General features: G+C 29.4%; 2 protein-coding genes and 2 long non-coding RNA genes across 10 annotated transcripts; 2 read left to right on the forward strand and 2 right to left on the reverse strand.

Annotated features, from left to right (window-relative positions):
• The first annotated feature begins 2277 nt into the window (after positions 1–2277).
• Positions 2278–3782, forward strand: LOC128392206 (uncharacterized). The gene is made up of 4 exons (XM_053352187.1): positions 2278–2461; positions 2525–2798; positions 2878–3061; positions 3171–3782. The coding sequence occupies exons 2-4, from the start codon at positions 2660–2662 to the stop codon at positions 3319–3321; spliced, it is 474 nt and encodes a 157-aa protein (XP_053208162.1). The 5' UTR covers positions 2278–2461; positions 2525–2659; the 3' UTR covers positions 3322–3782.
• Positions 3783–12325: 8543 nt separating this feature from the next.
• Positions 12326–14078, reverse strand: LOC128392439 (uncharacterized). Its single transcript, XR_008325999.1, has 3 exons — positions 13907–14078; positions 13663–13822; positions 12326–12519 (listed from the first exon to the last, which is right to left on the reverse strand). It is a non-coding gene; the product is annotated as an uncharacterized LOC128392439 (long non-coding RNA).
• A 116-nt stretch (positions 14079–14194) lies between these two features.
• Positions 14195–21334, forward strand: LOC128392431 (uncharacterized). 3 transcript variants are annotated; one of them, XR_008325997.1, is made up of 4 exons: positions 14195–14780; positions 14889–14967; positions 15676–15878; positions 17002–17834. It is a non-coding gene; the product is annotated as an uncharacterized LOC128392431 (long non-coding RNA). The 3 variants fall into 3 exon arrangements; XR_008325996.1 differs by lacking the exon at positions 14889–14967 and adding an exon at positions 18110–21334 and having other exon boundaries at positions 14197–14780; positions 17002–17762; XR_008325995.1 differs by lacking the exon at positions 14889–14967 and having other exon boundaries at positions 14197–14780.
• A 5961-nt stretch (positions 21335–27295) lies between these two features.
• Positions 27296–55973, reverse strand: LOC128392387 (dachshund homolog 1-like). 5 transcript variants are annotated; one of them, XM_053352406.1, is made up of 10 exons: positions 55399–55973; positions 55019–55254; positions 54777–54922; positions 49915–50090; positions 48836–48931; positions 46483–46609; positions 38839–39794; positions 37991–38401; positions 29307–29402; positions 27296–29182 (listed from the first exon to the last, which is right to left on the reverse strand). In XM_053352406.1, the coding sequence occupies exons 1-10, from the start codon at positions 55547–55549 to the stop codon at positions 28647–28649; spliced, it is 2931 nt and encodes a 976-aa protein (XP_053208381.1). In that variant the 5' UTR covers positions 55550–55973; the 3' UTR covers positions 27296–28646. The 5 variants fall into 5 exon arrangements, with proteins under 5 accessions (XP_053208381.1, XP_053208382.1, XP_053208379.1 ...); XM_053352407.1 differs by having other exon boundaries at positions 38839–39006; positions 39178–39794; positions 55019–55972; XM_053352408.1 differs by having other exon boundaries at positions 27297–29182; positions 38839–39006; positions 39397–39794; positions 55019–55970.
• Positions 55974–62417: the final 6444 nt, after the last annotated feature.

Genomic DNA, 62417 nt, shown 5'->3' on the forward strand with positions numbered 1-62417 from the left:
AAAGAAAATCTAATAATGAAAGTTTTCCAATTTTCAAGTTTCATCTTCGTCATGGTGATTGTAACTGTTTCCATGTTGATTGGAAAAAGTGCAGGTTCTTCTGATCATCGAATTCGTCGAGAATACCAATATGTTCCAGGTACTGGCTTAGGTACTTCCGCACCCAGTACACCTTCAACTACTTTGAGTCCTAAAGAGCAAGCGGAACTTGATGAGCTCTCGAAGCCACAACCTGATCTACGACCACCTTATGATCCTAACAAGAAGATTACCTACCAAAACAAATGAACATTTGTCATTACACTTATACCGAAATGTAACTTCTCAAAATCGATTATAATGAATAAAAGAGTAAATTGATAAATTATTTGATTGTATTAAATTCTCTTTAATCACTTACAAATTTATAAATGATAGAAACTTAGCTAAGTTTACTATGAAGGATTTAACAATTAAAGATAAAAGGTGAAAAAAAGGCGGACTAAATACGGTAACAATAACAAACGGGAAAACCTAACAATCAACAAAACAAAACAAATGATTCATTTGCAATGAAAGAAAATTTGTTCTTATTGATGAGATAAAGTCAAAATAATTTATTTTTCACCATCAGATGACAATGGATGAGAAAAATTCGAAAAACAATCAGACAATTTTAAGCTGATTCTCAATTTCAAGTCGATGTTTTAACTCGATGGTCGTCATTTGCCTCCATCTGTTGAACAATTTACGAAACAGTTCAAAATTTAAAATTCTTTTTTTCAAGGTATACGAGCTTTTGACTCGTGATTAAAAAGAGCTAAAACTTTTAGAAACTTTTAATTTAGCCCAGAAGAAGAGCCAAAAGATGAACGTAAATATCAAAACCAAAATATCTGAGATATTATATCTCCGCCTTCGCCAATCAGAAACAGAAAACAACATTACAATTTAGAGTATCTAGAGACCTCAACTTAACTCTATGACATTTCACCAAGTTTCCAGTAAGGTTTTCTTGAATTACTTTTTTTCGTTTTTGAGTATTTAGACCTCAGACTCGAGTTTGGCCGATAATCAATTGAAACACCATAACTCCATCTGTCGGCCGTTTCACGGGCGAAATTCGAAACTTCAAAAGCGCGTAAAATAAACTCAATCAGTCAAAATTCAAAAATTCTTTTTCATTAGTGATCGCAAGTTTATAATTTTTTAGAATAAAATCAGAAGAAAAAGTTCATTTTTGTTGGAAAGGAATAAATCGATTACGGTTGAATAATACTTGAACATTATCTTGATCATCAATTGGAGCGTTGAAATGTTAATTTCCAATATCCTCTTGAAACAGAATTTTCAATGTTTTTGTCAGTTGTACGTGATTTAAGGGAAATAAATACAATCAAATAATTTATCAATTGTCTTTTTTATTTTTATAATCGATTTTGCGAAATTACAATTAATGACAAATGTTCATTTGTTTTGATAGGTAACAATGTTTAATAACGATCTATTCATTTACGAAGTAGATCTGCTGAACTACCGTAAACTACGGATGCCGACTTAAGTTGTTGGAGTTGGAGGTAGAGTTGTAACTTCATCTTTGACAATACAACCAACCTCCTTAGTACCAGTACCAGTTTCCAAACACTTTCTAGCCCTTCAATATACGCGTTCGGAACTGGACCTTCTCCATCAGATGTTAGAGTAGGCATCGTTGGTGAAGCAGTTGGAGTTAAGTCCTTTAAAATGTAACTGGGTTTTCACGACGACTTCGACTGTTATTAATAGATTATCTTTCACGGTATAACAATCAAATACAAAGATAACAATTTACTAGAGATGACAATGAATTGAACTGATAATTCAACGTTTGAAAGTTCACTTTTTATACTCAAAATTTCTGGTAACTGATCAAATATCCACCATGCATTGAATAATTTTATCAAACTAAACAAGTTAATTTTTAATTAACAATTCATTTGTATTTGTTTAAATGTTATAGCAATTGGTTAAAAAGGAGCCATGTAATCAACATGAGTTAATTGTTCGTCTGTTAGTTTATTGGTAAATGTCAACTTACAGCATTTGTGACTCACACAGCATTTTTCAGTGGCTTTCACCGAGTTTTCATTTGGTTTAATCAATCCGATAGATCGCACATTTTTCATGATGAGTTTTCATTGACTTTCGTAAGTTCGATATGGATTTGGATTTGGATTTTCCATAGAAGTGGGTGAGTGTTTTCACCGAGGATGTTCAGGTTTACTTTATGAAATAGATGCTCAAGATACTTAATGGTCTGAAAATGCGATAATTTCCAATTCAAAGGTTTATATTGGTCAACCAGATCTTAATCGTATCATTGTTTTCCATACGCAACAATTAAACGTTGTCCATGTTATTGGAACTGACCCAAGACCTAATCATCTTTGGCTGGTTCGAGGAGAAGTTGAAGATCGCATTTGGATTCTTAATTCTGGAACAGGTAAAAATGATTATTATTTGACGTTTATATCGATATTTGATTTTCTATTTGGTTTTTATTCAGACGATTTAATCGGAGGTAAAATTATTAATTCTGAACCTGAAAACTTTGGCTGGGATTCAATCTCTCGAGATCAACAACGACACAATAGGAAAACTGTCTAAATAATCCGAATAACCCAATCAGGCCGAAATCATAATGTTATCCATCTTCAACCGATTGATGGTCATTTTGATTTATAATCTTTTCAACCAATTCTTGGTCAACATATTCCACAATTCATCAAGTACTAGTCCAGTATCAACAACAATTATTGTCCAAAAAGTAACATCAAGTGGTAAGTTTCGCAATTAATCGATGATTAATTATTTCGACTAATCAATTAACTTTATTATTTCATTATTTTCTCCAATCAGGTCTAGAGTTTCTCTACGATGTTCGAACTACTCTTTCAATCGTAAATTGCGATTTCGTTTGGAAGAATGGAAACTATGACGCTCTTCTAGCATCAGGAACAATTAATCGTGAAGATTTACTCTATTTATCTCTAATTGATGGAAGAGTTGAATTAATCAGTGGTATCGGTCGTCCTTCTAAAGGGTAATTAAACTAATCGAAATAAACTATTCAATTTTTTTGATACTTTCTATGACATTATTGGTCTAACAATATTTTCTAAAAACTTTACTCTTAATTGTTAACAATTTAGATCACATAGATCAATGGCCGTTTCCAGAATATCATCAATCGGAGCAATAACATCATCGGAAAGTGTATTTGTCGTCGATCTAAATAGTAACATGGTCCAATGTGAGACTCAAGAACATCGTCAAGAACCATCGGTTATATTGTGGACTTAAAAGTCACAATTAACAAACGTCCAAAAATTTTAATTTCTCAATTAGTAAACAATTTATTAACCAATTGCGGTATAACCCTGACGAGGAAAAGTGATTAACAATAACAGTGGTATAAGGTTAGGATTGAAATCTCCTGAAATGAATGATAATCAAGTTTTACAAAACAATTAATCATCTGAGTAACTTTGATACTTTCTAATCGTTCATTGAACATATATAATAAGTGTTTAATTTAATTTAATCACAATGATAATAATATTAATTTAGTAATAACTGATTCCAATATTTAAAATTGTGATTCAGCAATCAAATTGTGGTCAATGTTTTTAGTTTAATTGCTTTACATCTTAAGGATGATCAATCAATTGATTGGGGAACATTAAAATTGTATATTTTTAATTCAATCTGAACAGGTAACAAATGTGAGTAAGACAATTTAAAATTAATCATGTTAATCACCAACAAATAGTTAATGTTGATGATCAAACATTTATCCAAATGCAAATAAAGGTAATTTCCGTTAGTAAGTGTTTCCGTATCCTAAATTAATTAAACGTACCTCTATTCTAATAAGATAATATTTGAAATAACACCAATATTTACTCATTTGCAGGTAACAAATTAATTGAACAGTAATTGCATCCTTTTAGGGCATTTATCCAGCGACTAATTTGTGTTTGATACTGTAAGTTCTGAAGTTTTCTTTTCATTAATATATTGAACAATTAGTACTAAGATCGATGGTATTATTTTCACCTCTTGTTCAAACTAAAAGCCTAACTAAATGGAAAAGGTAAGCAAATAAACCAATCAACTAACAATTCAATTGATTAATTTTCTTTACGAATGAAGCTCAGAGCTTCAAGCTCTGTCGTCTAAACTCTAACCATTCTATTCTTAGGTCTATCAGTCTCTCATGGAAATTTTTTTATTCTAATTACCCTTTAGAAGGGATGCCACCGATGCCACTGATTAATTCAAATCTTTCATCAATTAGAGATAAATAGAGTAAATCTTCACGATTAATTGTTCCTGATGCTAGAAGAGCGTCATAGTTTCCATTCTTCCAAACGAAATCGCAATTTACGATTGAAAGAGTAGTTCGAACATCGTAGAGAAACTCTAGACCTGATTGGAGAAAATAATGAAATAATAAAGTTAATTGATTAGTCGAAATAATTAATCATCGATTAATTGCGAAACTTACCACTTGATGTTACTTTTTGGACAATAATTGTTGTTGATACTGGACTAGTACTTGATGAATTGTGGAATATGTTGACCAAGAATTGATGATTTGGTGATATAAATGGTTCCAAATCTGGCCACATTGCCTGTGGTTAGGTTAAGTCTGAGTCTAGGACAAGCTTAACTACCTTCTCAAGTCGGCGTCCGTAGTTTATGGTAGTTCAGCAGATCTACTTCGTAAATGAATAGATCGTTATTAAGCCTTGTCCAATTCATGATTGAAAATGAAGAAGCAAACTGATAAATCATTCCTATGTAAATTGATAATCTAACTTTTGAAAGTTCGCCTTTCATACCCAAAATTTCTGGTAAATGATAAAATAACCAACATGAATTGAGTGAATTTTATGAAACTGAGCAAGCCAATTGTCAAACAAAAACATCAAATGATTATTTATATTTGTTCAAATGTTACAACAATTAACTTAATAGGGAACCATAAAATCAACTTTAGTTAACTGTTTCGCTGTTAATTTCTTGGTAAATGTCAACTTTATAGTGTTTTGAGTTTAAATTTGGTGACAAGGAAAAGGCACTTACAAAAACCCTGTAACCGAAATTGATACAGCCTATTAACATCATCTGATTGGATACCTTTGAGTTCATAATTAATTACCAAATTAATTTTGATCTAATCTCTCAAGAGTCTATCGGAGGCTAAAAAATTCGTCGGATCGACTCTTAACAGAATCTTTTCTTGTTCTCTAAAAGTTTAGAAATGATCACGAAACAGTTTAGCTTTAAATCGGAAAATGTCCAATTTATGATCAACTTCCGTATCTCGAGCATCCACTAGGTAATCAATGATCATTGAAAGCTCTCCAGCTGATAAATAATTCTTCCTGCTGGACCTTTTGTCATTGTCTTGGTTCAATAGCTCTAAAACTTTGTGATGAAACTGAAAAAAGTTCTATTTCATACTCAACATTTCAAGTAATTGATCAAATATTTATTCAAGTTCAAATAGAGTTTATTTCCGTCAAATAGTAGTTCCGTATCCTTAAACATGTGTGGAAATTATTATGACGTGTTGATAGAAAACAATATTTGGTCATTCGCAGGTAGCTCATACCATGAGTCTCCTGAGTAAACAGAAATATGTACCATCGATGCTAATTATCACAGTTTTATGTAATAAAAATTGAAATTATTGAAATTTATTTACAGAATTGGATAAATTATAATCATGTTAACTGTAAATTATCAGCAAATAAAATTCAGTTTGATTGTTATATGAATGAAAGGATAAATTTCAATCAAAGTGCAATTCGTAGTATTTGATTACTGTTGATGTAGATAGTGAATATTGACAAATAGATCAACGTGATTTTAGATCAATTAAATGCTACAAAATAAATGCTCATATTTTAAAGAGATTCAATCATCAGGTAATAATTTAGCTCCATTGATACCACGAACGGATACTTTTTGCCCTAACCAATCGACCGTTACCTGGTTTACAGGTGAAATACTGTTTACCCTGATTTTGATTACAAATAATTGAAACCATAATGAGTGAGTATTAGAGCTTGATGATAATTAATTGTTACTATTGAATTGAAACTAAATTGATACAAATAAAAAGACCACAAGTACTTGAATTGTGTTTCAATTGATTGAAACTCATCATGATTACTATTGTTGATATAAGGTAAAATTAAAATAATAAATTTATTTATTTTGATATGGAATAAATAGTTGATCATTTAATTTAAAAGTCCAGCAAAAATTAAATCAAATTGATTCTTTCAACTATTCATAGTTAAATTTGAAAATTACTCTATGGAAAACTTTAAAGTTACTGTAAATTTAAATTCTGTAACCATACAAACACAGAGATCAATGGTTAGATTAGATTGGTGATTGATTAGAAAATCAAATTGATCAAATACTAGCCGGATACAATTTAATCATCCAAATTTGAAAGACAATCGTTGAGCTGCAATCGTTTACAATTTGATGAATCAACTGAAGATGAGGTGAAAGATTAAGTTAATTTTAGGGTAAAGTTCATTCATGTAAACGTAATGTGGACTTGGATTTTTTTCTTGGGAAGTTTTTTTTTCCTCCAAACAATAAGTTGCACTAATGTTGATAGTAATTTTTGTTTACAATCAAAGGAAAAAGGTAAAAAAGAGCAAAGATTTCATTGTAACACTTAATAAAATTTATCTTTTTTCTAAATTATGTTAATCACAATATAACGAGAAATTGAGTCATTGAAGTGCTCATCGTAATCACCCGAAAACAAAAAAAAAATAAACTAAATTACGGCAACAATAACAAACGGGAAAACTAAAAATTAGCAAATTATATTATATGAAAACTATTATTTGATTGTGACCAAATTAATTAGAACATCAATCAAGATATGGTTTGGTAAACTAACTACAGTAAAAACAATACATCAACCATAATAATCAATGGGAAATTTTTTTCTTCGCTATCAAATTAATATAATCATAATTATCCAACATTCCGGGAGTAAAGGTTAACCAAAAGGCTTCTAGTAATTTAATACCAAAGGAGTATGATGACCAGTAGTGGACAAACACAATAGGAGTGAGAAAATTTTTCCAAAAACTAATCTTAAATTATTATATTCTCATAATAATAAAGAGATGATGATGATTAAGGAGAGAGAGAGAGCAATCAACCAGCCGAAAGGTAAACAAGTAATTCAGTTAAATTGCAAATGTTTCTATGAGTAAATCAATCGGGAAAGTTAATCAAGTTAAACTTAATTCTGTTATCAATTAAAAGGATATCCGATTAGACGGAAAAACAAAAAGTTGATTGTTAACCATTGGCTTTGAAATGATTAAGTAAATCCTGTGGATATTAAGATAATAACAGGAGAAAAAAAATTTCCAACTAATCATTTACAATTAGAATCATAATATATATTGTTAATCAGTTAACAATACATGTTAATCATAAAGATCCAATGAAGAAAAAAATAATAATTGATTACAATCAAATTTAATTTTGATTCTCACTGTTTAAGATGGTGAAAGGTTCACATGCTGTGCCATAGGTTATTATACAATACCTAATAACTGAATCTCAGTATAAGTGCCCTACAAAGATTCACTTACTGTTCAATTAGTTTGTTACCTGCAAATGATTAAATATTGGTGTTATTTCAAATATTATCTCATTAGAATAGAGGTATGTTTAATTAATTTAGGATACGGAAACACTTAATAATGGAAATTAACTTTATTTGCACTTGGTTAAATGTTTGATTATTTACCCGAAAAGTGCAGTATAAAAAGTGAATTTTCCACTGTTAAATTATCAGTTTAAATTTATCATTACTTGTGAATTGTTATCTTCTAATTTAATTGTTATCGAGTAAAAGAAAATCTAATAATGAAAGTTTTCCAATTTTCATCTTCGTCATGGTGATTGTAACTGTTTCCATGTTGATTGGAAAAAGTGCAGGTTCTCCTGATCGTCGAATTCGTCGAGAAAACCGAAATGCTGAAGTGGGTACTTCCACAACCATTATACCTCAAACAATACCATATATTAGGACTGCAGAAGAGAAAGCGGCAGATAAGGATCTCGGAAAGCCAGAAGCTGATTATCGACAACCTTATGATCCTAACAGGAAGATTAGCTACCAAAATAAATGAACATTTGTCATTACACTGATACCGAATTGTAACTTCGCAAAATCGATTATAAAAAATAAAAAAGTAAATTGATAAATTATTTGATTGTATTCAATTTCCTTTAATCACTTACAAATTTATAGAAACTTAGCTAAGTTTACAATGAAGGATTTAACAATCAAAGGTAAAAGGTGAAAAAAGGGCAAACTAAATTACGGTAACAATAACAAACGGGAAAACCTAACAATCAATAAAACAAAACAAATGAATGAAAGTTTGGTTCTTATGAATGAGATAAAGTCAAAATAGTTTATTTTTTTACCATCAGATGACGACAATAGATCAGAAAAATTCGAAAACAATCAGACAATTTCAAGTCGATGTTTTAACTCAATCGTCATTTGCCTCCATCTGTTGAACAATTTACGAAACCATTTAAAATTTAAAATTCTTTTTCTCCAGGTATACGAGCTTTTGACTCGTGATTTAAAAGAGCTAAGGATTTACTAAATTTACTAATACTAAGGATGGACATAAATATCAAAACCAAAATATCTCCACCTTCGCCAATCAGAAACAGAAAATAACATTACAATTTAGATTAACCAGAGACCTCAACTTTTCTCATTTTTCAGGACATTTCATCAAGTTTCCAATGAGGTTTTCTGCAAAAACTTTTTTTCGTTTTTGAGTATTTAGATTTCAGACTCGAGTTTGGGCGATAATCAATTGAAACACCATAAGTATCAAATCGTAATTGTTAACCGATTAAAACTTTCAATGGTTGTTGAATCAATTTCGTTTAACCATAATGATAATTTCCTTAATTAACAGAATAATAATTACAAATACTGACAAAAGTGCAAGAAACAATTTATATCAATACAAGTTGAAAAATTAAATGAAGATGAAAATAAAAGTCCAAGTTAAATGCTCACAAATTAGTTAATTAATAAACTACAATATATAATCTTTATTGATTTCCCAATTAAATTTACTTGGATGGTCAAAGAATCTCTCACAATGGTCAAACAATTAAGAAATTGCCTCACCAACATGAGCAAATTATATTATATGAAAACTATTATTTGATTGTGACCAAATTAATTAGAACATCAATCAAGATATGGTTTGGTAAACTAACTACAGTAAAAACAATACATCAACCATAATAATCAATGGGAAATTTTTTTCTTCGCTATCAAATTAATATAATCATAATTATCCAACATTCCGGGAGTAAAGGTTAACCAAAAGGCTTCTAGTAATTTAATACCAAAGGAGTATGATGACCAGTAGTGGACAAACACAATAGGAGTGAAAATTTTTCCAAAACTAATCTTAAATTATTATATTCTCATAATAATAAAGAGATGATGATGATTAAGGAGAGAGAGAGCAATCAACCAGCCGAAAGGTAAACAAGTAATTCAGTTAAATTGCAAATGTTTCTATGAGTAAATCAATCGAAAAAGTTAATCAAGTTAAACTTAATTCTGTTATCAATTAAAAGGATATCCGATTAGACGGAAAAACAAAAAGTTGATTGTTAACCATTGGCTTTGAAATGATTAAGTAAATCCTGTGGATATTAAGATAATAACAGGAGAAAAAAAGTTTTCCAACTAATCATTTACAATTAGAATCATAATATATATTGTTAATCAGTTAACAATACATGTTAATCATAAAGATCCAATGAAGAAAAAAATAATAATTGATTACAATCAAATTTAATTTTGATTCTCACTGTTTAAGATGGTGAAAGGTTCACATGCTGTGCCATAGGTTATTATACAATACCTAATAACTGAATCTCAGTTTTTTGCTTCATGTTGATTAAATCACTCACACCAAAGGCAATTACTAAACCAAATAATCATCCATTTATGCTCATCGGATCTTGTCATCATCATTATTATCATCATTATCATCATCAGTCAACCTTCATTTACAAAACAATTGCTCAACAATACCAACATTTAGCTGTCGTTGGTAAATTTTCACAATGTCAACATCCAATCCATTGTCTTGTAACTTACAATTGAAGTTTTTTTGTCTCAACTTTTATATATAAATTCAACTCTTTTGCCTCCTCATCATCATCATCATCATCATCTTCATCATCCCTCTATTCATCATCGTGACCCTTTTTTACAGTTTAGATAAACAAAATGTTATATATATGTAAGGTCAACAACAGTGAAAAGATTCAAGATTTACCATGAAATCATCAAAATGTCAAGTCAAGCAAAAGGAGATTCATTCAAAAAAAGGGATGATGATAATTATGATGATGATGGCGATGATAATGTTGATGAGTGTGTGTGTATTAAATACACAATTAGTTTAAATGACGGATAACAGATAAGTTTTGAATCTTGAAAAGCTTGAACTTGAAATTGAAATTGATCGTTATCACCTTTGCTGCGCTGAAAAATTACCTCAAACTCATTTCGTTATATTGACTTGATTTTGTAGAAAAAATCATTATCTTCCTTGTCTTCTTGCTTGTTGACAGTTTGTGTGATGATGCGGTGGTAGATGATGTTCCATATGATGATAGTGGTGATTATGATAACATATTATTACACAGAAAAAAAGGGAAACAAGGATTCAAAGGCTTAGGAAGGTGATAAAAGGCAAATACACATATGATAATGTTTACAGATTAACAGATTTTTGGGAAACTCATCTTTTTTTAGCATCATAACAATTTAACAACAAACTTGGTACTTGAAACTAATTGACATTTACAATGGATATGGATTAGGTATGGGGAGGGTGAAGGGAATCATCATCTTCGTCATCATGACAGATTTCAGTGTGTTTACTGTGATTATTTGTTTTCTAACATTAAATTCATTCTGAATTCATTTTCAATCCAAAATCAGATAACTTGTAAACTATAAAATGCTATAAAAAAAAGTAACAGAATTTAAATTGTTTGTTTGTAGAATCAGGAAGATGATGAAGATAAACACCAAAGAGAGAGAGAGAGAGAGAGAGCAAGAACAGTCAATGAGAGTGGGAGAGAGACAAGATGATGAGAAAAAAGATGGATGATGAATTGGAGACAATATGAGTTGTTGGTCTCTGTGTTTTTGCTTTTGAATACAATTCAGTGTATTATGATTATTAAAAAAAAGTGATACTAGAAAAAGAGGAGGAGGAGAGAGAGAGAGAGAGAGAGAGATGTTGATGAGGATGATGAGGAAGAAAAGATGGATGAGAAGAACAAAAATAAAAGCTTAATAAAAGGTTGGTGAAAAAAAGTATAACAGTTAAGTGACTTAACTTATTTTCTGTTTTATCTCAAATTTTCAGTTTCACAGACTTAATATGATTTCTCTGTTTTCATTTTTTCCACCATGGTGTATATATTTATATACTTATTAAAAGTTTTAGCTTTAAGATGATGTTGATTTTACCACTTAAAACTAAACAAACACACAAGAAACATTGAAATTGATATGAGATTTTGATTCACTATTTGATTATTATTGTTTCTCGTGAGTGAAATCGAGAGATCCAGAGGTAAATAGGAAATGGGAGGTTGGTGGTAATAGTTTATCGTCATAGTTTTGTGTCGTGATGATGATGAGACAAGAGAAGATGAAAATAATCCCAATTAAACTAATTTGTGATAAACAATTTAGATGCACGATTGAAAATACAAATTCACCTTGATACAGATTAAGTGGATATTAGTGTGTCTGTAAGATTGACCACAATCATTTACCAATTTAACACCAGTGACAATTTACCACGAGAATCATGTTGACCATTTAAAACAGACTTTATGCTTGACCCAACAAACAACAATTTAATGATCCAGTTGATTGTGAACACCTTTATTTTCACTTTTCCTCCAGTTTATATATAAATTAATGATCATTTTACCATCAACAGCGTCTTATCATATGGTTCCTGTAATCCAATGGGTTTTGTTACCAATCTTTCAGGATAATTTTTCATTCCTCATCCATTTCACTTCAATTGATCATGATGATGACGTTGGTAGTTACTTTTGATAGTATTGCCCACGATGATGATGATGATGATGATTGGTGGTGATAACTTGTCCACCAAAATTGATGATAAACTGTGTAATAATCTTTGTTATTTTCTTTTACATTTAATATTATCCACCATCCAATAGATTTGATTGTTGATTTGGTGACTTTAATATTCATTCAATTTTCTCGATATTGATGATTCACATTCAGGTCATTTTCATGGCTCATGTTTGATAATCTTGACTCTTGTTATCAAAACCATAAATACTCAATCATTCCCGTGAATAAGGCTTAAGGGCATCAATAGTTTACTATGGGAAGAAAAATAATAATATTAGATTAACCTTGAAAAAAAAGAAAATATTATATTCTAATAAAATTGATTGTTTTCCTGATAACATAACGGTAATCATAAAGTATAAATGTTAACAATAAACGTTGACTATTTACCGTAAATTGTAACAGTCAATCCAATCAATTGTATCTTCATCTCTCACTCTCTTTCTATCCTTCATCATCTCAATAATAGATTATTATTACTCAAATAGTGAACAATTTAACGTTTACAATAAAATATTAAACATTGAATAATATTGTGTTACTTTTATGTGTAATCATCTCTATCATCATTGTTTTCTAAAGTGGAGTAAATGATGAGGATGATGATGATTATATTGATAGAAGTAAAAACAATAGTGTTAAAGGAAATGGTAGTTAATCATTTGTTTCACCAGAATTAATGATAAATGAATGAAAAATGTAATATAATAGGCGTACGATTAAACTGGTTGAACACTTTGATTACTGAGAATAATAATTTATCATTAAAATGTAAGTAGAAACAAATTGAAGATCGGAAATGTGTATAAACTATTAATAAGATGGGAGATGAAGATGGAGCAAGATTTCATCAAAGAGGATTTAGACTGAGAATTGTATTCATTTAGTATTGGGAGAGTTATCATCATGATCATCATTTTCAATTTTTTCTCTCTCATTTCTCACATAACGGAGGTAGAAAAGCTCAGAGACTGTTATTGTCAAATGAATTAAAAAAGTATCTCTTTTCATTAGAAAAAAGAAAAGAGAATTGAATGGAAAATGATGATGATGATGATGGGGAAGAAGATTCATTGGCTTGGAATGATTTTCCATAATGATAATGATGAAATAGTGAGTGAGAGTAGATGATGAAGGTGAGAATGATAAAAGGATTGAGAATCAAGATCAATGATTATGAAGCTTAATACTAAAGCTTAAACATTTTTTTCTCTCCATCATCATGGCGAATCCTTTTGTTTCCTTCTCTTCCTTATTCATACTCATTTTTTTTTCTTCTCTCTCTCTCTCTCTCAGCTCATCTCATCTACATCCTCACACTATCACCTTTTTTTATGAATACATTCATATTCATACAATTTTACTAGTAAAATAATTCCAAACAATAACAATACCATAAACCATCGAGCATATTGTTTTCTTCTTGGTAATTGTATTTAGAATCATCAATCCGTTACTCTGAATAACATGGAAACAGGAACATCGATGAATAAAACCAAATGGGTGAGCGAGACAAACACATAGACAAATTCAGAAGAAAAAAAAATCCATTTTCTATATAAAACAAAAAGAGAATAGAATAAAAAATGATTTAGAAAAAAAGAGAAAAATAAAAACAAAAGAAAAACAAACGCTCACCAATGATAATTGTTCCAATTAGAACAAAGCTAAGATCCAGATAGAATTAAATTCACCAAACGAAGAGATTAACAATCAAATTAATCAACTAAAAAAGAAACCAATTAATTAATTAATCAATTAAAAGAAGAAAATTAAAAATTTGAAATTCAAATTTTGAATTTCAAACCGAAAACGATACTTGAGATCAGGACTAAGATTCGTTATCTTTTTATCGATATCGATATTTTCATTTTCTATTTTGATTTTTTCCTTTTTCTTGTTTCTCTCAACAATTAAGTGATTGTTTAGCCCACATCTTTGTTTTCTCTATTTTTGTCAATGGAAACAATTAGTACTCATTACATGGAATAAGTAGAACAATTAATTAGTATTGTGATTAGTTTATTATGAACCGTGAAATTGGTACCAGTTATTTTGGTGCTAATGTGTTTCTACTTGATTTAGTTCATGTGACAAGCTACTACAAGTTACATTATCCTCCACAACTATTACATTGTAATTTTTTTACCTTCAGGATATGAACAAATAGTGAGTGAGAGAGAGAGAGAGAGAGAAGAAAAAGCTTCATCTTCTATTTCTTTCTTAGCCTCATCATCTTCTGTTTTCTTATCTGCCTCCTCCTCCTCCTCCTTCTACCTTTTACCTTTGCAATGGAAGGAGGAGTTGGAAGAATATACTTTCTCTCTCTTTGAGGCAGATGAGAATAGAACTATGATAGAGATGAAGATGGAGATGATACTGATGATAGAGATAAAGATGAACACAATGTTTTGTTTTAAAAAACAGAAACAAATAGAGAGTAGAAAAGGAAATCAACCTTCTCCATCTTAATTTTAATCCACACACATAAACTTGTTGTAAAAAAGAAAAGGTAAGTTGTTTTCTCTTTTGTTTTCTTCTATCCTTTTCTCTTCTTCTGCATCTTTAATCTCCTATTCCATCTCTCTCTCTCTCTCTCGTTTTATTTAACCAACAACAGCTCATTACAAGAATTAAATAAGGAGCGGTTCAACCAACAACTATTACAATTAAGAAACTTGTAATTGTTTAGTTAAACAGTAAGTTGTATCAACTAATCATCAGTTAAACATACACACTCACTCCTAACAGTTAGTTAACTCTCTTCACTATTGAAGTCAATTAACTGTCAATCATACCCCAGATTGCAAGAGAGAGAGAGAGAGAGAGAGAGAGAGAGAGAGAGAGAGAGAGAGAGGGAGTGGAAAAGATGAAGAAGAAAAAAAACAACAAGCAAAGAGTTAATTCCTAATTCAATTAAAATTTGCCAGTGAAAAGAACAAAAAAAACACATAGAAAAACAAGCAAACCTCATCAGTGTTTTCTAAATTTATTTCCTTCTCTCTCTCTCTTTGTAATGATTAGATTAATTTCGTTAAAATTATTCTCTCCTTAAAATTAACTCCATTATCTTAATAAACACAATCCACTTTCATTACTACAATTAAATGACAATATTAACTATCACCTTTTGTTTTCCACCATTAATAACACATATTAACTCCACTAGAAGCGAAACAATTTAAAATGTTTATTAACCTTCATCTTAAATCATAATTTTTCTTTCTATTCTTTTTCCATCCATGTATGTAAATTAAACATCTCTAGAATTCACTTTCTCTAAGATCAATTAATTTCATATTATAACTTAAACGCCTCTTAAAATAGAGAGAGAGAAAGAATTATTTTCAAGTTCTTTTTTTCTGTTCTTTTCTCTTAATAATAAAAAATAACTTCTTTTTTTTCAGCAAAAAAAACTCAAAATTTTCATTAAACTCCAACCTGGGAATCACTGTAATCATCATCATCATCATCTTGGTCTTCTCTATGTTGGAAATTATCATTATTACAACTTCTAGTTATCATCATCTCCTTGAGGGCAATGTGATGGGACGAGCCAGTTTCTTATTAGTTAATCTCACATCATCAAGTAAAGGAAAAGGTAACAAAGGTAAATAACAAGAAACATTAACAAATTACAATTAATTATTACTCTTCATTAAGGAATCTCCTCCTTCTTTAAGGAAAGGTTACCTTTTGCAAAAAGAGGAGGGAAATTTGATATTTCTTTACTTTTCTCTCTCTCTCTCTCAATTCTTCATTAAAATAGTAATAATAATTATAATCATTTTTGATAATGATAACTTTGTATTGATTAAATTGATTACAGTTCACAGAAAGTAAAACAATTGGAAAACATGTACCAAGAGTTATCATCATCATTAATGATTAGAAGAAAAAAAAATATACTCAGAGTTATTATTATTATTATCGCCGATAAATCAAATTAGCAAACATTAATTAACAGTTAATATCAATTTCTCAATTGTAACCAGAAAACAACAATTAACATTATAATTGAACGATAACCAATCCTTGTGTTGTTTTTAAGTGTTCCAACTCAAAACAACAAGAGAAAAACAAACTTCAATCTAATTGTTAACAATAGTTAATCATTTTCAATTTTTAATTTAAATTGTCTCACCCTACACACTAGACAATGATATTAATTAAAAAGAAAGATGATTGAATGAAGATGATGATGAAAAGAGAGAGAGAGAATAACAAGTGTGAAAAGATGATGATGATGAGAAGAAAAATAGAAAGAGAGATGAAGATGCAAATGAATAGTGTAAAAGATGAATGAAGGATGAAGATGATGACGAGGAAAACAATGCTAATAATAATAAGAGAACGGAAATTAAATAGAGATTCTTGGTTAATCAATTAATTAATCAACATAGATTCTGATTCTTCTCTAATTAAATTTTCTCCAACCAAACCTTATCAAACTCTTCGTTTTTTTCATTCGTCTTTTTTTTTCTCATTTCAAACATAACAAAAAAAACATCCTCATCTTTTATCTTCATCATCCCTGATTCCCTCTCCGTCATCATCATTCAATTCCCAAAACAATGAATGTATATAAAAAATTCATCTTATCATGTCTCCAGTTACACTTACACACAATTGTCTTCAATTGAATTGATTTGCAACATGCAACAACATTGGATTTGCAATATTAACCCTTTGATTCTCATCATACGTTTCTCTCTCTTTCTCCCTCTCTCCAGTGAGCGGTGGTGGTAATGTTTAGATGTCTGTGCATGTGGATCCAAAGGGATAATACTAATGAATAGAGTATGAGGACAAGACTGATTTCTTCTTGCACATCCCTGTAAAATTGGCGGCGTTTGTTTCTGACAATCTCATTTACACTCTTGGACCAGTTTAACCTCCACCCCTTGATAGTATTTGATGCTAATCATTTCAGAAAATTCAATACAATCACAACAATCAAAAGGGAAAAGATCAGCAAACCAATTCAACAATGAAATATCCAAGTTACATAAAAAAAACAACTCACACATCGAGCGGGAGACATTAAATGCTGATTATCAACATTCATATAAATGGACGTTTTATCATTGGGATTTTTTTCTCTCCACCTCTCATTCTGCACACTTATTAATTCCTGAATGTTTTTCGGCAATTGATAACCTTGATTATTGCAATGGATATCGTTTAATACTGCAAATATATTTATGCATTTGATTGTTAACAATCAAACAAAAGGAGTTGTATTAGTTTCCATTGCATTTTGACGCTTGAAAGAGTTGATAACATTTACAAAACAAAGCATTAAATGGTTTCACTGGGTTAGTATTTTTTTTATTACAGCAAAAGGGTTACATAAATTGAGGAGGATGAAAAAAGGATGCGGATGAGGAGGAGAGCCAAGGATTTAGGATGATGATGGGGATAAAGGTGATTGAATTGATTCAAATAATTTGCAATTATGTTATTACAATCATGATGCTTTCTTGATTCTTAGGTATGTAGAGTGTAAAATATTTTTGATAATAATTTATAAGTAAAAACTAAATTTCAATGATTTTAAATTGAATTGGGAAAAATATTGTTAATGTTATTACTTATCATGAAGCTTTTCAATCAATCAATTGAAATAACCAATGAAGTGAAAGAAAAAGTTAAATTGATTGTAAATTGATTTGCATATTAACTCATTGTTTTCACAACCATACTCTAGACGTGCTTATCAATACAATCTAATGATAATTGTGAATGAAAAAGTTAATAATGCAATTAACCGTTACTTTTGATCAATGACTTTTAGACTAATAAGTTTTCACGTTTTTCTTGTTATAAATCAAAACAAAGGTTAAATCAAAGTGGATCCAAATATATTATATGTATGGAAAAGACAAAGCTGATAAAAAAAACTTAAACAGTTATGAGCCAAGTGATGGTAAAACCGAGAGAGATGGAGGATAAGGATGATAATGATGAGTATGAAGATGATGATGATTATGGAGGAAAAGTGTATATGCAAAATGAAAAAAAAAGGTAAGTGACATAAAGTGTGTTTGCATACCATTAGATTTATATACAGTTACTTATGATAGTTTATGAGTATTTTTTGTACTTTACGAGTTTGTGTTGTTTTTATCAACTAAACAGAATATTTTCCCTCTTCTTTTTTATCATCATCTGGGAGGGAGAGATGATAGATAAATATCATTTGAAGGTGGGTTAGGATGATGATGATGATGTTGCAATGATATCAATTGATGTTGCTCATTTTATGAGCCATTTGAGGCTCAATTTGAAAAGGTAAACTTTTTTTACTAAAAAAGTGTTTGCAATTGATGCTTAGGATGAATATGATGGTGTTGATGATGAAGAGAAAGAGGAAGATGATGATGATGATGATAAAGATGTAAAAATCTATTGAATCTGAAATTTAAATTTTCTCTGTATCTTTACTTACGATTTATTTATAAATGATCATTTGACTTTTTCTTTCTTCTTCTGCATGATATTCAATGTTTCATGGGTTTCATTTAGATTATCTCATCATCATATTTTTCATATGATTATTATTACTATTTGAAGTTATGTAAATGATGATGATGATGATGAAGATAATCATGAATGAAACATTTGTAACATGTAAATGTTTCATTCATTTTCCTATTCAATTTCATGCAACACTGAATAGTTACCATGGGAAAAATATATATAAATGTTGAAACAACTATCAAGACTCTCACCTTTTGTTGTATCATGTAACCTCCTCCATTAAGATTAATAATAATATAATGATAGTTCATGGTAATCATGATGTTATCATGAGGGGAAGAGGATGAAGAAAAAAAAGTAAAACAATAAATAATCAGAATTTTTGAATTCTCGAGAAAGTAAAAGGTTCTAATGGAATCAAAAATAACGATAACAATTGAATCTATTGTGGGTGTTGGTTCAATGAACAATGACTTTATCAGAAAAGCTTCATGAAGATGATGAAGAAAAAGATATTATGTAATAAAATATGTTGATGAAGATGCTGATAAAAAAGGATGAAAGGGTGAGCAGGAAGAGTTGGAAAAAAAAGTGAGAGATGCAAATCATTATGATGATAAGGGAGAGAGAGAGAGAGTGATGAAGATAATCTGAAAAGTTGGAAAGATAACATTGGAAATGAGAATGATGAAGATGAAATTGATGATGAATATGATAATAATGATGACTAAAGATGAAAAAGATGAGGGAGTAATTTTTAAAGATGATGATGCTAAATTTGTCATTGGAAAGTCCTTGATGATGATGATTTTTTTTTCTTCTTGCAACTCCATAAGATTGATGTCTTTATTAATTGCTTTAAACCAGAAAAGTTAACCAAGTCTAAGGAGAAAGTAGGAAGAGGAATCAATATTAAGTAATAGTGGGTGGGAAGAGTGAGAGTGAGAGAGAAAGAAACAGTGAGGGAGGGGGAGACTTGAAGTGGCAATGGAAAAATAATCTTCCTCATCCTTTCCTCTTCCTCTTCTCCCACCATCATCATCATCACCACCACCATCACCTCATCATCATTCAGAGGAAGATAAGATTGAGTGGAAAAAGAATGAGTCCTCTCTCACTCACTCACTCTCCTTTTCTCATCTTCCTCTTTTTAAATGTAATAACAACAATAACATTTAACTAACTCATTTAATTGCAATATATTATTATTTTATCATTACCTTAACTACTACTCAATAATATCAAGATAATTACATTTTAATTACATTATTATTAATAGTTAGTAGTGCACATTAATCAAGATGATTAACAAAAATAAAAAGGGGGAGAAACAAAGATTGATCCAAATAATAGATTAATCAATTTGATTTTAACTTAATCAACAATCAAGAAGTTGAAAAGTTTTCCAATTCAACGACAAAGGAAAAGGAAAAGGGAAATTTAATTGTTAACCATTGGAAACTGATGGAAACACAACAATTTATATTAAAGTAAAATGATATTCACATAAATTAGTATCTATTTTGTCACTTTTATTATATTATATTTGAAGATAATATTATTACTCCCATAAGAATCAATTATTATCATGATTATCCCATTTACAGCTGATTGTTAATGTTTACAGAAAACAACAAAGTAATATAATAAAAATGATGATTATTTTTTGCTGGTTTGTTGATAAATAATATAAGAGACAACAATCAACAATCAACTAATAATAATAACATTTACTTTAGTTTTTTTCCTTATTATTATCATTCAAGGTTTGATTATTGTTATTATGATGGTGATGGTGATGATTATGATTATTTTATTATCACACATGAGGATTGAAAAGTTGATTAGCCATTAAAAATGTTATTAAATCAATAGTTTTGGCCCAGTGAATTAAGTTATCATTGATTGTTAATGATTATCTGTTTATGATCAATTGTATCATAATTTGGGTGTCACATAACTGATTTAATATCTTTAATTGTGCTCATTAGGTTTTGCTTTTTAAATTATTGCTCTATTATTATTATTTACGTTGATTGTGATAATCATTATAACGGTAATTTGATATTATTCATCATCAGTTTAGTAGTTGAATTTTTTTTGATAATGATTAGTGTTGGGACTTTTTTTTCAATTAGATTTAATTGTGTGGGTTTAATTTATTTGATTTAGTTTTTAATTTGAGTATTCATTGGGTTTGTGTTGATTATACGAGATGATAATCTAACTGATTGTTGAGATTTAAGTTGGTCATTAGTTAATTGTGAGGATTAGCATTTTTTGTTGTTGTTGTTGTCTGGTTGTGGATGGACATTGAATAAAGGATGATGAGGGTAATGCTGATGGAGGATAAAATTGTTGACAGTTTTGTTGATTGAATGTTGATTGATGTGATATAACAACAAGATGTGATTGTGAATGATGATGAGAGAGTGAGAGGGAGGATAAAAAAGATGATGAAGGGATAGTGTTGATTGAATGGACAATTTGTCCAGTCGAGGAATGAAATCTATTCATGTGTTGACCAATGGATGAGTGGGGAGAGCTGAAAATCAATCGACGAGTGAGAAGCATAAAAAAAGACCAAAGATGATGATGAAGGAAAAAAGAAAGTGAAGATGATAAACTTCTTCCGATGGTTTAAGATGATGAAGACAGAAAATGTTTCCTTTCTCAGAACGATAACATGAGAGAGAGAGAGAGAGAGAGAGAGAGAGAGAGAGAGAGAGAGAGAGAGAGAGAGAGAGATAAAGTGAGATGATGATGTAAAGGAAAACCAAAGATGCTCCCTAATAGTGTAAACAGTATTTTCTGTTATCTTGTCTCCTCATCCTCATCATTTTCCTCCTTCACCATCATCACACTTCATCCGATAGTTGTTGTTGGTCAACAGAATGAGAAAAAAATAAATATTATCTCAAGTCCATTTAACTTTATCATCTTCATCCTTTTCTCTCTCTCTCTCTCTTTGTCATCTCCACCTTACTTACTTAACTCTCATCCACTCACTAGGAAATTGTATTGATGATTGATGACGAAATTGGTAATTGTTTCCATGGAAACGAAAGATGAAAATTCTACAAACGATTTCGTTCTTATCGTGATTTTTTTTCTCTTTTTTTTTCGCTTATCATAATTCTCAAAGTGATCATCAAATTGACTAGAAAGTTCTCACTGATTTAGAATAGTAAAATTCTCTCTCAAGGTGAATACGAAACAATTAGAATCTCATCTGATTGCCACTCCCTTTTATCCACTTTCTTTGGAACAAAATTTTTCTCTTTTCATTGATCAGTATAATGTAAGAAATTAATGAAAAGTTAATTAACAAATTGTTTCCAAAAGTGAAAATTTAATTTATTTCCTCTCGATAATATTAAATAGTCTGAGAAGTGAATTGATTAGTTGATTGAACTTATTAAAAGTATTTTAATCAACAAATTTAAAAAGTGAAATAAAAAGTTTAATGAGTTTTAACGATGAACGAAAAAAAGTCTAGAAAATGATTAACTTTTTGAATGAATGAACTAAATTGTTGCTTGTTAATTGTTTTCCATTGAAAAAGGCTACAATTGATTTCGGATGAAATCAAATATCTTGAGGGACCAATGAAGATGATGAAGATCAGGATGAAGATAACCAAAAGTAAGAGAAAGACGAGAAAAGGGAAGGAGGAGTTTTTTGCATAAGAAAGAAAGAAAGAAAGAGAGAGAGAGAGAGATTTAAAGGGAATTACTTAAGAAAATGGGAGGAGCGAGAAAGTGGGTGGTAAATCAGAGAGCGTTGTAAGAAGGAGGTTACATCTTGTATTCGGAAGGTATGATTGGAAGAGAAGAGAGAAAGAAAAGAAAGAAGAAAATTATTCTTTTCTACCTGAAAATATTTGGAACCAAAAGTTTTCACCAGAATTTTCACTTTCTCTCTTGTCCACTTGATCATTTACAATTCAACGATCCGATCAAACAATTAGAAGTAATCAAATTAAATGTAATTCAGTTCAACGTGTATCACAATTTATAAAGTATCAATGGTTAAGATTAAGGTGACTTATGATGATGAATAATTTTCCATGAAAAAGATTCTGATATTTGTGTTTGTTTCCATTCAGTTTTCTCATTCATAGTAAATTCATTGATGGAAAATTTAAAGAAGAAAAGAACTTTCTTTTTTCTTTTATTCTTTCTCTTTTTTCTTATTATTGTTTGTGTGAATGAGATGATGAAGCAGATGAAAAGAAGATTAAGAAGAGCAAAAAAAATCGAACCCATTTTCATATTGTACTTACTTCATCATCTTCATCCTCATCTTCATCATCTCTTCCTCAGGCTCTTAAAATGTGACAATATATTAGGTTTTTTTTCACAAATAATCAATCAATGTCACTTTGAATAAATATAATGTGATGCTGATCTTAGTATATTTTTTATTAGTGATATTATCATCCTCATCATCATCTTGATGATAATCATCATCTTTGGCTGTTGCTTATTATTAGATTTGATTGTAACTCCATTATTATGAAAACATTTTCAATAAACAAAGAGTCAAACCCAAATGAATGGTAACCAGAGGCTTCAATTACAAACTAACCAACACATTCAGTGAGAGAGTGAGTTAGTGAGAGAGAGAGAGAGAGAGAGTAAACCTTTTTATCATCATCATCCTTATTTTTTATCATTATTGCATAAACTGTATGATTCAATCAAATGTAATCCATCATAACTGATGATATACAAATGATTTCAAATCCATAGCCGCTGTTATTGTAAACACTTCCAGTCATCATCAGCACTTTTAACCCCAACCTTAATCTTCATCCTCATCCTCCCTTGTATCTTTATCCATGATGATGATATTCATCTGTCCATTTATATCTGTCTACTCTCTCTCTCTCTCTCTCTCTCTCTCTCTCTCTCTCTCTCTGCTCATCCTTTGCTCTTCATCTTTGAGGCAAAAAGAAAGAGAGAAGATAAAGTTATGCAAATTATCATCATCTTTCACTTTCCATTTTTTTATCTTCCCTATCCTCATCATCATCATCATCATCATTATCATCATCTGATAAAACTGCTCATTCTTGTGTCCATTAACAATGAATAAAAAATTTTCTTATGTAAACATAACATCAACTTAACCTTGTAAACGATTTTATGACTTTTTATCCATCATATTTCCGCATCCACCTTATCATCCTTTTCTTAGGCTCATCATCATAATGGTTCAATTTATCATCTTTATCTTTATCAATTTTTATTTGTTGACAATCAAAAAATTAAAGTTGAAAAAAGTTTACATTAACTTTTTACCATTTGATTAATATACTCATTTACAGACAAACAGCAGCAACAATTAACATCTAATATCAACTCTCCAGATATAATGATGATTATTATTAAATTTATCATTAATGAACTTTAAATCTCCTTTGTGTAACAATAACAATTAAACTTGAATTTAAATAACCATTTTAATTACAGCAATTGAATGTGGTTTCCACCATAATAATGAAATTGAAAAGCATCATTATCATCATCAGGATAGTCACGGATTATGATGATGAAAATATGATGATCAGGAAAGAAAAGCAAAACTTTTTCATCTTACTATTAACAATCAATTCAATTGTTCAATATATCAGTTTATTACTGATGATGATAAGTCACATCCCATTGTTATCATCATAACTGATTTAGCACAAAGGTAAACTTAATGGTTATAACTTGATGATGATTTTGATTCAGGTAAAGTAAAAAGTTTTATTCATGATGAAGATGAAGACAAGGATGAGGATGAGGATGAATACAAAGACTGACAGATTGCGTGAATAAACAACAAGATAAGCAACGAACTGATGATTATAATTGATATTCATTAATATGATAATTGTTGTTGTTACAATTTGGATCTGAATCACGTTTTCATTTGATAGAAAATGATTTAATTTGATTACCAAGTCAATTGTGATTCTATCATCATGATTATCAAGATGATCAACAATTGCTCTAGTTTTGTTTTCATCAATCGTTGACAATCAATGGTTCCTGATTCTATCATCAACTTTGTCGTTATTCTTGAGCATTTGATTAGTGTTCAAGTTCAATTTGAAAGTCTCGAGTTTTGTATATTCATATTATCTGAATGATGATGATGATGATGAGGAGGATATTGATGATTCTAAGGATGAAGATGACGAGGATGAGAATGAGAATGAGAATGATAAATGATTGATAGGCTTGTTTTTTTCTGCTTACTTTTGAAAAATGTTAGGAAATAGAAAAGAAGATGAAAAAATTGTAAATTCTTGACAATCCAATGTTCAATTCAATTTAATCATAAGGTAGAAATTGATTTTCAATGGATCAAGAATCTGAATCAATTTCATCTTTAATCATCTCGATTACTTCAGCTGATCAGGATGATGAACGATGGGAATAAACATTTCCGATGACAATCAATAGAAGGCAAAAAATATTTATCAACAATCAACAGAAAATTTTAATTACTTTAACATCCATGATATTTGATCATCAAGAATCAATTTCAATTCATCATTCATGATGATGATGGTGATAAAAGTGAGATTAAGATGAAGATGAAGATGAAACTTTTACAATCATTTCAATTGGTTTTCAATGTTTCCCATGAGAGAGTGATCAAGATATTGATGATTATCATGATAATCTTGACAATAATCATCAATAATTAAAACTAATGATACAATTTAGGCAAAGAAAATAAGATTTTTTTTCGTCCTTCTCACTAAATCAAATTAATATCAATTTTAATTCACGATAAAAAAAAAATGATGACAATTTAAATTATCTCTCAATTTTTACTCCACAACAATTAAAATATATTCCGTTGATTAAGATGACAATTAAAGTGATGACAAGAAAACAAAAAGTGTCAAAAAAATGATTACTACACAAACTTAATTAAATTAAACTTGTGTGTGTGTGAGTTGGTTAATTATCATATTCATTAATTTCATTCATTAATTGTTGATTCTCAATGGGGTTATAAGTTTTTCATGAAAAGGCTTAATTGTATTTTAATAACAATTGGGTAACAATCAAGACAATGGGAAACCTATTGTCTCAATACAAATGAAACTTTAACCGTTGTCACATAATAACAATCAACTAATCATGATTAATTTAATGAATTTAATATTTTGACACTTTTTTCATTCATCCTTGGGAGTAATAATAATTATCAATATGATGATGATAATATGATTCAGTTGTATTAATAATTAGATTTTATCTTTGATTATTCATTTGATTGGTAGAAATGAATTTTTTTTTGATTCTGTTTTGATTGTTACAAATGTTTATAAGCCTTCAAGTGTAATCAACAATATTTATGTATAAAAAACAAACACCATTACATGGTAACCCATTTTCATTGTTTTCCTGTTTTAATTAATTAAAAGACTGTCTTTGTCATCAAATTAATTAAATTTTCCTGGAAAGATTTTTTCATCTTCATCTTCTGTGTGTAACTGATGTGATCCTTAGCATCCTCATCCTTTTGCCACCATTTTTTTTACTCATATATGTATAAGACAGTTTAACCCTTTTACCATTGAATGTCATCACGCTATGAGGATGATGAGGATGATAAAAATGATGAGGAAGATGATGAAGACCTTTGAGCTTTTTTCTCACTCACTCTCTCTCTCTTTCTATTCATTTCGATGTAACTTTTATACATGTTAACCTTTTGTGGTCTCAACATCTCTCTCTCTCTCTCTCTCTCTCTCTCTCTCTTATCTTCCACCTCCACCTCCACCTCACTTTCACTCACGATGTATGAAATAGTTTGTATTATCATCATAAGTTATTATTAAAATATTATCATCAGATTGTTACAGTTTTTTTAGGATAATCATTTTTGCCTCTTTCTGTTTCCTTAATTGGATTGTTTAATTTACCCCAACAATTAACCAACATCATCCAAATGAGCATTAAACAATCAATAGCTTGTGAATCATTTTTTTTTGCATCATCACAGTGTATATATGCTAATACAAAACCAATTATATTGAATTGCTGATGATGAGGATGAGGATGAGCAAAAAACCAAGTTGATTTTTTTTTATCATTTCCATTACCTTACTATGTAAACTTTGCTGCTCTCATCCTATTGTACACAAAACAAAAACAATATTGTTGTTGATTAATATTAATTTGATTGAGACTAACTCACACAACTAATTGGCAGAAAAACAGTAAATGATTAAGTTGATTATTTTAGGATTTCCATGAGTTTCAACAATAATCAAGATAATAATCATCTTGATGATTAATTTACTTTACTTTTGCCAATTTTCATCTCGAATTTGAGTTTTTTTTTTCTTGGCAAAGTTTTACAATCAAATGTGTAAATATTAATAGTATCATTTATAAATCATGATTATAATCAATGAAAATAAAAGTTGAATGAACTATGCAAATTGTTTACAAAACAATTAACCAAATCAACTGTAACTTACTAATTGTCATTGATCGTGATAATTAATGCAAAACATTTGAAATAACAATGAACTCGCAATGATTGTTAATATAACCACTTGTTGATTTTTAATTGTTGACTTTTAATTGTGTTTCTTTTGTATATTATTGTACGTAGTTACGTTATCAGAGAGCGGGTGTGGTGGGTGACATTCAGAGGGAGAGAGAGAGATGACCATCATCATCATCATCATCATCTTCTTCATCATCACGATTCAATCCATTGCCAAATAAAGGAAGATGATATAAAGATGAGGGATGATGATGATCAGTAAAAATGTTGAACTTTACAGAATTGAATATGATTAAATAATAAGAATCATCGATTATCATGATGATCATTATGATGATGATTAAAAAAAGTCTTCTAATGATGATGATAAATTGATAATCGTAGATGTTGATTTCTCTTCCTTTATTGATTTAATTGTGAGTTCGCAGATGATGATGACGATGATGAGAGTTTGATAAATTAAAGTTGGAAAAAGTTTTCGAGCAAAAAAAAAGAGATGAGAAACTAAATTAAAATTTGGAAAAAAACATTTTAATTGTGACAATTAACTAAATCAAAGTATCATTATTATTAATCAATAATCAATTGGCAATTAGCTGACCTTTCACAATTCAATTTAATTGTTACGTTTTTTAATTGTTTGTGGTTTTTTTTTAATATAATATTTGCATGAGAAATTTGTCTTCTTATTAAGTTAACTAATTAATTAACTAATTGTTGGTAATTTTGTTCATATAATAATAGTAATAATAATTATGATACTTAATTTGAATGTTTCATGATTAACTGATCAACTAATTAATTGGTAATAATTAATAATACATGTTATAAGTAGAGATAACAAAAAAAAAATCTAATCAAATTTTGTCGTATTAATTTGTCTCTGGGATAATATGAAGAGCTTGAGTGAGATAATTTAGTTTGAGAGTTAATTGTTTTCGGGATTAGATTTGATTACAATTAATTTAGAAATAGAAAAGAGAAAATTTCCAATAGTTGATTGTAGTTAATTGTTATCAGTTACAATTAATAATTTAAATTGTAACAGTTATACAAACAAGCACAAGTTTCAAATTAAGTCCTTATTGTTTTGTTGATGATAATTGTGATGATTAAGATCATGATTGAGTTTTGTTTTTCTGCTTAATTGTTGAAGATGATTATTTACAAATTGTTGTTAATTATCAGTAAAGATGATTAATGAAGATAATAAAGAGAGAGAGAGAGGAGCGGGGGAGTTGATTAACACTCAACACACAGAAAAAAAGAAACATTTTAATTGTCACAATTTAAATTGTTGACTTAAGATGAAGGTTTAAAGTGTTGAACAATTTAAAATCTAATTGCAATTAGAGTTGATGATAATTTAATCTCTATCTGATAAATCACCACCGGAAGAATCGTTGGTTTTAATGTCTTGATGGCTCATTGGTGATGTGTTTCTACTTCCGGGTTCTAGTGGTGAGTTTGGTGGTGATCTTGAAGTTGACCTTCTTGACCCATGTTGTTGTTGTTGTTGTTTGGAACTGACCTCATGATCAGCTGATGTTGGTGATGAGCGATTTGTTGTTGTGGGGACTGTTGTTGTTGTTGTTAATGATGATGATGTTGACGATGGTGGTGTTGTTATTGTTGCTGTGAGAGTTGTTGTTGCTTTTGTTGTCGGTGATGATGATGATTGTTGTTGATTTGGTTGTTGATTGTTGGAAGATGATGAGTGTCGTAAGGTTGGTGATAATTGTGAAGACGATGAAGAGGTAGATGATGATGATGATGATTTTTTCTGCTGTTGTTGTTCATGTTGTTGATTTAATTGTTGCTGTTGTTGTTGTAATTGTTCAAGATCATTTTCAATCTTGCGACGATATCGTTTCTCTTTCTTGTATCGCTTTTGATATAACACTAAACACAATTAGAATCACAGAAATAGGAAAGCAAATCAATGATTAATCACAATTAGCAAATTTCTTTCACAATAAATTGAAGGAAATCACAATCAAAATCAGTTAATTATCTTGTAACTTACATCTAATTTTGGACTCTTCATTTAATTGTCTTTCAAGTTGATCCTTTGCTTCACGTTCCCGTTCAACTACAGCTCCAAGTTCAGCTTTTAATTCAGCTAAACAATTAACAAAATTAGGGGAGAAAGAAAATTCAAAAGTCAACAATTAGCAATTAATCAGTAATAGAAATTAAAATCAATCAAGTTTTCACCGTATTGGGAAAAAAATCTCAACAATTAAAAAACACCAGCCATTTACATAGAAACAAAAAATTAACTCAAACAATCAGCAGCCAATTAACCACAATTAACAGGGTGATTTAAATACCTGTGCACACGATTAACACAAACAAATTGTTAACTATTAAATTTAGATGATAACAATTAAGTTAGTTAATGAAATTAACGCTTTTTTTGTTCATTCGGGATTGAATTAAATGATAATTTTGTAATGCTAACTCACTTAAGGTGTTAACATGGTAAATAAATCAAGGAAATTACAATTAATTTCATGAGATTACATGGAAAGATATATTTTCATGATCGGTGTATGTGATTCATGGGAGGGAAAAGGTAATCCCAGCACATGGATGATACAAATATGCTTATTCATATTCATATGAAACCTCATGAGATTTGATGAAAAGGATTAGGAGATGAATTCATACCAAAAGATTTGAAAGGTTATTAATAGTTCAGAGATCATGATGAAATTGTAAATCAGAATTTGAATTAGTGGGGAAAAATTTCTCTATCTTTCTAATATTTAAAATTGTTAAATTTCTCAACTCATCATGATGGATTCAAGATAATTCATGATTATGATGATTGAATTTATCATGTTTATATTTGTTCAACTTTTGCAAACTCAATGAAAATGAGAAACTTTAACTTCAAGTAATCATTTATAATGGTAATAAATACATGATTATGATGATGATGCTCATGTATAGACTCAAAGTGATGGTGAGGATGAGGATGATAAAGATGATGTACAAATGATATATAGGATAAAGAGAGAGAGAGAAAATTTTCTTTAAGAAACAAAAAAAAAGAAACCAAAGAGACTTAGATTACAAAGAGATAAATGTATTTATTTATATACAACTTTTCTTATAGGAAATCGTGAAGAAAAAACTGTTTCCGTTTTGATGAGAGAGAAATGAAAGATGAGGGATGAAGGATGAGATGGAGGAAGGGGGTGGATGATTAAGACGATAAGATGTGAATAAGTTTCGATGAAGGTAATTCATTAGATGTTTATTATTATTTATCATCATTAAAACAATAATATTATTAACTAGAAGTTCAAATGATAATTATAATGATGATGGAGATGAAGATGATGAAGATGATGAAGATGATGATGATAATGATTCTGCTAATAGATGGTTAAATTGTATTCGCCTGAGGGTGATATTTGTGATGAAGAGGAAAAAGTGAAATGATAAGAAAATTTTTCTACCTGAGATTTTATCCTGAGAGAAAAGTTTTTTTCTTATTCTATTAAAAAGATAAACTAATTTTTGGATTTAATTTCACATTTAACATGATAAAAAGCGTGAAATCAATCCAATTTTCACGGTAATTTGTTTCTCAGACACGATTTGCTGGAAAACTATGATTAACAATTAACTTTAATTGTTTCAATTTGATTTTGTATGTACAAGAGGGATAAAAACAAGTCTCAGAAAACTCAATCAAATTAAATTGTTTGTTAAATTATTTCTGATTGTTGCCTATTATATTTATCATGAGATAATATTATCAGCATGATATGTATTCAATTAACTATTATTAAATTGTTGATGATAAACAATTGCTATTTGTGTCAACAAATTTTCAATGCTCATCAAAATTACTTGATTGCTGAGAAAATTGAACAATTTGATTTACAAATTGAATTTACAATTAACATGAATGGAGAAAGTTGAACAAAAAACTTTTTTGTTTACTTTTTTTTTCCTCGAGCTTTTCAAATGTTCAAAAGTGTTTTATTTTCAACTTGAAGTTAAATCAGTTTTATCATTAGAGTATATTGGTCAGTTATGGTCAGTTTTAGAGCTGTGTGCTTATGGATCCATGTCAAGTTTATCAATTTCATTTACATTTGACTTTTTCTATTCTTGGGAAAATATTGTAAACATGGAAATGCCTTTTACTTTAGTTAATCCTCAAAGGAACTGACCTTTTGATGGTCCATTGGTTTGTATTGGTCATCTTATCAAGCTCTCTCACTCTCTCATGTTAATATAATGTAGAAATATATATTTTATTTTTATCATCAGGTGACATAATCGTATGAGTTGATTGCTCTGTGATATATGGTCAATATCAAGTTCATTGAAAAACAAAAGGTTTTAACTTTTCTCTTTGTTAATATCTTCATGATGATTACTTTTCGTGTCAATATTTGGCCTTTACTTAACTCCCTTTTTATCCTCTTCTGGATTATCCTCCTTTTCTCTCTCTCTTATTATCATTTCATCATCTCCAAGGAGATTACGAGGGATTTCAAGTTATTTATATCGAGATATGTTTCCATATTGTACCTTGAATTGAGCATTTCTTTGCCAGTCAATTGATTTTCATTGTTGTTTCACAATAAAAACAATCAATTCAATCTCATCATAATCATGCTCATGAAAAATTATCTTCCCATGAAACTATTCAGATATATACTGATGATGATCCATGAGAAAATTGAACCTGATGAAATAAACTATCCAATGGTCAAAATATATATATACTAGTTTCTTAATCTCTTCTTGATTGACCTTTTGGTAAAGTTTGTCAACTTTTAAGGTCATCCTGAGGGAGTTTCTAATGATGATATTATTGAATATCATCACTGAGAGAAGAGAGAGAGAGAGAGAGAGAGAGAGATGAGGCTTATCATCATTATTTCCAGAGGATCAGATGTAAAAAAACAGAAACACAAATGATGATGTGATGATGATAAAAAAAGAGGTGAAAAAAACCTCGGTGTGTATATTGAAGAGGAGGAGAGGTTGGTGAGTGGGGAGGATGAAAATTGAAGCTGATGATGATGATGATTCCCTGTTGATTCACTTTCTTTTAGCTTTGTCTTGTTACCTCTGCAAAAGCCACAAAAACATCATCGAGACCCAATATCCTCATGAGGATTAAGAGAGATAGAGAATAAAAAAAGTATCAGATTAATGAAAAATTATGTTTCTGTTAACAAATACAGAGAAAGAGAAACGATCGAATATAAAAACTACACTTCCTCATCCTCATCCCTATCATCATCCATGATATTTGTCTCCTTGATTCCATGTTTCCTTTTACATCATCATCTCCCCTCATGATATTTGTCATCCTCATCTCTCTCTCTCTCTCTCTCTCTCTGCTAACTATTTGTCAGTTTAAAATTGATTTTGCAAAATGATACTTGACTTTTGTGTATCCAAACCTAAACTCATTGAGAGAGTATTAAATTGTCCTCCTTTTGTCATCCCAATCTTCATGGTCATCATGATTTTATCGTGATTACTGACCAAAAAGTGAGCGAAACAAACAACAGGGAATCAAGAATGAAATTTTTTCAGGAAGAAAAAAAAATGTCACCTCTTATTTGTAATACATTATTACCCATTATTATCAGTCACCATAGGGAGGAGGATGAGGGAGATAATGTTCATGGTTGTGTAGGAAGAGGGTGGTCAAGGATGATAATGATGATAGTGTAATGTTGACATAAGTTAAGTTATTTGTTTGTTGTCAGGTTATATAAATGTCACCATTATATTGACCAGTTCTAATGGTTACTTTTTCTGTTAATAGCTCATGAAAAAAAATATGAGTTTCCAGTTTCACATTCTGAAAATTGAACTTTCTCTCAATTGTTTTCTTGTCAAACTTAAATATCCCTAATCATTAATATATCACAATCAACAATCAACAATTTAATGTTTCCTCTTTTGTAATAAATAGTCAAACAATTTAATCGTTTCCAAACTCACTCTTACAATTAACAATTAAATAACAGTTTACAATTGAACTACAACAATAATAATAATAATCATCATTATTTTCAACAAAGAGACTTGAAAAGTAATTACAATTTATTAATCATGATCAACAATCATGATACATATATAAAAAAAAGTGAAACTTTTATCCCAATTGATTAATAACAATCATTTTTCATTTTCAATTGTTTCCACTTAATCATTATGATTGTGAAAATAAATTGTAGTTGATGATGATGATGATAAACAATTAATCACACTTTTAATTAATGATCAATGGATTCTGAATGTAAACTTGAAAAACTAAAGTTGTGACAATTAAATGATTAATTGTGAAGTGATTAACAATATAAATACTTAGTTTTTTCCTTGTTAATTGCAATTGAGATTAAATTTTTTTACTGAAAAGTTTTTTTCTCATTGCAATTATCAAGATAAATCATTTAGATTAATGAATCAAAGTGAGAAACAATAGAGATTCATTGATAACAATCAAGGTGAGACAATTGTTTCCGCTGTTAAATTGTAATAAATTAAGAGAATCATTAATTACTCCAATTGATGATGATTGAATCAATTAATTGTCATGAATAATTAAAGGTTAAAAATTCAACAACTAATCATAATTTTCTCTCAATGAGTCAGTCAATTGTTAACAACATCTAAGATGTTCAACTCAATTGCATTGAAACTCATTCAAGAACTGACAAAGATAATAAATATCACCATGAAGATGAAGATGATAAAAATGATGATGATGATAATATACACAGTTGACTGAGAAAACCAGAATTTGTTTCCTAATATATTGTAACTGGAACGATTTCCATCAATCAAAATATGCCAAATTAAATTGATCGAACCCTTGGCTCGAATCAAAAACTCGAAATTCAAAAAGTTCTAGAATTTAAATCTAATCATGAATTGGAAATTTTTTTTCTCAATGTTTCCCAAACCAAATGTTTTAAATATCATTATAAACTTTAAAAGAGTGAGTTGGTAATAATATACACCATGTATATTTGGATTCAGGGAGTTACTTTTTTATGCTTCTGTTGTAATTTGGTTATGGTAGGGATGCGGATGATGAGGATGATAAAGATGAAGAGTGAGCATATAAAGGGTATGAATGGATTAGCATAAGCAGTGAGAGGAAAGCAAAAAAAAAAATGATTCAAAGCCTCGGATTCAAATGATGGATGAGGATGATAATCAACTGGAAAGGTAAAGAGGTTAAGATGATGAGAAAGTGAGTATATACTCTCCCTGTTTTTCTAACTCTCTCCCACCCACAAGAGAATGAGAGAGAGAGAGAGAGAGAGAGAGAGAGAGAGAGAGAAGAAAATTATTCATTCCCAATGAATCAATATGATGAATTGAAAAAAATGATCACTAATATGAATTTGATTCACTAATTCATTCATGATATTAATCATTGGAAATTAAATGATTGTATGAATTTGTGTTCATGAATATTTCCAATTTCAATTGCCATGAGTTGAGATTAACCAGAACGAGGAAATCACTCCTATTGAATTTCCAATATTTCCAATGATGAAGGTAGATGAGAAAAAAATTCTATATAAATGATAACAGATTAACACTTGGAGAAATTATTTAATCTCTAATAGTTGTTGTAATATTTTCATGGAGAAAATCACTTCCATTTAATGAACAGTAACTTCAAGTTCTCATCTGAGACTCGATTTCATCAAGAATTCACAGAGATCATCTCATAATCATCATTAGAATAAGAATTTTTTTCTTCTCATTTATTTAATCGACTTTATTCATTTTTTTCATTAAGGTAACTGAACCTCTCTCTCTCTCTCTCTCTCTCTCTCTCTCTCTACTCATCATTATCATCATCAAGTTAATTTAGGTAAATGCTTTGGGATGAAGATGAAAAAACGAGATTGTTGATTTTATATGAATTAAAATCATGAAACCGTATAGAAAGTAATTTAATCCTGATGAGAATTAAAAAGTTAATTTTTTGACTTTGTTAAAATGGCCAACAGAGAATCGAATAGAACTTTTTTTTAGAACTCGAAAAAGAAAAAGATGCAAAAAAATAAAGGATGAGCTGGGTGGGAGAAGATGATGAAGGAGGAGGTGAAAATAGAGGGAGGATGCTGGAGAAACGAGGAGAATGATAAAAAGGATTAAGAATATTTTTTCTACAGTTGTAATTATAACAATAATTTGAGCTGTTTAATTTACGCTTCCTTTGGATGCTCAGATTGATGAGACGTAGAGAGAGAGAGAGAGAGTGGGATGACGAGGATGATAATGATGATGTGGATGAGAAGGTGTGAACACACATCAATTATTATTATTATTCAAATGAGTGAGAGATGAGGTTAATCTACCAGAGACAGAACAATTATAAGAGATAATCTTTTGAATTCTTAATGAATTTAGTATCATCTTTGGTTATTCATCTTCCACCACCATCGACCCACCTTAGCACTCTCCATCCTCCCCCCACCTCTTCATTTTTTTCCTCTCATCTCATCTCTTTCGAATTTCTGTAAATATATTTTTCCAACATTCTCCTTGGTTACTTTTTCAATTTCAACATTTTCTCCTTTTCTTTTTAATCTTTTACTCTGATTCTGATTCTCTGACTTTACAACTTCTTTGCTAATGATGTTTAACCAAATTCAAAATGATTCAGATGAAATAGAGAATAAAAAAAATGTTAATCATCTAAAAGCTAATTAATCATAAGGTGTTAAAGATTCTGTGTTTTAATGAATATAATGTAAAACAATATGATCGACATGGAAAAGTTAAGAATATTTAATTTATCTCCTCATTCTGATGATGAATTATTCACATCTCTTGGAATAAGAGAAAAGTTTTTAATGCGATTAAAGTTACAATTAAGAAATGATTAGAAGTGAGTAAAAGATTGATTCTAAATTGCGAACAGATAAATTACTAGCTAATTGTAACAATCTATAAGCTGCCAACTTCTAATTAGTGAGAAGATGAAAAAAAATCAGAAAATCTTAATGTTTCTCCATACTAATAATAAGATAGAAGTAGAAATTAAAATGATGAGGTTGATGAGGATGAGGAAGATAAAAACAAAGAATCAAAAGCTTTGTATATGAAGATGAAGATGAAGATGAGGATGAGATTTGTTGTGGTTCTTTAGAGATTTAGACAATCTGATCTTTTGAGATGAAGAAAATGAAAATTAGAATTGGAAAAACATGAGATTCCTTGATTAGAATTTAAATTGCAACTTCTTCTCATTTATAGGATGTATAAAAAAAGATGATGAGGATAATCATGATAGGGATGATGATGAAGATGATAAGGATGACACGCAATATTTCAATCCAATTAACTAAATTTCCGTAATATTAAAATGGTCAAAATGCAAACCTCAAACCAATCAAATGTCAAGAAATTAAATTGATGTAAAAATTGAGATGGAAACACAAAAAAAAAGTTCAATTTTTGATCATCATCTTTATCTTCATCATGTAACTATTAAACTGACTGTCAGAGGAAAAAATTTCAATGGTTTTTATCATCATCATCATCATGATAATACAATAATAATATTGCAAAGGTAAGCAAAAGGTATTGCATCAACTATGCAAATGTGAAAAGTTTTTCATCTTCATCCTGAATATCAAGTTTGTTTCGTTATAAACTATCAAAGTGATCAGAATTATTATCAATTTTATCATAATGATAATGATAATCATCATCATCATCATGAAGGAGGAGGAGGTGGAGGAGGAGGAAGAAGATGAATCAAGATGATAATTTCATCGTTTGATTGGTTGAAATACATTTTAAAATAACAACTCATAGAACCGGATATAATAATGATGATAATGCATTGATGATGATTGATTGATTAACTTAAATTAGGTGGAGTCAGCGAGTGAGCTTTTATTTTGATTATAATTGTAATGACTAAATGATTATATCATCATCATCATCATCATTATCATCATGATGCCATTGAAATTGAATTGAATCTGTAATGGATTAAGATGTGAAAGGAAATATATTGTAACCAATATCTCAGCGAAAATCTTAATCCATCTAATTATTAGTAATTCTAGTTTTACATTTTCACTTGATTATAATAATTAGAGTAAAACAGAAACGGAAATGATTAATTTTTGTTTGACTTTTTTTTTTCTTATTCGACGAAAACGAAAAAAAAAAGTTTTGATGTTTCCTCTTTATACTCATATATTTGTTGAAGCAAAAAAGTTTCTTCATTATCATCATCTGATCAATCATGTTGACTTGATTATTGTTGATTGTTGACCTTCATCATCAACAATCAACAGCGATAATTTTTGTCCCTTTTCTGTCCATTCAATATTATTATTCAGCTCATTTGCACATTCCAATGATAATGTAATAATATTACATTGCAATCGATGTTACAATCCATCAACATAAGTAAACCATCAACAATCAACATCCCAAAGCAAATCAGTTGACAAGTTACAAGTTGATTTCGTTGCCTTTTTTTCATACTTGTCAACAATCAAATGTTTGTTGTATCAAAAACAACAACAACAAAGTTACAAGTATATTTTTCCTGTTGGTTTGTTGATTGTTGGTTTAGATTGAGTTTTTTTTTTGCGCCAATGGAAAAATTTAAACTTGATTGATTTTGAAAATTGAGTTAATTAGTCTTGAGATAATTGTTTTGTTTTTCTTTACCTTTCTGTTGATTTAATTGACTTTGCTGTTGCCTTGCATTATGTGCCGCTATTGCCAAAAGCCCTTCAATGTTACGTAAAAGTGTTTCAAGACAGTGTTCAGGTTGAGGTAGTGATGAAGATGATTGTTGATTATTATTATTATTATTACTATTATTATGGTGGTGGTGATGGTGAGATGATGAAAGGTGGGTTGACCCAGAAGATGATGAAAGGGTTGCACCTCCTGTAGCCATGATTGAGGTTGACCCACCACCGACACTGACACCACCAGTTAAAAGTCCCATTGGAACCGTTGAATGAGTGGCCACTGCAATTGGTATCGGAATCGGTGATCCCGATGACGTATTGTGATTGGGAGTTGATATTGTCCCATCGGTGGGTATGACACGTATTGATGATGATGTTAAACCTGATAAGTTGAAAATTGATCAAGAAAAAAATCAATCAATTAAGATTAAGATTGAAGTTGATTAACAAAATAAAAAACTACCACAATCAACACAAATTAAACCAGAAAACAAGTTTCCTAAGCCAAACCCATGAAAGTGAATCAAAAAACATCCCATTAACTTTTGATTGGACAAAATTAAAAATTAAATCAACACAAGAGTTAATAATTCAATTAGCTATAACAGTTATAACAATTAACTTAACATTTAGACCTTTAAATTAACTAGACTCATGTTAAAATGCCAAACCTTAAAATTAACTTGAAACTTATCAAGTTTAATTTGTGTCCAATTAAATTATCATCATGATTATTATTGAACCTAAATTAACATGATTAGTGGTTTAACTTTTTGATTGTGAAGAGCAAAAATTTTTTTTTCCAAACAATTAACTTACCATTGAAACTGCTACTGACTGGATTATCACTATGATTACTATTACTAGCATTTGAATTGATATCATCTTCATCATCTTCTTCATCAGTTGATTCATCATCCTCTTCATCCTCGTCTTCATCTTCATCTTCATCACGATGACCACTTCGTCTTCCTCTTCCTCCTCTACCTGAAAGGTTTAAATTGCTGTTGTTATTTAAATGGTTATTACGATGATGACGAGATGATGATGATGATAAACGATTATTATTATTATTGGTTGAATGTGAATTACTAATTGTTGTATTGTTAATTGTACTAATACTTAATGAATTGTTGCTGTCTCGATGATGATGATTACCAGAAGATGAGGATGATGAATGATTATTAATACTGTTACTATTAACAGTACTTATGGTCAGTAAACCATGAGATCCACTTCGTGATTCCTTTGAGTTATGATGATAACTCGAACTACGATTAGAACTATTTCTCGAACTTGTATTATTATTATTGTTATTATTTGTGTTATTATTATTATCGTTATCATCAATTGGACTACCGATAACTGTAGTAATACCTGAACCATTAGCACTTCGAGAACTTAAATTAAGTGCTGATCCAGTTGTAAGTGTTGGTGTTGATGAGTTGTTGCTGTTATGATGATTACCATTGTTACTTGAATTGTTATTATTGTTGTTATGTGATGAGGTTGATGAGTTGTTATTATTTGATTGATTATGATTTTGAGTTAATTGTTGATTTCCTGATTGTTGATGATCTCGTTGACGTTGCTGTTGCTGTTGTTGTTGCTGCTGTTGTTGTTGTTGTTGGGATAATTGCAGTAAATAAGCAGCAATCGGATTTATTTCTCCATTTAGATCACCGTTTGAATTGTTATCTCGTTGATTTGATGATCCAGTTCCATGATAACTCGTTAATCCTCCAAGACCAGGGGGTGGACTTGAAGAGGAAAATCTAGAATTGAGAGTGAGAGTGATAATAGAAATGGTGATAATTTTCATTCAGTGAATAGAGAAAAGTTGAGAAAAGTGAGTTTCTTTTGTTTGAATGAGAAAAAAAAACAATTAACCGACTGATTAATGATCATGATAACAATCAAGAAATTCTAAACTGTTATTACTTAATCAAAACACCAATTAAACCAGTAAGGGTAATTTAAGAAGCCATCAAGTTGATGATTGGATGAATATTTTCATAGAGAAAAAAAAACAATAGTTGTATGTGAAAATTTTCACTTCTCCCCTGAAAATAGTTGATAAACTCAGAAAGAAAATCAATTCATTCAATTTGTTGATATTTGTTTTTCTGTCTCTCTATCTCTCACTGATGAGAAAACAAAATTAACCAAGATAACGATAATAACGGTAAATATCACGAGAGCATTATTATTGTTATTTGTTTGATAAAAAGTTGAGTAAACAATATAATCATTAACATGATATTATCCTAATGCTAATAGGTTATAATCTTATAAATATCATGAGCATTCATATTTATAGATATGAATCATGATCTTAAATTAAAGCTCATGATGATGAAAAAAAATTTCGTAAGGTAAAAAAATATAATAATAATCAACAGCAACAATGATAAGTATATGTGATATTATTTGGAGTAAAAAGTTTACAATATTATGTGAGTATGAATTTGAATGCTGTTTGTGTATATGAAAGTTTGCAAAGCGGGGACATTGAAGGAGGTGGAGGGAAAAAAAGTTTTGTTGATCTGAGTTAATTTAGGCTGACATAATGATTGATGATGGTTTTAACACACACTTTTGTATCTCATATACACAGAGTGAATGAGAGAGTGAGAGAGCCAAGCAAATGCATTTAGATAAAGAGACTCACATATAATAATAATACAATGAATGTATCAGAGGCAATCACAGAGGAAGAGAGAGAGAGAGAGAAGGAAAGAGAAGATGAAGATGATAAAGAAATTGAGAAGATGGAGAAGATGATGAAAGAACAAAGAAAGAGAGTGGGAGAGAGAGAGAGAGAGAGCTAGTAATTAATCATTCTTCTTGGTGACAACAAGAAAGAGAGAGAAAGAGGAAGAAGATGAAAGAATTGATTTCACTTTTACTCTACTCTTTTTTTCATAATCTCTCTTTCTTTTTTTCTTTCTTTTTTCACTTGTTAATCTCCATCTACTTCATCATCATCATCATCTTGCTTCTTCATCTGCATCTTAACCCCTTCTTTTTGCTTATTTGCAAAATTTTACGCAAGAAGCAGCAAAAACTAAGGTAAAGGTTTGAAAATCCATTGAAATAAGTCGAGGTTGAATGTTTATATTATCTAATTATACTCCTACAATCATCATCCAATTTAATTACAATTAACTCAATTGCAAAGAGTAATTAATCTGCTATTAACTAAGTTAATTGCATTTATCATTTTTGTGTACAAATTGTCAACTATTTGAGATCCTTGTCATTTACAGCTGATTCTGAATCACTTTTCATCTGTGGTTGTTTTTGTTTACTAGATTTTCAATTTTTTTCTACCTTGAATTGCAGTTAATTGTTACTGTTGATTATTATTATTGATTCATGAATATCATGATATTGTTATATTGTTCAGCTTCAATTGATTTCAAGTAACACAAACACTGGAAATAAAATAAGCTATGAATTTATTAATGCATCAGTTGATTTGCAAGAGTTGCACTTAATGTTGTTCATTGATGCCTGGTATTCAAAGATGATCATCATGATGAAGAGAATGAAATTTTTTTCCAAAGAAACTTTTCTATCTTCATTTCTACTTTTACACCATCACCACTGCCATCATCCTCATCATCACAGATCATTCTTCATCCTAGAAAATAAGATATATTACCTTTTGAAAAGTTTTCTATTGAAAAACTGAGAAATTATATTGAAAACAGAAAATGCTGATGAGTAGAAATTCATCGATTCTCATCTATCTGAATAAGAGATGAAAATTCGATTCGAATATTTCATCATTCTTACTCAATTCTCTCTCTCATCAGCTCCCTTTATTGAAAGAAAAAAAAATCGTTTTTCTAGTTATTTTTTTCCTCTCTTGTTTCATCATGATGATGATCATCAGGTGATGATGAGGATGCTACTGGATGATATTTCATCTCATCTTAAATATAATTAATGATATCATGATGTATGTGTATTGCATTTCAACTGTGAATGTTGATAAATCGATAGGAAATACGAGAAGAGATCGAGAGCAAGTTTTTTCCTATCATCGAATTTAATTTTTCGATAAAAAAAAATGATTTTTTTCTCTTCGAAAAACAAACATAATCATAAGTTTACCATTAATATGATTAAATATATTGAACGAGACAAAAGACAAACACAAATCAAAACATCAATGTTTTGATAGAAACAAATTGTTATCTGTTTACAATCAAAGCGGTAAGAATAGTAAACTTATCACTGGACAGGAAGAGGAAAAGATGAGGTGAAGATAAGAGGAAGAAAATCTAGAAAACAGGGAGAGAAAGGAGGAAATAGAGAGCGAGAGAGTCAAGATAATATTGTTTTCTCATCTTTAGAACTTTTGACTTTTCGAATTGAACATAAATAAATGAAGAAAAATTCTGATTCTCTATCATATTCAACACTATTCTAATCTTAACCCATTCCCTGGATGTGAGTCTCTTCCTCCGCATCCTCATCATAAAAACTGTATCATTGAAAGTAACCAAATGCATGTTAACAAGTATACATATTATTTTCACCGAGAAGATAAATTACTCTCAAGGATGATAAGCCAAACCATAAAGAAAGAGACAAAGAGACAGAGGATGATAATGATGATAAACAGGAAGATTAGATAAATGAGGAAAAGGGTAAAGTGGGACATTTAATAACTAATATATTATATTAACCATAGTAGGGACAAAAAGCTCGACTTTTAATCATGATATTGTTTAAATATTCATTAAACTGTCCTTCATCATCTCTCCATCCTCATCCTCATCTTTATCTTCATCCTCATCATTAGCATGAAACATATTGGGGATTTAATTTGATACCAATTTATCTTTCCCATAGAGTTTATAATTATAATTGTTTCTTTGTCAATGATATCTGACCATTGGCTAATTATCATAGGCATATAATTACTATTCCTCCTCCTTCAGCAATCAGTTAATTATCACAACTATTTCACTATATCATCATAATTACTTGATTAATTAATCATTCTCAATGTAATGACATTTGGACTTGAGCAACAACAAAAAAAGTTTCAGAAGTTTACAATTTTAATATTAACAATGTTTCATTAATTTATGATAAATTGTAACTTTAATTAACTGAATCAAGTAATCAGAGTATTTTTTTTCTCAATGTTGATTGTGAATCATAATTTTCACACAAAAAAAACCTTCAAAATATTGAAATTAACTGAGCACTATTATTAACATGATTAATTGATTTGTCATCTAATTGCTGATGATATTGAATGGACAATATTGTTTTTCAAAGTGAGAGAAACTTTTTTTTAACTCATTCAAAAAGTTTGTTAGTTCAAGAAGGTTGATTAACATGCTGAATAATTTACTTATTTTCTATTACACTAATTACTGTTGTAATTAGTACGTTGATTAGGAATGATTATCGTCATGTTTACATGAAAAAATCATTTGAAAATCATCAAGAGAGACAGACAGAGATTCTGATGATAAGAAGATGCAATTATCACCATCATCATCATCATCATCATCGTCATTATGATTAGTTGATCAGCATCTTGAATGTAAATTGAAAATCGGGCAGAGTGACAATAAGATGATGATGGTGATGATGATGATGGATATTGTAATCAGTCAATATGCAAAAAATAGTAAAGTGATGAAAGGATTAAATAATGATAATGATGATGAGGATGATAAGAGTGTGAGGATGAGGATGATACTCATTTTGCAATGGGGGAGTTGAAGCAAGATTAACAATTGATGAGAATGTTAATTGATACTAAAGTGTAAAATAATGTTGCAAGGATGATTGATATCACAAATGATAAGGTGTAATAGTTTGTAATTAGGAGCAGGAAGATGATGATGAGTAAAAAAAAAGTCATCATCATGTAAAAAGCATTGAAAGAGTTGAAAATTCTGATAATGAAGATAAAATTGTTAAAAAGCATAAGATGTTAACATTTAAGTATTAGTTTTGCAATCCTTTTGTCACCAGAAAAAAAGATGAGGATAAAGATGATTCGGAGAGAGAGAGAGAGAGAGAGAGAGAGTCAAAATAATGAGAGAGAAAATTTTTGTTTTTCTCTCAAGGCAGAAACTCAGAATTTCTCATCATCATCAGAATTGGATCACTTGAATTTCCCATAGATTTTAAAAGGATCAGAAATTCATAGATATTCATTTATGTAATAGGAAGATGATGAGAGTGAGAAACTATCTTCTCTCTCTTAATTTGTGAGATGATGATGATGGAGATGAATGAAAAAACTTTGTCTTCATTGCTTTTTAATTATATTAACGAGTGTTTGAATGAGATAACAACAAGAGAAAAAGAAAGAAAAAAGAGAAAGAGGGAAAGAAAAAAAAGAGAACTTTTCCAACTTATCTTCTCTCTCTCTCTTTCTCTCATCATCTGATCATCTTTCTTCCCTTTTAACTCTTCTCTGTCTCCTTTTCATCAACATCCTCATCATGGCGACAGAAGAGAATGATTAATGACTTTGAATATTAGAGAACCTCCTAAAACACATTCCTTAAAAAAGGAATCTTCATCTTCTGCCCACCCACATCCGTCTCCTCTTCATCTTCTTGCTTCCTTCTTTTCTCATCCTCATCATCAGTATCTTCTTCATCTTCTTCATCATCAGTATCTTTCTGTTCATTCAAATTCATTCATTTAAATTTAATCTACAGAAAGAAAAAAAATCTAAATTAAAAGAAAAAAGTTTTCTCTTTCTTTTCTTCTTTACTCATATTATCCAGTAGAAAATTATCATCCTAATCATCCTCAACTCCTCCCCCATAATCATCTCTCATCTTCAATCTCAATTTCCGCATCCCTATAATAAGATTTAATATTCGATCTTTTTTTTCAATCTTAAAAACTTTTCTTCTTTTTCTCTCTTCTCATTTTATCTGAAAAGGAGATTCAGAGTTGGAAAATGTCACTGCAACTCTATACAACTAATTTCCATCCTCATCACCAAGAGAAAAAAAACCGATTCCCAACCCCCTTTAGCATCCTTATCATCCTCATCTTCATCTTCATCCAGATAGATTACAATGAATCTTTTTTGTTATCATCTTCTTTTATCATCAATGATCTCTCTCGGTTTCTCTCCTTCTCTCTCTGTCTTTCAATTTTCGTTACAAATTTTAGTTCACAATTTTCACTTCCTTATCATCCTCATCTTCATCTTTAAAATTCAAGGCATCAACTGAATTCTCAATGAACACACACTAAGAATCCAAAAACATTGAGACTTTTACTATCATAATGTCACATCTTTTGTCTTACTAATTATTCACTTTTCCATCACCACCACCATAACCATCACTCTCTCTCTCTCTCTCTCCCCGCATCCAACCTCCGCCTCTTTAACGGTTCTCCTCTTCATCATCTTAACATTTTCATCTTCCTCCCATTTTCTTACACAAGTAATTTGACCCTTAATTTGGTCAATTACAGTTCATTTTGTTTGTTATTTATGTTTAAATCAATCATTTTAACAACAACAACAGAAAAACAATGTTAATCTTTGTTTATCTTTTTCCTAGTAAGATTTTTTTCCCTTGTCTCAAAGACTGAAACTCATAAAGACACACAAATGCAACTTGATCATCATCATCATTAATCATTAAACTAAATTAACTCTATACACATAATTTTATCTTTGGAGCAATTAATTCATTCACAATCAATCTTGACTAAATTAAAGTGATGATGAAGATGATGATTTGAGAGGGAGACATATAAAGACAAAAATAAAGAGAGAGTGAGGGAGATTCAAGAATCACAATAAAAATCAACAAAAAGTTTAATTCATTGATTATCTAAGATTAACTAATGATAATGGATAACATTGTAATCTAATCATGAATTCAAAACTTTTCATGATACAATCTAAGTTTATATTGAGATTAGCAAGATAAATATCTCATGAAATATCATAACAATGAATTCTGGTTTTTGATTACCATTAGTTTAATATCATTAAACGTTAATCATGTTCATTTGATATTAAATAATAAACTTTATGAATTTAATGAGTTACGATCATGATAAAAACATGATCATCAATAAAAGTACCTTGAAAACTGTAAACTCAACTCGGTGAAAATAATAGTATCATGTACAGTTCCCATGTAGATATTATCAGATAACTTTTTTGAGAAAGTTGAAACTTTTTACTATTCTTTTAAAAAGTTAATTTACTTTCTCCCTCTCTCATCATGTTTATCATCATTAGTGAATAAATATAAATATGATTAAGATTTGATTAGTTTTCTACTCAAGATTAAATTACAAATGAAAATTGTTCATATTTATATCCAGAAAAAAGAGATGAATATTTTTCATTGAAATGAGATGAGGATGCTAATCTTTTTTTTTACAACTTTTCTAATTAATTTAATTGTTTTTCTGTTTCAATTTTGCTGTTTTTCTTACCTTGATGTTGGTAAACCAGGTAATCCAAGGGCTGCTGCTGCTGCAACTAATTGTTGCTGGTGTTGTTGTTGTTGACTGGTGGGTGTTGATGCTGATGAAGCACCGAAATGCTGGAGGAAAGGGAAAGCTATAAGATGATGGGTGGGGAAGAAGAGGATCAGAGAGAGAGAGAGAGAGAGAGAGAGAGAAATTCAATTAAATCAATTGGAAATGATACTTGTTGATATTCAACTTGATTCGAGGCTTTGATCGATATCGATTGTTGTAAATTTGCAACGATAAACGATTCGTTTGGTACGAGCGATGATTGAACAGTTTTTGGAATTGCGAATAGAAAATTTCTCATTGAGTTTATTGGATTTTTGGTTCTCTTTTATATGTATTTCATGAGAAATCATGATTCATGAAGATGATGATGATCATGGAAAAGAAATAGTTTCCATCGATTCAGAGTAAATATCATGAGAAGATAATGATAATTTCTTTCATTGAGAAAATGACTCCACCCTTAGTTTTCCCCTGTAAGATTTTTCTCTCATTTTCATTCTTATCATGAGATTCTGAGGGTTCTGGTGAAGAGGAGGAAAGATTTTAATGAAGCAGTTGAATAACACATATAAAATGATGATAATAATAATACTTGAATATATGTTCAGCTCAGAGCTGAAAACCCGCCTACATGATGAAATGAATAAAAACTCATTCAGTTGAAATGAATTGTTATACATGCGTATTCAATATATAACTATGAAAGATTCATGATAAAGTATTGTGAGTCAATTCAATTCTGAGTCGGACCATGAGATAAGAACTGGAATAAGCATGAAACTATCATGAAGGAGTGACTATTTTTATCATCATTTCTGTGTCATCATCATCATCATTATAATAATAGTTCTGAAATAGAGTTAAATGGAAATGAAGAAAATAATAATAATAATAATTCAATGACTTCCCCATGAAGATTCAGTGGATACATGATAGCTGGGGAAAAAATTATTCTACTGAGCATGTTATTCATCTCATGGATCATTCTTGAAACCATTCAGAGGCAATTCCTTAAACTCATTCGATTCTCAGGGAATATATATATCATTTATAAATTCGCATTTATAGGATCATGAAAGGAAAAAGTTCAGAGTGAGAATCATGAGTTGGAATAAGAGAGAAATAGGAAAACATTGGAGTGAGACGAAAAGAAGGATGATGAGGATGGAGAGAAGATGGGAAAAAAGATGGAGGAATAGAAATGGAATTGATAGTTTCGTTCCTTCTCTTTCTCTCTCTCTTTCATGTGGATTCATGGGTGGAGCAGATTATTATTATCATGAAAGAAAAGACATTCGTTGACATGGGATTGGCTCAGAACTTTTCTTCTGTTCCATTTTATTTCTCCTTAAGATCTCTTTCTTTTCCCTGAACAGAGATGAAAACCAATATCATTCCTATCGCCTCATCAAAAGTTCTAGAATCGACTCAGAATAAGAGATGAACATCATTTCCTTTCAGAACTTTTTTTACAGGAAACATTTCATGAAATGTTATCACTATCATTACTATTATCATCTCCATCTTCATCATCTTCATGCTATTCAACTGTAATGCAAGGAAAATATAAAAGTTCTGAGCAAGTTCAATTCGTTCAATTGTTATCGTTAACTTTTACATCTTCTTTTCCTTTCTTTTGCCTCTTCCCTCATTTCCTATTACATCCTAACGACAATTTCGAGTTGAAAACCTTAGCATTTATTATATTTTTCTAGTCCTATATTAGAATAGAAATAAAAACATTCGATATTCATTATATATACTCAAAGTTCTAATATATATAGAAGTCATAATTCTGAATCCTTGGTTCGTATGAATATGAAACCAATTGTATTTTTTTGAGTCAAATTAACATTTGAATATTCATGTTAATTCAATGAGCTTAAGTGACGATTAAAACTCAACAATTAATGTATGAATTATGATCCAAGTTAATTTAGTTAATTTAATCCAATGTTAATTAACTTCACAAGGGAATAATAATTTCGTTTTCTCTTTTCAATTCAACTCTTATCGAGGTCACTTTAGGCTGGACATTAGCTCACTCTCTCTCTCTCTCTCTCTCTCTCTCTCTCTCTCTCTCTCTCAGACTATCATTAATTTCATCATTTTCACCTTGAAAAATGATGGGGAAAAATTCATCTAAAAACTTTTCATCTGCTTTCATTTTCTAATAATTAATTAATTAAGGGGAACCCTTTCAATTTAATCATCTTCAATGAACTGTCATCATCATCTGAAGACAATCAACTTTAATTGTCAACGTTAATTATCACAACTGATTGTAAATCATTAAGTTATTTACCTGAATAACCATTAGCTGCCAACATCGCTGCGGCTGCTGAAGCCGATGATTTATTCCCGTTTGAATTATTAGCCGGTATTTGTTTAATCTCTAAAGCTGTTTAAATGAAAAAAAAGGAAAGAAAATGACAATTAGTTAATTGTTTGGACAGTTGATTAGGTTAAGATTGAGATTATAATGTAAAAAAAGAAACAACAACAATTAATTGTAATCAGAATTGATTATCATCTTGATTAACCACAAATACTGAGTAAAGTTCAAAGCTAGAAAATGTTTGATTTTCAATAATAATCTGGAGACAAACAATTAAAGCTAATTTATAACAATTACAAACACCAATAATCAATCAATATGTAACAACAATCAACAATAAACCACAATTAATCAAATCACAATTTATTTATTATCATAAATCAAATATTTATCAACAAATGACAACAATTAAATGTAAATAAGAGCACGAGCTCATTTAGCCACGAGTTAATTAGTCAAAATCAACAGAAATCTAATCAAGACAAACAATTAATTTACAATTAATCTTTAACAATCTAGTTGAAAAAATAAACGTTTAATTTAAACAATAAAAAACTTTTTCAAACAATTAGTTTGTTCAAGTCTAGATTAAAGTTAATGATTATTGAGAAAAGTAAGAAAAACAACAACAATTGTAATCAAAACTAATTCATCATCATCAAAGTTAATCATGATAATAACATGATAATAATAAGGATGTAATTTTGATGGTTGTTGATTATGATGATGGGCTTGATTGTTAACAATAATACCAATTTAAAATATAATGATAACAATAATAAACAACAATCAACAAGAAAACAACATAAAAAAAACCTGATGAGTTTTCAAAATCAACATGATTGTTAATCATTGGAAAAACAAAACAAAAAGTTTTGCCTTTTGAGGCAAAAAAAAACTTGAATTTCTCATCATCATCATCATCTTGTTGAATTTATTGTTTTGTATATTTGATTTGTATATTCCCACCTCCTCCTCCACCTCTTCCTCCCTCATCCCACCCTCTCAACCTCTTAGGATGGGCTAGAAAAGTTAATGATACTTACATTCAGCTCCGTAGTCTGCATCATCAGCGTATCTTGGCTTCTTACCCGTCGGTGGGAATCCCAGGTAGGGCACTGAATTACCTTGTTGACTGTGGGGAGTGGTCGCTGGTATGGCCGTTGGAATCGGACTGACCATTCCACTTTCTGGACTTCGTTTGGGTGGACGACCTGGTCGACTAATGTAAACAACAAACATAAACAAGAAACAAAAATATAAACATAATTATATTGAGCAACAATGACAAGTTGATTAGTCCAATTAAAATTGTTCAATTAACTCTCAACGATCATTTTTTTAATCACAATTCAATTGTTTTGTATCATTTGCTTTAAATAATTAAATTTACATTTAGTTTGTGATCTTAATCAGTTTCTAATAATTTAATTATTCAATTTTTCTGCTTCATTACAATGTGAAAATTGTTTAATTTTGTTATGAAAATTTCAACTTTTCCAATTGATTGTAATTAAAACTAATTAATTACCAGAGAGAAAGACAAAGATACTATGTGAATATGTAATTGGAAGTTTAATTGTTAGCCAAGGTTAATGAAATTGTGAGAACAATTTTTTCAAAATTTTGCAAGTTTTTCTTTCAAACAATTAGTTGATTATAATTAACCTTGAACAATTAAACATGAAGTTTTCTCGCAAAAATGAGTTATCATGTTGAAGACAAGTTTCTATGTAAAACTTATCATAAGAAACATCAACGTAATAATTTATCATCACAAGAATGAGAGATAAGTTTTTTAAAGATCAACAATAAGCTGCTGATGATGAGGCGTAGGAGGAGGTGGAAGGTGAGAGTGGGAGGAGAGATGAAGATGATTGAACCATGGAAAAGACTGAAAATAAAAGGTAGATGATGATGATGATGAATTTACAATTGGCTAACGATGTTAATATTACCTTTTCTATTTATCATTGGTATAAGTGGATGACCGTTCCAATTGGATGAATACATTACTATTATTATCGTAATTGTTTCTCTCTCTCTCTTTCTCTTTCTCTAAATGATATTTAGGGTTATAGGTTAATCGTTGTTGCTGGTTGTGTATTGTTACCCTATTATCATAATTATTTGACCTTTGGTCAAAAAGTTGTGGTCAAAGTTGTTAAAAAGTTTTTTCTCTTTATGTGTAAAGGTTAATATGATTTTCTTGGTGAATTGGATTAGCAACTGATCACCAATTACTACTGGATCTCAATTACCTGGGCTGGACTTTTGAGTTTTAAGACCAGGCCACGAGTACGATGCGGGAATGATGATGATGATGAAAAGATAATCTTATGCTAAATTGGTCATTATCATCTATAACCATCATCGTCTTGACCATTTATCATAATTTGTTTTCCTTTTTTTCCCCCTAAATAAGATGATTGATTCATTGAGAGAAAATCAATTACCGTTACAATTGGAAGGAGATACAAACAAATCATGAAGATAAATGAGATGAACAATTGAATCACGAAAGATACAATTGATAAACTAAAGGCTTTGAAAACAAGAAACGATATCAAGGTTAGACTAATTGTTGCAGGTATAAATTATCACCAGGAAAAGAGTAACAATTAACCTGAACAGGTAACCCAAAAATCATCCAACCAATGCGAGAAAAAAAGTCAACTAACTTCCTATGGAAAACAATTAACACCAAAACTAATTGAATAACAATAAACAATCAAACAGAATCAAATCATGGAAATGACCATCATGATAATTTTCAACAAAATTTTCCCAGAACAATAAAACATGACAATCAAATATTAAACCACATCATCATTAACATCATCCCAACATCTTCCTCTCCATCTTCTCTCTCTTCTCTCTCTCTCTCTCTCTCTCTCTCTCCTCAAAATTTCATCCTCATCATATCAGTTATCATTTAATTTCATAATACTTAATGTAGTCAATGTGTTGTGCTCACTCTGTACATACTTACCATTCATTTAACACACAAACACACACACACAATCATAGACACAAAGTCAACAGCATAACCCAATTTACAGTGTAAATATAATATCAACCAAATGTACATATGACAGCGCAACATTTACCTTATCCAATGGTTCATTTTTATCATCAAACATAACGGTACCTATTAAATGTAATAAATATATATGATAATCATCGGCCAATATAATGTAATTGTCAGGGTCTAGAACTTATCAAGGGACCAGGAAGTACTTCGTCTTTTTTTTGTATTAATACAAATGTCCATATCACTTTACGAGATATTAGATTAATATTATTATTAACATTTAGAAATGGGTACAGAATAAACAACAATACGCCAATATGGCATTTTTCACATTCGATTTTTTTTTCTTCACATTTCTAAAAAAAAAGTTCTAATGGTTTCCTAACCTCGAATTTGTTTCCAATTCTCCTCTTGGATCCATTTCGATATTCACAATTGGACCTTTCTCTTCCTCCTCTCTCTCTCTTTTATCATTGTCGATTCGACAATTATGTTGATCACTTTTTTTGTTCCCTCTTCGGATACTAACACACTCGATTTAATTGTTGTTTGGTTCTATCGGTCATTTATTGTGATCGCCGTGATTATCATCATAATAGAAAGTAAACTGTGAACAAAATTGACGATTTATTTTATTCGATAAATACATTAGAACTTTTCTTTTCGAATTTGTATTTTCTTCTTGTTCCTTTTTTTTTAACATTCACTTCTCACTTATTATCATCACCTTATCAATTGATTTAATTTGATTTGATTTGATTGCTGTCGATTTGGTTATATTATCATTATAATGGTTGGTGATTGATTCGCAATTTGTAAACAACTAAATCAAAATGAATTTTAATTTAGTTAATTTTGTTTCGCTTGGTAATTTGATGATTGACTTTTTTTCATCATCATCATCATCATAATCATTGTTAATCAAAAGGCCGTTTGACAATTAGTGGCAACAATCAACTTGATTGTTGTCCCATTTAAATAAAAAAGTTGATTACTTTGTCATCTCATTAATAATTATTGTGGTTGGTTAATTGTTCAATATCAATATCAAAAGTATAACTTGTTTATTACTTTGATAACCACAAAATTTATTGATTGTTACAATTAAATTAAATTATATATCACAATATTAACGTTTTTTTTATTGATTGGTTTGATAACAAATGATAATAATAATTAACAGTAACTAACACAATCAACAAAATAATAATAATAATAAAAGGCTAACCAATAATAACAATTTAATTTCAATATGATCAGTTGATTGTTTGATATTATTATGATTCCAGATTATGATATATAATCAAACTAATAACAATCAATCAATTGTTTATGATACAATATGAAGAAAAAAAATCATCACAATTTATATATATTGAGAAAACGATATAATCGATTATTATTATTTTCATTTTTAATTAAATGTCAAGACAATTACAATTACCTAATCAATAAACTAATCAAGGCTTCGATATTAAGTTAATTGTTATGATAAAAAACTTACACACTTGAACAGTTAACAACACAATCAGGTTAACAATTAAAACTAACTACCAAATGATCATATAAATCAACTTGATTTTTTAACCCTGATTATTACATGTAAATAACAATTGTAAACAATTAACATTAAACAACAACAATCAAGAAAATACAAAATTCAGATTCAAATGATTAACATATGATAATAGATTTCAATTGATTGTAAACGTAAAGTAATTTAATTGTAACCGTTGGTGTAAATTGTTAACATCATTTACAATAATTCAATTCAATTTTCATATATTATTATTGTTACTTTTTTAGATTTGGTAAATTGTTTATTTCCTAGAAGATGATGATAGTGAAGAGGAGGAAGATGATAATCATTCACATCATCATCATCATCGTTTTTTGTTGCAATTGATGAAGGAGGAAGATGATGATCATCATTTATTAGGGTTGCCTAATATTTGAATCTTTGATTCTCAGGTTATTGTATTGATATGATGATCAATATGAAGATGAGGATGAGGATAAAACATCAATCATATTGCAATTTGAATCATTTACATTGAGGAGGACAGTTTGTGTTTGCCTGTTGTTGTTGTTGTTGTTGTTGTTGTTGTTGTTGTTGTTTGCAATTGGATCAAGATCTACATGTAGTAGTGTTTTTGCTGGAAAAAGTTTGCAAAGTTTTCAGCTTTTCCTTAATAGTAAATTGTAATTGCTTATTATTGTGATCGTATGTCCTTTCCTATGGTAAAAAAAAAGATCGAGAGTCTTGTCTAACCTTCGACAAAGTCCATTGTGACCATTTTCTTCATATTCTAGTCTCTAGAATGATGGATCGATACTGTGATCTAGTTTGAGATGCAATTTCATCTTGATCCTCAATCGACATTGTCACACAATTGAAATACTCACACACATTCATCAAATACGATAAACTTTAAGGTTTGTCCAGTTTTTTTTCTTCATGTATTCAAAATAATTTCAATTGTCTCTCTATTTATACAATTTGATTGTAATCAATAATCACATGAGAGTCATTTTGTTAATCAATTGATTAACAAAGTAACAGTGTGATTGAAAATTGTCGATAAATATTTTGCAATATCAACAAGTTAATCACACGTCTTATATATTGTAATATATGTATGCTAATTAAAGATAATCAAAACAATTAGATTAACTTTGTTTTTTTCAAGAGGTCAGGAATGATGAAGCTTAATCTCTCTATTAATAAATTGAAGATTTAGTCAAGAAGTTTAATGAGATATCAATCAATTGATTGTTGTTGAGATAATCGAGTTGAGAGTTAATTTTGCTTTTTCTCTTCCAATTTGATTAGTGTGTTTAAGATTAATTGTAAATACGATTTGATCAACTTACCTTGCAGTTGTACAATCTTTGAAAAGTACATCAAAATCTTTGGTTGATAAAAGTTTACATCGATTGACACCCGGTTGAATAGCACCAAGTCCTCGAAGGATACGAACTTGTTCAACATTACACACAATTGGAACAATATCCAATCTCTGTTTTCGAGCATAATTTGTTTATTGTTATTTTCGAATCAGTATTAGTATTTTGAATATTCGAATGTTTTGAAAAAAAATATCAACAATTCTTACCTTTAATTTAGTGTATACAGTGTGTAATCCACCGACGAGATGTTTGAGAAACAGTTCAAATGCTTGAGGTAAACAGAGTAAATACTCACAGGGTGTCCGATTAGCTGAGAGAAATGCTGCTAAACGGGCACCTCGATATTCAATAATCCGACATTCATTTGTTGCTATGAAAGGTGAACAAGCTGATCCATGATGAGATCCACTTGATCCATGTGATCCTTGACCCAATGAACCAGCTGATTGATGAGTAGGTGAATAAAATGATGAATAAGTTGGAAATGTTGATGAACCGAGGTTATTATTTGAACCATTATTAGAACCACCACCATTACCTGAACCATTACCACCACCACTATTAGAACCAATATTATTATTATTACCTCCTCCTCCTCCTACAACTCCCACTATCCCTTGTTTTGAACGATTTGATGTGGTGAGATCATTAGGCCCTGAATGCTGAGAAGAATCTGATTCAACATCAGATCCACTTGATGTCGGTGATAAACTACGTCGATAAACACCCGAATGCATTTGAAAAAGTCACAATTAATCAATGAGAGAGAAAGAGAAAAGAACAATTTCAAGAAACAATTAGAACACTTTTTTTCTTCTTCTTCAATTCGACTTCGGAATAGAAACGAAACTCAATTGGTGATCGATGGTGATTATTGTCGAGATTGATGATCGAGGGAAATCACAAATGAAATAAATTATGTCTCAATTAAAGATGAAGATTAGGATACATTTGATTGAAGAATTGAGAGAGAAATTTATGTTTGCTTGATGATGAGAAGATGAGATTTAATGTTTAGTATGTAGATACGAATGAGAAGTGAATAAAATTGAGGAAGAAAAAGTTTTATTTCGAAATAAAAAAAAGTTCTACAAGTCGAAATGAAGATGAAATGAAGACAAATGAAGATCTTTTGTTGACTGCAAAGAGCAAACTGATTATAGTTCTGAAAGAGCAATAGACACTCTCAGTCCCTCCCACTTTTCTTTCTCTCTTTTTCATCTTCTTTTCATCTTCCTTTCATCTCTCTTTCTTCTTCATTTCATCTTCTCTCTCTTTTTCTCTTTCTCTCCCTCTGATTTTTTTTTCTTCAAATACTTTCATATGTGTAAGTATATCTTTCCAATTGCAGTTCTTTCCCCCCAGCTCACTTTTCTCTTTCTCTCTTCCTCTTTCTTTTCTGTGAGAAGGAGTGAGAGTCTCTTTCAGAGAGATGAAGTTGAAATGAACTGAACAAAATTCTGAGCCTGATCATCCGATTACATGAATTCATCTTTGATTGTTTTCCAATTAAATCAATTTCTTGCTTATCATTTGTTAATCATTTTGTATTTATTGTTTAATTGTGCTAATCAGTTGATTGTTTTGAGATGAGAAGACAAAATCAGCGCCATCTTCCGTTGACAATTTAACTGTACGAGAATAAAATTTTGATCGTATCACAATTAATGTTGACAAATATCAACCATTTAAATTGAGATTAAGATAATCAAAATAATTGAACTTTAATTAGTAAAAATTTTCTCTTCTACTTAAAGATTAGTTAAAATTTACAGGACTTTGTTCATGGTCAAAGCAAAAGAGGAAACGGAAAGGATGAGGATAAAAAGTAAAAATGAATAGAAATGTTTTTTTTTTCGATCTCTCTCTCTCTCTCTTTTTACACCTCATCCTCATCATCTTTATCTTCATCAATTGTAATAATATAACAGATGTAGTCTCCATCTATTTAAAAGTTTTCCCTCTGATTATCAATCATCATCGTCTTTTTTTCTGATTGCTCTTTATCCTTATCATCTCATAATCATCTTCCAAAATCATATGTAATTCTAATCTTTATTTGCTTTGAATTTACTTTCTCTCATCATCATTATCTACCTTTTGATTTGCCTTTTGTTGTTGATTCCGTTTACATCACACTTTCAGGCATCCTTATCATCAGCATCCCAGTTGAATCGCATCCTTTTTTTATCAATTGATTCCTTCATCATTATCATCATCTTTATCTTCCTGTTGCAAAATCAAAGGGCAAAACCACAATACTCCCTCTCATCTAAACTAACCAAACCATATTATCATCATTATCATCACATTACCAATTCAAATAATTTGCTGATAAAAAAACTAACAGTTATCATGGTAACTGTTGTTAATCGTAATCCATTAGGAATCATTTATAATTTATGAAAGTGAGAGATAAATTTTGATTACAATTACTACTATTATCCAATTGAATTAAATTGTAAATCAGTTTTTTTTAAAATCAAATCGTATTCAAGTTTAACCTTTTGTTGCTAAATTGTTTGAATCTGATGGTGATGATGATGTTAAATATTGATAATGATTGTATAGCGAAATGATTATCGCTCAATTTATGGTTAATTATTGAGATGCACAATTGATTGAATTGAAGGTTGCAAGATGAGGATAAATGATGAAGATGAAAGTGTCAACATGATGATTATAATTGGTGATAATGATGATGAGCAGATTTTCATTTGTTGATGGTGAACAAAAATGAAACAGAACAAAACAAAAATCTTATTGGTAATTTCGTTGAATCAATATCTTGATAGATAATTAGATGGATATTGATTATCTTCCTCTTCCTTATCATCCACCACCTTATTTTACTCTCTCTCTCTCTCTCTCTCTCTCTTGATAAACTTTTCGAGGTCAAAAGTCATGTAAACAAATAGGGAAACAGTTCAGTATTCAATGATTTTTTCTAGTAAGAGGATGAAGATTGAAGTGACCTGAGAGTGGGAGGAAGAAAGTGAAAGGTCAAAATTTACAGAAAATCTTGTTCATCATCATCATCATCTCTATTCCTCTCTCCATCCTAATCAGGAGGTCGAAGGTTGAAGTGTTATGTAAATGTTATCGTAAACAATATGAACCAAGTTCATAAATGGATATGTCACAAAGTTACTTATAATCATTATGTAAAGATGATGATGATTAAATTAACGATAAATAATTGTTGTTGTTTATTTGTTTACAATCAACTTATTAGATTGGATAAATGAATCAAATAATAGATCATCTTAATCATTATCTTAATCATAATCATCGTTGTCTTGTTTTCATCACTTTATGAAAACTGTAACGTTTTCAATTCTTGGGAAAAAAAATGAACACAATTAATAATAATAATTGACTTAAACCAGAAACAAACTGTAACAATTAATCAACAATCAATATCTGATACACACAATTAAATGATTATGGTAAATCGTGAGAAGATATCCAATCAATAACAATTAATAAACAATCTAGTTGAGACAATACATCATAGAGGGAAAAAGTTAATTGTTGTTAACCAGAGAAAACAATTTTCACCTAATCAAGTGCTTGATTTTAATTAATATTAACTAAATTAAATTGCAAGGGTCTGTTACCTTTATGATTAAAAACAATTAGTACATTGGACATGAGGCAAGAAATTGTGATCAACAACAAACTAATCAACCCTTTACAATAATGATTAAGTTAATGATGAAATTTGGTATTTTCTTATTCTTAATCATCTTAAATTTAATTGCTTCAAGCCACAATAATCAAGGTACACAATTTAATGAATCATCACTTTAAAAGGTGTGACAAACCACGTCTCAGGTTGATAATTATGATTACAATCAAAATGATTTTTATTATGATTAAATGGCGATCCAATGTATTAGATTGTTAATTGTTGATTTCTTGAACAATTAATGACCATCGGATATCATCAGAATCATAATTTATCCCTCATCTTGAGGCTAAGAAATCAATTTAATCAGGGATAACATGATTCACTAAATTGATTAACCTTTAAATTACAAATGTGATTAAAATTGTTTCTAATATAACTTGTATTACCTTAATTCAATTGTTATCATAATGATCATGTTAAAATTTAATTATTTCATCAATAATTAACAATATATTGAGTGAATATATTAATTATTGTCTGGATTATTAATTTTGCTTAATTGTTCATCATTAAATTTAACAACAGCAATCCAATTAACTTATTAATCAATTTGTTCAAATTCAACAATTAACCAGTTATTTTTTTTTACCCAGTTGATTGTAAATATTATTACGTTTGGACGTTTGTTTTTTTTACAATTAGTTGATTGTGATCAATAGAAACAGTTGAAATTTACAATTCGTGCTCAACAATCAACGTTAATCAGTAACAATCAAAAGTACATTTATTTTCAACCAAATGATTTACAAATGGTCAAACAATTGATTAAATAAATTGCTGCTTTTTTCTGTATAAGTGTTAATATTAACCAACAATTTATAAAATATCAAACCAACAATCAGCCAACAATTTAACCTGAGCATTGATAAATTGTTTGCAAAACAATGAAAAAACACCAAAAGTTTTAATATTTTTCGTGATACAAGGTTAATACATAAAGTTAACTAAACTAAATTAACTAAATGATCAAGTTAATCATTTGATTATTTTGTTTTATTACCTTCACAATTTAATGTTGTGTGAATGTTAATTGCTGATGATTTGTTTTGTATGTGATTACTTTTGATATTACAATCAAATCAGATTTAAGATCAATATTTTAATTGTTGTTGGTGTTATTTTTTTTCTCATACATTTTACTGGTTAAGTTAATTGTTGTAAACCTTGATTGTTGTAATTGATTATCTTTAGCCTGTCATCACAAGGTTAATTCATGCTGTTGCTTATCATTATTATCATCAACAGTTAACTAATCATTGAAACAGTAATTCAAAAATCAAAGTTGATTAAGTTAAATAATCAAAATCATTTAATTGTTTACACGAATTTTTCAAAAGGTGTGACTGTTTAATCAACTTTTAATTGTTATTACTTGATTACTTTTCTATTGAATCAGTTTGCCAATGTAACAAAATGATTACAATTACAATTAAACAATCAATCAATCAAATCAATTGATTTAAAACTTTTTTCGTCCTAAAAATTTAATGGAAACAGTTGATTGAACAATTAAATTGTTGTCTAAATTAAATCATAACATGAACAATTAACAAGTGGTGGAGGTGGTTGATTTAAATACAACACTGATTCAATTGTAAGGTGGATTTAATAATGATTAGTTTAATTAGCATTTTATTGTAACAATTAGCTAATAAAAAATTAGCAATTCAGTAAATACAAAACTTGAAGTAAATTAAATTAAATTAAATTGTGCAAATTTTGAGTTAATAGTGAAAAAAAGTTAACTAAACAATTAAATTTAATTTACAATTAATACTGAATATTATTATTAGTTGATTAACAGAATCAGTAAACTTAATCATCTTCGTTTAATTACAATTAGTATTTAATTATTTTAAACTTTTTCTAATTGTAAATTCTGATTCTCAACCAAACCCTAACAATTTAATTTGTTTGAATATTCAAATCTACCTTTGGGTGTGATCATTGATTTCAATTGATAATATTTAACACCTTTAATCATGATTAAGATTAACAATTAAATAATCTATATGATTGCCGTTAATCAATTAATTGTTAAAATACAACTAAATGTATAAACACATTAAGCCACATTTTGTGTAATATTAGTTAATTATTAAATTGCTTGAGGAATTAATCGATCATCATTTTAATCATCTTCCTATTTATTGATGATAATCATTAATATAACAATGAAACAATTTGTCTTCAATGAGAAATTATCATCATCATAATAATCATTTCTATTGTGATGATAATTTAGTTGCGTGATCATTATGGTTAATTATCATAATCAATTAACGTAATGAACGCGATGCAAACTAAATGTAATCATTGACACATCGAATTTGTATTTTACTTTTTACTCTCAGAACTTTTTCCATTTGGTTCTCCTCATCTTCCTATATCATCTTCCTGAATTTTTATTCATCATCATCATCATCATCATCTTAATCACAATCAGCTAATCATTTTGATACATATGAGCAAAAAAAATAGTAATATTAATATTTTTCAATTGAGATGATAAAAGTTGATCTTGTTGTTTGTAACCTTGATTAATGGTTTTAAATTGTTGCGATGATAAAATTGAAACTTTTATCCTCATCTTCATCTTTACCTATTGTCCTCATCTTTTTTTACATCTTGTAAAGTACCTTGTCATGATGATGATGATGAAAAAGAAAGTAAAGAAAGAGACTCAATGAAGGGTGTAGCCCAGGTCAATGTTCATCATCATTATCATCATGATATATTTGTATTTTTAGGGTAAAATTTAATGTTTTTTTTACCCAAGAAATGTGATATTTATATACAAGGTATTCGTGTCTATTGTTGTTGTTGTTGTTGTGGGAGGAGGAGGAGGAGATGATGATTGTTATGATGATAATGTTGAAAAGTATAACAAGATGATGATGATGATGATGAAAATAATAAGGGATTGATATGATCGGAAGGAAGAGAATAGTGTTTGTTATCAAGAGAAAGAGAAAACTTTTTTTTCTATTTTAAAGTTAAATGTGAACTTTTTTTTCGCTTCGAAAATGTTGAAATACTTTTATTTGCTTGCGGCTTTTTTATGCTTCTTGTCAGCTGATGATGATTCTGTAGATTAATCTGTGTTTATGATGGATCGTGATAGTAAAGTCAATCGGTAGAATCATTATCAAAATATTATGTTCTAAAAATCGAATTAAACTTGGATAATATTTTAGTTCTCACTTTAAAATGAAAATCATTTAAATGGCTCATAAATCTCGGGAGTGTTTTGTCATGAGCGTTTTATGATGATGATTATTATCATTTGTATGAATGAAGAGGAGTTGATAGTGGATGGAAGATGCAGTCCAAGTGATGAAAGAAAGAGAAAATAAATTCGAGAAAAGTGAATGTAACTTGAAAAAAGAACTTTTCTTTCTCTCTCTCTCTCTCTCTCTCTCTCTTTACAATTAGATCATTTCTCATCTTTCTCATCATCACTTGTCTCTTTTCCTCTTTAATAATCATCATCTTCTCATTCTTATCTTCCTTAAGTCTCTCACGGTATCTCTATGTGATATTGATATAATAATTTTCACTGTTGATGATCAATCATCAAAGTAGCAAATGATAAGAAAAAAGAAAAGTTTACAAGAGAAATGTCTCATTTCAAATTTGGCAGTCAAAAATTGAAACTTTTTTTTCTTCTTTTGTTAGAATCTTTTATGCTTTTAATTAGAACGCATTTTAAATGAAGTAAATTCAATTAATTAAAATCTCTGATTGCTAGTCTTCTAACATTTTCCTTATCCTGCATTTAACTCTCAGTTGAAGGTTGAAGTGAAAACGATCTGCTGTATGTCCATCAATGAGAAATTGATGTTACCTTTACTTTTTCATTATCTTCATCTTCCTTGTCTTCTGCTTCTTTTGGGTCTAAAACGTTTTTT

This window comes from Panonychus citri, unplaced genomic scaffold (genome assembly GCF_014898815.1).
Source record: "Panonychus citri isolate SS breed McGregor unplaced genomic scaffold, ASM1489881v1 Contig00136, whole genome shotgun sequence".
Lineage (NCBI taxonomy): Eukaryota > Metazoa > Arthropoda > Arachnida > Trombidiformes > Tetranychidae > Panonychus > Panonychus citri.

What these genes read in the sequence shown, in the direction of transcription:
- LOC128392387 (XM_053352404.1), bottom strand. Translation starts at nt 55,549, where the DNA reads ATGCATTCGGGTGTTTATCGACGTAGTTTATCACCGACATCAAGTGGA. An exon ending in CTGTATACACTAAATTAAAG is followed by an intron (nt 54,923 to 55,018) that starts GTAAGAATTGTT and finishes GCTCGAAAACAG; the next exon opens with AGATTGGATATTGTTCCAAT. An exon ending in CCTGGTTTACCAACATCAAG is followed by an intron (nt 39,795 to 46,482) that starts GTAAGAAAAACA and finishes TCTCAATTCTAG; the next exon opens with ATTTTCCTCTTCAAGTCCAC.
- LOC128392206 (XM_053352187.1), top strand. Translation starts at nt 2,660, where the DNA reads ATGTTATCCATCTTCAACCGATTGATGGTCATTTTGATTTATAATCTT. An exon ending in CCAAAAAGTAACATCAAGTG is followed by an intron (nt 2,799 to 2,877) that starts GTAAGTTTCGCA and finishes TTCTCCAATCAG; the next exon opens with GTCTAGAGTTTCTCTACGAT. An exon ending in ATCGGTCGTCCTTCTAAAGG is followed by an intron (nt 3,062 to 3,170) that starts GTAATTAAACTA and finishes TTAACAATTTAG; the next exon opens with ATCACATAGATCAATGGCCG.